Consider the following 72,089-nt stretch of genomic DNA (forward strand, 5'->3'; position numbering starts at 1 on the left):
CAATTATCTGCTGTTTTAGTCAAAAATTGTTGGGTCTAAAACAAACTCTGCAGCGATGTTTGGAGTTGGATAATTGACCCTCAAAAGTAATCATTGTTGAAGTTGGACTCCAGTCACTGGAGTATTTACCTTTTAATGGCCTTTGTGTTTGATTTCAATAAGTGCCCTTTATGCCACATGAATTCAAAGGCTACCTGGATAGACACTTGTGGGCCAACAGTGGAATTTCAATCTCTGTTCCATGTTTGTACCAAGCTTCTGGTGATGTCTGGTGTGATGTGGTTCTGGTGGTAAACAAATTGGATGTTGCTGAGCAAGGTATTAAGTGAGAAAATATCACATGATAATGCTACTGGTGACAATTTACAGACTTCCTTGCTGATTGAGAGCAAACTAATTATGTGGTAATTTGTTGGATTGGATTTGTGCTGTTTTTGTTAGCAGGGCATACCTGGGCAGTCTTCCATGTTGTTGGGTAGATGCCATTGTTGTAATTACACTGGAGCAGCTTGGCTAGAGACACAGCAAGTTCTGGAGTGCAAATATTGAGAACTATAACTGGCACATTGCTTAGTCCCATTGTACACAATATGTTTGGTTATTTCATGTAAAGTGATGACTGATTTTTATGATGATGGGGATGTCAGGCAGAAGTAAAAATGAATCATCCACTCAACTCTATTGGCAGAAGATGGTTGCAAAAAAAGTATGTATGAGGAATTAACAGAAATTACATTATATAATCAAATAATTAAATATTAGTATACACTCAGCGGTGACTTTATTAATTTGGTACTTCCTGTACCTAATTAAGTGGTCACTAAGTGTATGTCTGTAGTCGTCTGCTGCTGTAGCCCATCCCTTTCAAGTGTTGATGTGTTATTTGTTGAGAGATGCTCTTCTGCACACCACTGTTTTAGCGTGTGGTTATTTGAGTTACTACCATCTTCCCATCATTTTAAAACAGCCTGGCCATTCTTTTCTCTCATTAACAAGGTGTTTTAGCCCACAGAACCACCACTCACTTAATGTTTTATTTTGTTTTTTTTTGTACCTTTCTCTGTAAACTCTAGACACTGTTGTACATGAAAATCTCAGAAGATCAGTAATTTCTGAGATACATCAAACCACCTCGCTGGGCACCAACATTCATTCCACAGTCAAAGTCATTTAATCCAATTTCTTCCCAATTCCGATGTTTGGTCTGAAAAACAACTGAATCTTTTGACCATGTCTGCATGCTTTTATGCACTGAGTTGCTGCCACATGATTGACTGATTAGGTATTAACAAGCAGGTGTACATGTGTACCTCATAAAGTGGCCACTAAGTGTACATTAAATGCAAGAGCAGGAGAATGGAAATAGGGTTCAAAACAGAATGTAATCTGGTTTATCATTGATATCAGGCTACTTTCCATCTCCCAGCATTTGGTCATTACTAGGAATGGGATTCTGGTTATCAATTGAAGGCAACAAGGTAGTGGCCACCTGAGAAACATCTGGATGTTGCAATGGGAAGATACCTGGGCATTTCTGGATAGATCTAATGGTCTTCAATGCCTGCAAGTATCCTACAGTCTTCAGTAAGGAACAACGTTACCAAATTCAATGCCACCTCAGAATTGTTTATTATCCTCAGCCCAGAAGCCTCCATCTTTCTTTCATTCATGTGTATTTAAGGGTCCCTAATGTATCTGTTTCTACCACCTACTCCTGCAGGGCATTCCAGACACATATCACTCTCTGAATAAAACAATCTACTTCTGACATCTCCCCTAAAGTTTCCTCCACTCAGCTTAAAATGATGTCCTAAGATATTAGCTATTTTTGCCCTGGGGATAATGTGCAGTCTATTTATGCCTCCTATCACCTTGTACACCTCATTCAAGTCGCCTCTCATATTGCCGCACTCCAAAGAGAAAAGCCTTAACTTGAACAACTTTTCCTCATGAGATGTGTTCTCTAATTCAAGTAGCATTCTGTTAAATCTCCTCTGCATCTTCTCTGAACACAACATTCCAAGTGTGGTCTAACCAAGTTTCATAGGCTGCTCTGAATGATGTAGAATTGTTAATGTATTCTGTGTATACCTTTGAAATATTGGCTATTTCTTGGATACCCTTGCACATTTACTGCTCTTCAAGTAATTGTCCTGTAGTTTATATACTATACATAAGCATGCCTTTGGGAACTGAGTATGATATGATTTCCAATACTCTGCTGAAAGACCCTCTTCTGTTAATAAAGAAAGGTTAGTTATAAGTCTGCCACTATTACCTCTCTTTACGTGGAGCAAGTTCAGTTCAGAGAACCTTCTGATATCTTCTCACTAATATTTAACTACCCAGAGAGAAAACTATATTATCATTGATAATAGAATAATAATAACCAAGGCCTCAACGGTGGAACAGGCGGACAAAGTTACTTCAAACTCAACGGCTGTGAAGGCAGATGAAAGCTGCAACAAATCCGTCAGCTCCAATTGTCGTGGCTTCCATGCCATTGGAATCAGTTGGTTGATTTGTGAAGTATCGTGTGCTTCTTGGAGTGCAACATCAAGTACACGTTAAACACACAGGCATCTATGCTCTGTGGAAACAGAACAAAGACCATCATCCTCGACCTCGAGGGATAGCCACAATGTATTATCATTGTTATTTATAGCAAAAGCAGCATGTTTTATTTCATTTAAAATACAAATACAACATGGTTCAATGAGCCTGCACTACCCTATTGCTCCCATGTGACCAGCTAACGTACTGACTTGTATGCCTTCAGAATGTGGGAGGAAACTGGAGCACCTGGAGGAAGCCCGCATGGTCACAGGGAGAACATACGAACTCCCTATGGGCAGTGGTGGAAATTGAATATACTGTAATTACATTATGCTAACTGCTATGCTAGTATACTGCATTTGTAGACAAACCCCTGGTGGAGGTGTGCTGTAATATTGAAGCCCCACCAGACCACGGCTAATCTCAATCTCAGATTGTGCACTTGCTGCCTTCCCAACTTGAATGTTTCAGGTGGAGTAACTCGGCACTAAGCCCGAAGATCTTGAGAGACTGAAAGTTAAGACACTGAAGCTTCAGTAATGCAGGGAAGGCAGAAAGTGTGGACTGAAGGAATGCAAATGTACAGGGGAATATAATACTATTAGGTAGATTCTTTATTTGACACAATGTGCAGCACAGGAGGTTTACAAAAAAAAAGTCATGAATCACAGGCCAAAATGTCAGAGGAAAACTTCTAAAAGTTTCTGGTTCAGAAATTCGAGTCGATTCCTGATTGACTGAAACTACGACTGTGTCTTAAAAAATAAGACTGGGCAACAACACAGCTTACGGGCAACATCTCATTTGTAGTAAATTAAAATCCATTGAGTGACAGGATAAGATTTCTTTCATGCACCTGTGGTGATCGCTTTTTTTTTGAAAAAAGTGAATGTCTAGACTTTAAAGCAGGAACATGCATTCCACTTCAACTACAAAGATCCTGAAAATTAACTGCTCATGAGACTAGTGCAAAGGACTTCAATGAATACTAGAAAGCAGACAAGGATTCCTACATTCCAATGCCATGGACATCTCACCTAAATTGCTTCTAGCCAGACTGCCAAGTTCACATAAAAGATGTGTTTTTCAATGTGCCCTGTAAACAGCTGTAACCTGAAACCAATTGCCCTTTGTATAGCATTATAGACCACTACGGCCCTTAAGCCCATCTAGTCCAATCCAGATTAAAATTCTGCCTAGTCCCATCAATGTGCACCATGTTCTTCTCCAAGCTTCTCTTAATGAATACAATTGAACCCACATCTACCACTTCTGCTGGCCGCTTGTTCCACACTTGCATCACCCATCAAGTAAAGGAGTTCCTCCTCAGATCCCCCCCAAAATATTTAGCTCCTTACTCTAAATCTATGCACCTCTTTTTCTAGCCTCACACAACGCTAGGGGAAAATGTCCGCAATGCATTCACCCTACCTGTACCACTTATAATTTTGTATAACTCTATAAGGTGTCCCCTCACTTTCCTGTGCTTTAGGAAATAAACTCCCAACCTATTCAACCTTTCTCTATAACTCAGGCCCTCAAGTTCCAGCAATTCCCTTGTAGGTTTTCTCTATTTGTTGTTATAGTCTTTCACTGTGTTTCAGTGTAGTGCTGGATGGATCTGACCTCCTAGTTTGAGACTAAGCATTTTGTTGCTTTCTTTTGCAAAGACTAAAAATGTGAGAACACACATCAGTCTTCACTGAGGAGTCCGCATAGAAAAGGTAAGCAGCTTCAGGTTCCTGGGTGTCAGTGTCTCAGACGATTTATCCTCAGCCCAAAACACTGATGCAATCAAGAAGATGCCACACTAGCGGCTAGTCTGAGGAGATATGACACGTCACCAATGACTCTAGCCAATTTCTATCGATGTGCTGTGGAGAGCATTCTGACTATTTGAATCACGGTCTGGTATGAAGGCTCCAATGACCAAGATTGTAGACTCAGCAATCTCAATCATGGCACAACCCTCCCTATCTTTAAGAGGCAGTGCCCTAAAAAAGCACAGCATGATTAAGGACACTCACTGTTCCAGGACATGCCCTCTTCTCATGACTCCCATCAGGGAGGAGGTGCAGCAGCCTTAAGACCCTTGTCTACATTTTTTAGGAACACCTTCTTCCCCTCTGTATCAGACTATTGAATGGCTCATGAGCCCATGAACACTTTTCTTCTTTTGCTCTATTTATTTATTATTACTTATAATAACTTTTTATGTCTTGTACTGTAATGCTGCCACAAAAAGAACACTTTTCATGACATATGTCATTGATAATAAACCTGATTCTGATACTCAAATATTTTGGAACAGCTTTTTCCCCTCCCCCCATCAGAGTTCTGAATGGTCCATGAACACCACCTCACAATTCCTCATTTGTTTCCTTTCTTTCATTAATTAATTAATTTATTATTTTAACTAAAGGTTGAGGTGTGTGTTTCATGATAAACTCTTGGTGGTGCTTTGATGTGGTTTTGTCAGACTCATGTTCCCTGGCCTTGACTACCTAATGGTCAAATGCTGTCTATTCTATTTACCTGGGGAGTTTTCCTCCATAACCCTGACCACAGTTTACATACAACAAGCATCCGATTATAATCAAGCACTTGAGAATCTGCATGATGTCATCTCCAAACAATAAACAGTCCATCCTGACACATTTCAAATCACAGTCAAGAGCTTCAGCCAGGCTTGTCTGAAGAAAGCCTTGCCCAATTACCATCAGTTTATAATTTGCAGCAGTAGAGATCCCAGCACATGAAGGAATGCCTACCATTCCACATCCAGACCTCATTTCCGTTAATCTGATTACTTGGCCACCCTTCTCCTACTTGCGTTCAGGCAGAGGCTAAAGAGTAAAGCTCCAGAGATTAGGACAAAGGAGGTCTTTGCAGGAGGCAGAGGGACAGTTAAGGGATTGCTTCGAGTCAGTAGACAGGGCTGTGCTCAAGGACTCATCTGTATATTTGAATGAATACACCATGTTTGTTATAGATTTTATTAAAACAGTTGTAGATGAGTGTGTCCCCTCAAAATCATTCAAAGTCTTCCCCAGTAAAAAGCCCTGGATGAACATGAGATCCGCAGTCTGCTGAGGGCCAGATCAGAGGCATTCAAGTCTGGTGACCAAGAAAGTTATAAGAGGTGCAAGTACAATGTCCAGAAAGCCATCTCGTGGGTGAATTCTGGACTAAATTTGAATCAACATAGGATGGGCACAGCTTGAATACTATCATGTCTCATAAAGGTAAATCAAGCAACATACGTAACAGCAGGGTTTCACTTCCAGATGAGTTCAATGCCTTCTCTGCTTGCCTTGACTGGAAAAACATGGAGAACCATCACAAACGCCCATAGCTCCCAAAGATCCTGTGATTTCAGACTCTGAGGCCAACGTGTGAATAGGGTGAACCCATGGAAAACTTTTGGCCAAGTACTAAAGACCTGTGCTAATTAATTGGCTGGACCTATCACTGAGATCTTTAACCTCTTACTTCTGCAGACTGCTTCAGGCAGGCATCAATTATACTAGTGCCCAGGAAGAACATGGTTACCTGCCTCAATGACTATCATCAAGTGGTATCTACATCCACAGTGATGGAGTATTTTGGGAGCTAGTGATGAAATATAGAAATACCTTGCTGAGAAGTGATTTAGATCCATTCCAATTTGCCAACCAGAGCAGCAGGCCCATAGTAGTTGCAATTTCATTGGCTCTTCATTCAATCTTGGACCATCTGGACAGCAAAAATGCACAGATCAAGATGCTCTTTATCGACTACAGCTCAGCATACAATACAATCATCCTCTCAAAACTGATCAATAAGCTCCTAGACCTTGCTATCTCCTTGTGCAAATGAATTCCCAATAATGTCACTTGCAGACCCCAGTTATTTTGGATTGGTAACAACATCTCTTCCATGATCTCCATCAGCAAAGGTGCACCACAAAACTGAGCTTAGATCCTGCTCTACTTGCTTTATACTTATGACTACTACTACACTTTCACCACTGTGTCATAGGCCAAATCATAGGTAGTGATGAATCAACATAGAGGAAGGAGATGGAAAAACTGGCTGAGAGCTGCTACAACAAAACCCCCTCACTTAACGTCTGCAAGACCAAGGAGCTAATTACAGACTTTCGGAGAAGGAAACCAGAGGTCCATGATGTAGACCTGATTGGAGGATCAGAGGTGGAGGGTGGAGGGGGTCAGGAACTTTAAGTTCCTCGATGTTATTATTTTAGAGGACTTGTCTTGAGCCCAGCATGTAGGTGCTCACAACTCACACCACTAGGTTCAGGAACAGGAATTACCCCTCAACTATCAGCCTCTTGAACCAGAGAGGAAAGCTTCACTCAATTTCACTTGCCCCATCTCAACCCCGATAGGGTTGAAAGAGATAATAAGTAAGTGGTGGATATAGCCTAGGCCATCATGGGTAAAAACCTGCTTCATAACTGAGCACATCTACGTGGATCGCTGTCATAGGAAAGCACCATCCATCATCAGAGACTACCTCCACCCCCCATCCACACCATGCTTTTTTCTTGTTGCTGCCACCAGGAAGGAATTACAGGAGCCTCAGGACCCACACCACCAGGTCCAGGATCTGTTACTACCCTTCATCCATCAGGCTGTTGAACCAGAGAGGATAACCTCACTTGCCCCATCACTGAACTGTTCACACAACCTATGGACTCATTTTCAAGGACTTTTCATCCCCTTGTTCTTGATATTTATTGCTTATTTATTTATTATTATTTCTTTTTGTATTTGCACAGTTTGTTGTCTTTTACACACTGGTTGAATGACAAACTTGGTGTGGTCTTTCATTGATTCTGTTATGGTTATTATTCTATATATTTATTGAGAATGCCACAAGAAAACGAATCTCAGGGTTGTGTATGGTAACATATATGTATTTTGATAATAAATTTATTTTGAACTTTGTGCTAAAATAGACATTTTTAAATTCTAATTGTCTTATAAAAGTTGTGTATAATTTGTTTTTATTGTGATTGTGATATATGATGCTCTGTTCCTGTGATGCTGCTGTAAGTTTCTCATTACAACTCTGCTTACATGTGCTTGTGCATATAAACTTGATTTTGAGTTTGAAAAAATGCCGATTTATTTTATTTAGTCATGTTTAGCTCAATTAACTCCATGATCATTAACCAATGTAATTTATTAAATTGTGTAAATAACTTATGTTGGAGATCATAATCCACCAACATCTAAGATAATTCAATGCCTACAGGTTAAATTAAGCAATCTGGTAATTATCTTATTAAGCCAAACCATTATATAGTATTATTATACAATAACTGTTTAAATGTTGTTGCATGTGTCATGCATTTGCATGGTTCTTGGAAAAAGCTCCATTTCTGTGTGCCGAGGGCTGTCTGGAAAATTCTCTGTTAAGATGTTCAAGCTAGACTAACCCAGACCAGCAAGAAACAGCCAAGAGGCAACAGACTCCAACAAGCAGAAACCACTTCTGCCACTCAATTAACTGAGAACGACTCACCGATACAAACCTATAATGCAGCTGTTAGCAAAACTCTCCAAACACTCCAGACATGTCAATCCAGCAACTATTTTACGATAGTCTTGTCTTTCCCATGGGCTTTGAGCCCTAGGGCCTGACTGAATACAACAATTTGAAGCTTCTGGACTGTGTTAAAAATGAAAGAATTCACAAATGTTTTTTTCTAAAATACCTAATTGTTCTTTAAGTTATCTTTTAAGATTACATTCAAGAGTAGCACATGCTGGATGTTTTGCACTAGTTCCTCATGCTATGTTTTGTGATTACGGAGGAAAGATTCATTGCTTATAATCAAGGTTTACAGAATCTTTATGGTAGGGGAGAACATTTGACCCATTGAAGCCATGCAACTTTTTCACAAATAATGCAGCCAACCGCATTCTACTATTACACAACAATAATTATTTTTATTTTTTTTTAATTATTTCAAAAATAGAACAAACAGTTCAGGAAGATGTGCTTTTGCCCAAAATGTCTGTAATAAACTCTGATGTCAAATTAAGCAATATCCATCTGCCTTCACATGATCCATATTCCTCCATTCCCTGCATGTTCATGTATTTATCTCTAAGCTTCATAAGTCTCACTATCATATCTGATTCCTCCCCCACTCTTGGCAGTATGCTCCAGGCATCTACCACTCCTTGTGTTAAAATAATCTTACCTTGCAAATCTCCTTTAAACTTTCCCCTTCTCACCTTAAAGCTACTATGCCAAGTTGGATGTCAATAAGGTGAGATGTTGTACTGCTGGCCCCTCATCTATCTGTTTATGTTATGGACATATGACCAATGTGCACTTTATTAGGTGCACCTGTACACCTACTCATTAATGCAAATATCTTATCAGCCAGTTAGAAGGTAGCAACTCAATACATAAAATCATGCAGAGCATGGTCAAGAGGTTCAGTTCCTGTTCTGACCAAACATCAGAATAAGAAAGAATTTGTGCTCTAATTGACTTTGACCGTTGAATGATTGTAGGCGCTAGATGGGGTGGCTTGATTATCTCAGTAACTGCTGATCTCCTGAGATTTTTACACATAATAGTCTCTAGAGTTTACAGATAATGGTACAAAAATTTGAAAAAAAATCCAGTGAGCCATAGTTCTGTGGGTGAAAAGTGAAAATGCCTTATTAATGAGAGACGTCAGGGGAGAATAGCCAGACAGATTCAAGGTAACAGGAAAGGAACAGTAGCTCAAATGACCACAAGTTACAATAGTGGTGTGCAGAAGAGCATCTCTGAATGCACAGTATGTCGAACCTTGAAGTGGATGAACTACAGCAGCAGAAGACCACAAAGGTACTCAGTGGCCTCTTTATTAGGTATAGATGCTACACTATTAAGGGCCCACTGAATGTAAGTCTCTCAGCTCTGTGGGTGAATGGCCTCTTCCCAGGTCATGAGGAAATATGGTAATATATAAGAAAGAGATGTCCTACTGAAGTTAAAAGCCAGTAATATTTATAACAAATGAGCTCTGCATTTCATTGAACTTTTGAATTTAAGTTGAGGAAATAAGATTAATGATCCATAGCTGTTTGTACTAGATGATGTATAGCCTCATATTCACATCAGCTTGAAGTGGATTCTGGAAGCCATTCTGTGGTGCACACCAGATGCAATCATTAACATCACCGAGTTATAATTATTCAATTAGTATCTGCAGGGTACTGACATAATTACTGACAAGGGGGTAAATAAAAGGTATTTGTTTGTTATTTTGTCTGATCCTGTCTAGCCGTCTAATTGAGAATTGTGCTCATTTGGTGACAGTATGAGTAAATAATTTGGAAGGGTTCAAGCAGGAAGCCAGTATACTGAAGGAAATGTCTCTTAGATCCTCAGAATTTTCTTAAACAAAATAATCTTTATTCATAATAAAATATTTACAAGGATGAAGCGTTTTCATTCTTTACATACAAAGTTGATGCTTTCTATTACACTCCTACACACCAATAACATTGCTGCCAGGGAAGTGGCACTCTGGGATGGTATCCTGTTACAATAATCGAGGGGCTTCCTCCCCAACCCGCCTCTCCCTCTCCAGAAGCTGAAGAACCCTACACTGTGGAGCTTCCACACTGAGCCCTTCCTGTGGCTGCATCAAGCTTCAGTGCATCATTTGGTACGTACCCCTGTGGCCTGGAATGTGCCAGTTGGCAGCATTCCTCCACGGACATCTCGATGTGCAGGCTGACCAACACACTGGGAAGACCAAAGGTGTCTTCCATCGAGCTGGTGATCAATGACAGCAGCACTGATGTCCGCCTTAGCTCCTCAGAAATGGCACTGGATGCGTAGAGTCAGAAGAATTATTTCATTCAGAATCTCTCTGAGCCATGAACTTCTGTGCCTCCACTTTACTAAAGAGAATAAGCACCACTTTTGACCTCACAGCTTCCCACTTCATCTACCCTCCCACCCATTCACAGTCCCCCTTCTCTTCCCCTCACCTGCCTGTCGCCTCTCTCTGCTGCCCCTCCTCCTTCAGCCAGATGGAAGTTCAATCACCAGCGATTCTGCAGATGTTGAAAATCCGAAGCAACATGCTGGAGGAATAGCATTACACCTTTGTCACCAGTGCTCTGTTCAGTCCTTCGTGGGTCCAGTTTCAATGTCAAAATTAAGTTTATTACTACAAACATGAGTACATGCATGTGAGTACAGGTGCAATGAAAAACAGTTCTGCCAATGTTTGTAAGAAGCTTGTGCATTCTCCTCATGACCCTATGGGTTTCCTCTGGGTTTTCTCTTTTCCTTCACGTTACAAAGGTGTAAGGGTTAGTAGGTTAATTGACCACATGGGTGTAATTTGGCATTACGGACTCATTTGTCGGAAGGGGCTGTTAATGTACTGTATCTCTATATAGATAAAATTAAATAAATAATACACAATTTTTACAAGAAATAACACAATTAGAAGAAAGAAAACATCCAAAGTGTTGATGAATGTTGGTAAACTGTCATGATTAAGATTGTATAAAAACACAAAATGCTGGCAGAACTCAGCAGGGCAGACAGTATCTATGGGAGGAGGTAGTGACAACGTTTCAGGCCGAAACCCTTCATCAGGAGTGAAAGGGAGAAGATCTGAACTTCTTCAGTGTAGGCATCTAGAGAGAAGATCTGAACTTCAAGATTGTGCTAGCTGGATCAAGAACTGACTGGTTGAGAGGAAGCAGGTGTTCTTGAACCTGGTGGTCCAGGCCTCTGCACCTCCTGCCCAGTTCCGTCCAAGTCACTGGATTAACCGCAGCCTCAGAATACTTAAGTGATCAAATGCTACTACATAGTGTGTTGTAGAAATGTCTAGGCGGATACTTCCCTTCAAGATTAGGAAATGGCTGCACAAATAGAAATGCTGGTTTTCATGAGAAATGCTCACCAAAGGCTTTGCTTCTTTCCTTAAGTGAAGACATAACACGTTTAAGTGGAGAAAGAACACATGTGTCTTCTGCCCTGACCAGCATTTATCCCTCTTTCAGCCTCACACTGAAAACAACCTGATAATGTTCACATTTTTTAGGAGATTGTGATATGCAAAATTGGCTGAAATGTTTCCTACGTTAGAAGAATGCCAGTCCTTTAAAGGGCTTTGCTACTTGGTGTAAGTTACTTTGGGACATCATTAAAGGTGCTCAATTTGAAAATATTTCATTTTCTGCAAAGTTATTTTGGGACAATATTAAAGTTGTTTAAATTGAAAATATGTCATTTTCTGCAATATCAGGGTTAAATTTATTCTTCTTGTTGGATGTGCAGTTCAAGATGATATCCATAAGAAAAAATCCAACTATCACCCACCCCACTGAGATTCAAAGATGCGACCAACTCTGAACCCCTCACAACCAACGTAGACCAGAAACTGAACTGGAATAGCCAGTACATGTTGCGGCTATAGTAGCAGGTTAGAGACTGGGATGAGTAACTCGTCACCTAACTCCCCAAAGCCTATCCATCACCTCCAAGGCTTGGGTAAGGAATGTGATGGAATAGCTTCCACTTGCTTGTATGAATCCAACTTCAACAATACTCTCACCGACCTTACCGCTCCTCAACCAACCACTCGCTCCACCACCGCAAACAAAAGCAGCAGTTTGCATCACCACAGGATGCACTGCAGCAACACATTAAGGCTCCTCAGACAGCATCTTCCAAACCCAGCTGGGAGAACAAGGGCAGCAAAAGTATGGGCACACCAGGAAGAAACTTTTCAAGCATCCTGACTGGGAAAAAAAAATCACCATCCCTTCATCCTCTCTGGGTTCATAACCTACAGCCCCGTCCCTAACACCTCTAGGGCAAGATGGGAGCTCACCACCCTCTTCTTGAGGGCATCTGGATCTAGCCAATTAAATTCTGGCTCAACCTGTGAAGCCCAAATCCCTTAGGTGATTAGAAAAAAAAGTGGATTGAATAATGTTTAAAAAATTCACCTTTCAGAATCAGAATCAGAATTAAGTTTATATATATCTCTGACAGATTTAGTGCTCTAATCACAAACAAGAGAAAATCTGTTGGAAATCCAAGCAACACCCACAAAATGCTGGAGAAATTCAGCAGGCCAGGCAGCATTTATGCAACAAAGTACAGTCAATGTTTTAGGCCGAGACCCTTCAGCAGGACGTAGTGGAAGATGTAGTGCACTTTGTTGTTTTGTGTCAGCAGTACAGTGAAGTATGTAATATTTATGGTAAATTATAATAAGAATATATAAAATATAATTAAATAGTGCAAAGAGAGAACAAAATGCTGGGCTCATAGTCCGTCAGAAATCTGATGGTGGAGGGCAAGAAGCTGCTCCCAAATCATTGAGTGTGTGACCTCAGGCTCCTGTATTTCCTCTCTGATGGGAGTATTCTGTTACCTTATCAACCATATTTGTCTCTGATTCACCCCCACCATATTCATATGAAATTTTTGTATGAGAATGGGTGTTTCATTGTGCTGTGAAACCAACACATGAGGTGAACGTGCGTGGCAACATGTCACACAGAATAGTCCATAAACAGAGTACTGATAGTGGAGGTAAAACTGAGCCTGTTTCAGTACCTGGCTGCCGTCAGACCAATGGGTTTAGGATCTAGACACGTGGATGAGGCAGTCATGGCATTAACACGGTCCTGTTAGACAGGATAACTTAATTCCTACTTGCTTTTATGCTAAAGCAGAAAGTGTGTCTGCCGCCCTCAATCAGCCAAGTCTCTGAAAGACAAGGTCAGTGGGGATTGAAAGTGGTCTCTCAGTCTGTTGCTAAACCAAACACATATGGAGCATTTACTATTTGAACTTCAGTAATATGAAAGTGTGAAGTTTGAAACCTTCAATGTGACCAAGTTCAGAGCAGTTGAAGTTTCCCCACAGTTCCATTTAAGAGTAACTGGCTGCCTTTCCCTCCCACGTAACAGTGCTTGAGGCCTTCACACTCAATAATACCTCCTTTGGTATCGTTAACACTACAGCTGAAAGGATAAAATGAGCTTTGTTTCATGCATGTCCACAAGCATTTCTTGTCATTTTGCATCTGTCTCATTCTGTGTGAAAGGCTGCTTTTCCTCTCACTGAAAAATGTAATACATCACACTAAGGATAACAGAAATTAAGTCCACTTTGTAGGTCCAAAGTGCAGTGTTAAATTCCACCAACAAGATGGATACCCCTGTACAGCCTTACATGGGAAATTATTTCAAATAATCCTTCAATTATTCATTGTTTTAATTTTCCATTGAATTAAAATTTTAAAAAATGGATGAGAGCATAGAGCACATTGTCAAGCTTCCCCAAGACATCTCAAAATCTAAACACAAGAGACCACAGATGCTGGAAATCTTGAGCAACACGTTCGAAATGTTAGATCCTGATAAAGGATCTTGACCTGAAACGTCGACTGTTTATTCCCCTTCATTGATGCAGACTGACTTGCTGAGTCCCTCCAGCAGTTTGTGTATGTACTGTACGTGAAAATGCTTCACATGCAATAAATTTCCCCTGAAGTGACAGGTTATTTTTATGGATAGTGTCGGGCAAGTTTGGGGCAGAGTCATGGGTGTTTGAAGTGCACTGCTTGGAGTGAGGGTGGAGGCAAATACAATAGGGGTGTTCAAGGGACTCATATGGGCACAGGAATTTGCAAGAAATGGAATAATACAGACATTGTATAGTCAAAGGGGATTAACTTAGTTGGGCATTTGATTACTTATTTAATTTGGAGCAACATTGGGAGCCAAAAGCCTGTTTCAGTGCTGTACTATTTAACAAGATAGAATAAATTCCTCGGGGGTGGTCCTGAGATTTGAACTCATCTGATATAAAACATAGAGATACAGTAGGTATGCCAGAATCTCAGAGGGTCTGTTCTGGGCCCTACACTTTGATGCAATTGGACGTTTGAGGAGATTTCATGTCACCAAAGACTCTTGAAAACTTCTATCGATGGGCCTCAGATAGCATGCTGACAGGTTGTTTTACAGTCTGGTATGGCGGCTCAGTTGCACAGAATTACAAGAGTCTGCAGAGGACTGTAGACTCAGTAGATGTAGTGTATCTGTCTATACTCTGTCTACTTAGCTGCTTTTCTAAATGTCTCTTTAACAAAATGATTAGGTCACTTACAAGGATGTTGCCTGGATTGGGGAGCATGCCTTATGAGAATAGGTTGAGTGAACTCGGCCTTTTCTCCTTGGAGTGACCCAGGATGAGAGGTGACCTGATAGAGGTGTACGAGACGATGACAGGCATTGATCGAGTGGACAGTCAGAGGCTTTTACCCAGGGCTGAAATGGCTAGCACAAGAGGGCACAGTTTTAAGGTGCTTGGAAGTAGGTACAGAGGAGATGTCAGTGGTAAGTTTTTTACCCAGAGGGTGGTGAGTGCATGAAATAGGCTGCTGGCGACAGTGGTGGAGGTGGATATGATGGGTTATTTTCAGAGACTCCTGGATAGGTACATGGAGCTTAGAAAAATAGAGGGCTATGGATAACCCTAGGTAATTTCTAAGGTAAGGACATTTTCAGCACAGCATTGTGGGCCGAAGTGCCTGTATTGTGCTGTAAGCTTTCTATGTTTCTGTCATGATCCACCATCTCCTCTAGCAGCAAGATCTAGATAACAGATATCCATAGATCCTGCTATAATTCTATTGAACAGTTCCCTTGTATGATAAGACATACTCTGGACCTCACAATCTACCATGTTATAGCCCTGCCCTTAATTGTACGCTTGCACAGCACTTTCTCTGTGAAGATAACATTTTATTCTGCAACTTGTTATTGCTTTCCCTTGTACTACTTCAATGCAGTGTTGATCTGTATGAGTAGCATGTGAATAAGTTTTTCACTGTACCTCAGTACATGTGGAAGTGATCAGCCAGTTTACTGGATATCAACCACTTTCTGCACAGAATGCTCTCCCCTTGAAAGTCTTTCCTCTCAGACCAAATCTCCTCCTGTGGGAAAAGCATTTGGACAATCAGGCATAAACACGAGAGATTCTGTAGATGCTGGCAATGAAGAACAACACACACAAAATGCTGGAGGAACTCAGCAGGTCCAGCAGCATCTAAAGAGCATAATAAACAGTTGATATTTCGGGCTAAGGCCCTTTTTCAGGACTGGAAGGGAAGGGGGAGAAAGCTAGATTAAGAAGGTGGGGAGGGGAAGGAGTACTCGTAGCTAGCTCTCTTGGAGAGCATTCTACCTGGCTGCACCACTGTCTAGTATGGAGGGGACACTGCACAGGATCAGAAAAAGCTGCAGAGGGTTGCAAGCTCAGCCAGCTCCATCATGGGCACTCGCCTCCCCAGCATCAAGGACAAAAGGCAGCATCCATCGTTAAGAACTGCCATCTCCCAGGATATGCCCTCTTCTCAAGCCACCACCAAGGTGGAAGTACAGGAGACTGAAAGCACATACTCAATGTCTTAGGAACAACTTCTTCCTCTCTGCCATCAGATTTCTGAATGGACAATGAAACAACCCAGGAATATTACCTCATTGTATTTTGGCAGTCTTGTTGTACTGTTTATTTAATTTAATTTATACATATGCCAATAATTTTAAATCTGAAAAGAAAACATCAGAACTATTTTCTTTCTGTAAAACATTTTGAGGTGATCTAAATTTGTGTAAGTTAATACATGAACAACAACAGGTATATGAAATTACTTAAGAACCCCCTGAAGATGAAGAATGACTGAAGGAGAGGAGGTATTTTTCATCTAATTGAGGCCTCATTCCATACAATTAGAGGCAGGAAGATTAATGTTTTTATTGTACTCAACTCTTAACATTTGTTGTCCTTTGAGTTTACTGGATGGATTATGGAAGGAAAGAATAACTATAAAATAACAGAAAAATTAATCATATCATAAGAAAAGCAAAACTAATTCAATGGAATAAAATAAGAATTCAAATTTGCCTGTGCTTAAAATAACATATCGCATATAATTGTTAGCTATTATGAAAAAAAATGGTTATCATGAGATGCTTAATGTTGTTTCTTGCCTGAGGTGCTAATGTCATGGATGATCATCACAATTTCGCTCAAACATTGTGTTTGACAGCTAAAAGCAAATAGCTGATGAATGATGATAAGTAGTTGCCTCAGGTGCTATTAATATCAGGAAGATTACCTTCAACCTTATCAATTCTACATTTTAGGACCATAAGACGTAAAGGCAGAATTAGGCCATTCAGCCCATTGAGTCTGCTTCACCATTCCATCATTAAAAATTTAAACTTTAAAGTTCAAAGTAAATTTATTATCAAAGTGCATAAAGTATATGCCACCATAAGCAACCCTGAGATTCATTTTCTTGCGGGTATTCACAGCAATTGCAAACAAACAAATAAAGACACTCCCGCACTATAGAAAACATCCTTTCCATGTGTTCTCTATCTAGACCTTTCAATATTTGATAAGTTCCAATGGGATCCTCCCCTCATGCTTCTAAACTCTAGTGAGTACAGGCCCAGAACCATCCAATTACTGGATATCACTGATGAAACTCCAATTTTACACCATTATGGAGAACATCTGATTAGTGAATTAAAGTTCAAAGTTCAAAGTAAATTTATTATCAAGGTATGTATATTTGTCACCATATACTACCCTTTTGCAGGCATTACAAAGAAATACAATGAAACACTGTGCTCATGAGTGTTGGTCAAAGGGTTGCTTTACCTTGGATGGTGTCAAGGTCCTTGAGCTGTGAAGGAGATGTGAAGGAAGCAAATGACACACTTCCCCTCTTTGCAAGGCACTAAGTAATAGAGTTGGAGCACCGGGAGGAAACCCACATGGTCATGGGGAGAAGGTACAAACTCCTTACACAAAGTGGCAGGAATTGAATCTGGGCCGCTGGTACAGCCTCTCTGCTTCCTCAACACCTATCTTCATATTGCCACGAAACGTGAGCACAAAGCCGTCAATTTCATCATCCAAATCACGTCATTGAATGTATTTAAGGTGCTGGTTGGTAGATTCTTGATTAGTTATGTTCTGAAAGGTTATGGAGAGAACACAGGAAAACCGGGTTGAGATGAAACTTGATCAGTCATGATCAAATGGTGGAACAGACTCCATGGGCCAAATGGACCAATTCTGCTTCTTTGTGTTATGGTCTTATGGACTTCTTTAGTATTTCACTGAAACAGTCCACTGTCCCTTCAGAATTTGAGGCAGCCACCATCATTTGAGTGGCCAAAGAGCAATGGTAACTGGCCTCAGTGATTACCACCCAGTGGCACTGAGTTCAACAATCATGAAGTGCTTTGAGCAGCTGGTAATGGATCATATGAAATCCCACCTTCCAGCTACATTGGACCCTTTCTAGTTTGCTGATCACTCAAATCAATCCACCTGATGATGCATATCCTCAGCTCTCTGGTCCATCTCGTCCCACCTGGAAAATGATGCCTCGCAGGCCAGGATCACCGACATCAACTTGGCATAAAACGCAGGTGAGTACACTGTCCTCATTGGGACTCAACATCCCCTCTGTGTAACTGAATCCTAGACTTCTTATTGGAAGGACCCAGCCAGTCTGAGTTGGCAGCAACATCTTTAGCTCCATCATGCTGAGCACTGGCTCCCCCCCGCCCCCAGGATCATTTGCCCAGTCCGCTCCTGTTCTCACTACGACCTCACAACTGCACTGCCAGATTCTACTCAAACCACATCATTAAGATCACAGTTGCTGGCCTCACCAGCAACAATGATGAATTAGCATACGAAGAGGAGGCAGAGAGGCTTGTCAAATGATGTGAGAGCAACAACCTGAGTCTCAACGTGGACAAGACAAGAGAGATGTTTGTGGTCTTCAGTAAGCCACAGGTTGACCAATCTTCATTGAACATCAATGGCTCTGCCACGGAGAGAGTGAAGAGCGCAAAGTTCCTTGGTTTGCCCATCATCAAGTATCTTAACTGGACCCACGACACATCCTCATTCGTCAAGCATCTCAACTTTTTGAGTACGTGCAAGGCTCCTCACCCCCATTCTAAAAACTTTCTCCCATTGAGAGTGCCCTGTTTGGCTGCCTGATTGTGTGGTACGAAAGCTGCAAGACCCGATGGAGGACAGTAAAGTCTGCTGAGAGGATCACTGGGGTCTCCCTCCCTGCTATTTGTGACATTTACCGGGACCATTACAGACAAAGAGCCCAAAACATTGTAGAAGATTTCTACCACCCACCCCATAATCTCTTTGACCCACCACTGTCTGGAAGCATCTAGACTAGGACGGCCAGATTAGATAACAGCTTCTTCCCTCTGCCACCACCATGGTCTCGTCACTAGGTCAGCGAACTGTTTACTGTTTACATCTGGTGTGCTTTATGATGTGCATTTTGAATTATATTTTATTAGCTTATTTATAGTATAATGTTTTTATTTATGTGCTGCATATGAAATGTGCTGTGTATTTGCACTGTGATCCAGATGAACATTGTTTCATTTGGTTGTAGGCATGTACATTCAGATCATTATAAATTTGAACTTGAAAACTAGGGGTATAGATTCACTGTGAGAGGGAAATGCTTAATGGAGAGTCACCCAGATGGCAGTGTGTTTATAAGCTGTCCATAGTAGTGGTAAATGTGGGTACAACTATGTTTAAAAGACATTTAGACTGGTGATTGGATGGGAAACATTTCGAGAGCCATGTGCCAAATGTAAGCACATTGGACCTGGGCAACTTGGTCGTATACACAAGTTAGACGGCCAATCCCAGCCAATCACTAAGAATCTAGGTTTTTGAACAGAGGAAAGCCCGGTAATGAAAGAAGACATAGGTGGGTGGAGAGGAGATTATTATTGTTGTTCAAAGTGCAATTTGGATTGCAATTAATTAATTCTTTAATTTATTTATTTAGAGGTACAGCACAGAAGAGGCCATTAAGGCTCAACGCACCACATCGCCCGGCACCCTATCAATTTTAACTCTAGCATAATCACAGGACAATTTGCATTGACCAACTAACCTATCAAATGGTATGTCTTCATAGTGTGGGAAGAATCCGGAGGAAGCCCAAGCAGTCACTAGTAGCACATGCAAACTCCTCATAGACCGATCCGGAAATGAACTCTGAACTCCCATGCCCTGGGCTGTAATAGTGTTGCGCTAACTGCTCCACTACTGTGAGGCCCCAATTATTTGCCATGTGTACTGAGACAGAGTGAAAAGCTTTAGATTGTATGCCATCCTAACAGATCATAAGGTACAAAATAGAGTCACAAAGTCATACAGCAAAGAAGGAGGCCCTTCAGCCCAACTGGTGTATGCTGACTGAGATCCCTAATCAATCTAGTTCTCTTTGTTTTTATGTTTGGGCTAATCCTTCCTATGAATGTACCTGTCTGATTATCTTTAAAATATTGTTATTGTACCTGCTTCAACCACTTCCTCTGGCAGCTGATTCTACATAGATCTCCCTCCCTTTTTGTGTCAAAAAAGCTGCCCCCCTCCAGGTTCCTATTAAATATTTCCCCTCTCACCTTAAAACAATTCCCTCTATGTTTTGAATTCCTAGCCCTGGGAAAAAGACTGTATACATTCACCTATCTATACTGCTCTTGAGTTTACAAGCTCAATTTTATACAACAAATCTCTTACAGATGAGGCAAGAAATGTTTGGAAACTTCCACTTTATCATTCAATGACTAGACAGTATGATGATGCACCAGACATGCATTGATTTGAGCTCTCTTTTATCAGTATTTTCCTCCATAGACTGAGAATGTACCAGCCTCTACCATGGCATTTAGATACACAGCTCAGTATGACTTTTCTTTTAGCACTTGCATTATCCCCAAAAGTCAGGTTTTAGTCATCAGTTTTGCTGGGTCAACTTCAAACTGTATGTGTAACCCTAGCAGACTAACATTACTCCTTACCCTTCACTGAAATATGCTTTTATTCAGTCCATTCACAGCAAGAGCAAAGGGCAATGAAGGAGTTAGCTGGAACTCTGAAAATGTAGTCTCGTAAATGATACACACTTAAATGGAGTAGAATGCATTAGCGATTCTGATCTTGTTTATACATGGGTTCGTAATAAATTATGTAAACCTTTAAAATGTCTTTTCAGTTAACCTGCATGGAACAGAGATACAGTATAGTCTGAGTTTTGAATGTCTTAGGTACTCCCAACCTTGTCATCTGACTTCTTATAACAGGTACTGAGCCATCAATAAGCTTTTAAAAGTCAATGCCATGAATAAGCACTCTGTTCCCAATTCATTCTCATGCTCATTATCCAACTTCCGAACTTTTTATATGAGACACCCCCCCCCCCCCCCCCGCCACTGGACCACCACCCACTCCCACTTCTGTAATTTTTTTTTTGGTTGCAATTCTGTGATTATTAAGCAACAGTAAAATGTTGTGGTGAATATTTGGTCCATGATAACGGATGAGAGAAGTTGCTGTTTTTATTGCAACAAGCACAGTAACGGACAGAGCACCATAGACATAAAACTATAGGACGCAGGAGGAAAATTAGGCTATTTGGCCTATCAAGGCTGCTCCACCATTTCATCATAGCTGATCAATTTTCCTCTCAGCCTCAATTTCCTGCCTTCCTCTCATATCCCTTAACACCCTGACCAATCAAGAATTAATCAATACTAACATGGTTAGAGCATTGGCTGATTGGTAGGAGGTAGCAAGTGAGAACAAAAGGATCACTTTCTGGTTGGCTGCCAGTGATTAGTGGTGTTCTCCGGGGTCGGTGTTGGGACCACTTCTTTTTTATGCTGTATATAAATGATAAGATGATGGAATAGATGGCTTTGTTTCTAAGTTTGCAGATGATACAAAGACTGGTGGAGGGGCAGGCAGTGTTGAGGAACCAGGTAGGATGCTGAAGGATTAGAAGAATGGGCAAATGAAATACAATGTTGGAAAAAGCGTGGTTATGCACTTTGATAGTAGAAATAAAAGTCTGGACTATTTTCGAAATGGGGAGAAAATCCAGGAGTCTGAAATGCAGAGGAACTTGGGAATCCTTGTGCAGAACTCCCTGAAGGTTATCTTGCAGATTGAATCAGTTGTGAGGAAGGCAAATGCCATGTTAGCATTCATTTCAAGAGGTCTCGAATACAAGAGCAAATATGTGATGCTGAGGCTTTATAAGGCACTGGTGTGGCCTCACCTTGAGGATTGTGAGCAGTTTTGGGCTCCTCATCTTAGGGAAGATATACTTGCACTGGGGAGGATCCAGAGGAGGTTCACAAGGATGATTCCAGGAATGAAAGGGTTATCATATGAGGAACGTTTGATGGTTCTGGGTCTGTAATCACTGGAATTCAGAAGCATGAGGGGGGATCTCATTGAAACCTTTTGAATGTTGAAAGGCCTAGATAGAGTAGATGTTGTAGGGATGTTTCCCATGGTGGGAGAGTCTAGGACAAGAGGGCACAGCCTCAGGATAGAGAGGTGCCCTTTCGAAACAGAGATGCGGAGAAATTTCTTTAGCCAAAGGGTGGTGAATTTGTGGAATTTGTTGCCACATGCAGCTGTGGAGGCCAGGTTGTTGGGTGTATTTAAGACAGAGATAGATAGGTTCTTGATTGAACATGGCATCAAAGATTATGGGGAGAAGGTCAGGAAATGGAGTTGCGGAGAAGATAGAAAAAAGGATCAGCCAAGATTGAAATGAGGAGCAGACTCAATGGGCCAGATGGCCTAACTCTGCTCCTATATCTTATGGTGTAAACATACGCAAATATACATTATGAATTCCACAGATCCACTACTCTCTACCTAAAGATATTTCTCCTCATCTCTGTTGTAAAAGGAAACTCCTCTATTCTGAGGCTACGTCCTCTGGTGTTAGACTCTCCCACCATAGGGAACTTCCTCTCTACATCTACTCTATCAAGGCCTTTCACCATTTGATATGTTTCAATGAGGTCACCCCTCATTCTTCTGAATTCCAGTGAATATTGGCCTAGAGTCATTAAATGCTTGGTGAGAACTTACTCAGTCACATACAGACAGGAAAGGAAATTATTACACACCGAGGCACACAAACACACAAGTGAGCAACTGTATAACCTGAGCTAAAATGAATTAACTTGAATCTCCCGCCATAATTCTACTGAGCATGCACACCACAAATGCATTTTAAAACAAGAACAATAAGTAGTGCTGAGAATGCTGGGAAAACTGGGAATGCTGGGGCGAGCTGTCAACCACACCCCCAGGAACACCACAATATAGATTTTTAAACAATTTATTTTCTCAGAGCTGTTGGAAAGAAACGTTTTTAGAGAGCCATTGTTTTATTGCTGGTGTGACATTTTAACCCGACAGCTCAAGTAGGCAGAAGAAGCCCTTAAAAACATAATCCCCATTTTACCTATTTTGATGGCTTTTTTGAAGGTGAAGCATTAGCTAGTTTAATCAGCCGGTATTTTCCAGTTCCATTTGGCATTTGCATGGTGAGAGACATTAAAGCCGTTAGTTCTATAAAGGAAGAATTTCTGATAGGCCATCTGTGTATCTGAATCAGAATGAGAATCAGGTTTATTATCATTGACAAATGTCATGAAATTTATTGTTTTGCACATTGGTACAGTGCAATACATAAATATACTATAGATTATGATAGGAATTATATATAAATTAAATAAGTAGTGCAGAAAGAGAGCAAAAATTTGTGAGGTAGTGTACATGGATTCATTGTCTATTCAGAAATCTAATGGTGGAGGGGAAGAAGCTAAAACATTGAGTGTGGGTCTTCGGGCTCCTGTATCAACTCTGCAATGTGAAGAAGGCATGTACTGGGTGGAGCGGTTCCTTAACCATGGATGTTGCCTTCTTGTGGCATCACCCCATCCTGAAATGTAGAGCAGGATTATGAGTTCCAACCTTGAGCAAGCAGTCTGCGCTATCAATTTACAGATTAATTTGAGCTTTACTTGTTAAATGCACATTGAAACATGCAGTGAAGAGTGTCATTTGTGTCAATGACAGTCTGAATATGTGCTTCTGGCACTATCGTAGCATGTCCACAATTTACTAACCCTAATTGTACATCTTTGGAATGTGGAGGAAACTGACAAAGCTGAAGGAAAACCATGCGGTCATGGGGAGAATATGCAAATTCCCCGCAGACAGCAGTGGAAATTGAACCCTGATCTTAGAGCTGGTACTGTAAAGTGGTGTGTTAACTGCTTTTCTGCTGTGACACCCTTCACCCTGACCTTCTCTTTGTCTATCACTTTGGGATATCTCACCATGGTCTACTTTGTTAATCTGCTTTTGCCTGCAGACATACTGGCAGAGAACACTTCATGTCCTGGTACTTGTTGGCATTGCTATTGGAAGATCTGATCGAAAGTTGCTTTGTATTTGGCTCCTTTTGGCGGATACCAAATCTTTCCACACCGTAAAAAAAAAGTTTCCTTATTATTTTGGTGTCCTGAGGGTGCGTTCTTTGCTACACTGCCAATTTGAATCACAGCAATATCAGATGTCCCTTCATTGCCATGCAATTTCAACCTAAGTCTTGGCTCAGCTTGTCTCAATCTTTTGTCATCTCCCTTGACAAACAACCATTGTCTACATTTGCCCAATTTCTGATGTACTTGCGATGAAAGTACTAAAAGATTGATGATTTTCTCCAGAAGAACAGATGTCATGATCAAGCTATACCTGGTGATGTACTGGCAACATTAATGGTAGAGATTTCAACCTTGGATTCTCTGTTCAGATTTCCCATTTCAGAGTGGCTTAGCCCAGTTTTTATTCTGAGGAGTGATTATCAAAAACCACCTGCAAAGTCTCTGTTACCCATAATTTGATCACTTCATCATTCCTCATGGAGGAAGTTCACATTACTTCATTGCACTCTCATAAAGAGTTATATTTTCTTTCAACAAGCTATCTGTTGCAGGAACCCAATTGGTCAGGCAGCGTCTGTGGGAGGAAAGGAAATACTGATGTCTTGTGTTAAAGAGCTGGATCTTGATCATTAATTTCCTTCCAAGGCTACTGCAAGTCCAGCTCAGTACCTTCAGCGGATCGTCTATTGCTCCAGATTCTGGCATCTGCAGTCTCTTTCATCTTCACATGGAAAGGTAATCTTTGACCCTTGTTTTCCAAAGATATTGCAACCTTTTCTTTGGTCTGGAATTGTACCTTGCTGCTTTTGAAGTAATCCTGGCCAATGTTCACAAGGGGCCAATCAAACAGCACGACTCCCTTGAAGACGTTGTCTCAGTGCAAGTGAATCAGTCCAATCAATGACCACTTTCTTGGAAGACAAAAACGATTAATAAATGGACTGACCTGTTTCTATTGGCAACCTAGTTGTTTACTTCTACGGTAACCCAGTGAGCCATTTTTGGTATCGAACCCTAATACTACTTAGTTCTGTGCCAACAAAAGCTGTCTGAGGGTGGCAAAGTACGTATTCAGTTTTGTGGCCCCACTGCAAATGTAACCTAGATTCAGTCCTGACCTCCAGGAACTGTCCAGTTTTTGCACCTTCTCTCTTTTCAAATGTAACACCCTGGGAACAGTTTCACTGCTAATGTAATGGTCTTTCTGTGGAAGCAGTGTTTCGGTCATGGTTAGAGATAACGGGTGCTTTCGAATGTAAGCTGCCCAATGACGGGAGTGTGTTTTCATGCCGTGTGCCTGACACTGGGGTGATCTGGGTCTTTTGTTCGGCAGGAGATGGAGAGAGAAGACTCCAGAGAGAAGTGGTGGTAGGACTTGACCCAGAGCTGAGCCATGATCCGACAAAGGCCGGGGTGATCGAAGGAGGATCGCTGAAGGGGAAACCGTGAGCTCCAACTTGTGCACATTGACTGTTTCATTAAAACGGGCCCTTTTCCTTTTTTGGCTTTTCTTTTACTAACCCTTCAGTCAAATTAAGAATTTTAAAGCAAAATTGCTTAATTGTATATTGTGTCTGTTATTTTGTGGTACTGATATGTAACAGGATAAAAAATCATGCAGCATCCACACAAACAAGGAGTTTCAGGGGAGCTTATGCCCCAGTCTCAGATGTTTGGAGGGGCCACAGGTTGTCTTCCCTTGACTTACGCAGCCAACAGAACCTGAGGGTTACACATACTTTATTCTACATTGCTATTGCCTTACCTTGTTTTATCTTGATTCACCGGGTAATGATTTCATCTGTCTGAACAGTATGTGTATGAAAAGGTAAGCTTTTCACTGTACCTTGGTACATAGAAAGATAGAAAACCTACAGCACAATACAGGCCCTTCGACTGCAATGCTGTGCCAAACATGTACTTACTTTAGAAATTACCTAGGGTTCCCAATATCTCTAAGCATCATGTACCTATCCAGGTGTCTCTTAAAACACCCTATTGTATCCACCTCCACCACCATTGCCGGGAGCCCGTTCCATGAACTCACCACTCTCTGTGTAAAAAACTTACCCATGACATCTCCTCTCGAAACCCCAAGATCCCCCTGATCCTCCACTCTGCCAAGAGTCGTACCATTAATACCATATTCTGCCACCATATTTGACCTACCAAAATGAATTACCTCACAGTTATCTGGGTTGAACATCATCTGCCACTTTTCAGCACAGTCTTACATCCTATCAATATCCTGCTGTAACCTCTGACAACCCTCCACACCATCCACAACACCCCAAACCTGTGACAGTAATAAATCAATACCAATTATGTTACCAATATTTTCAAGTCTACATTACCTGCAGTTTCCTCATCAAACCTCTCTGCTGCAATATCAAATATCTTGGTCAAGTTCACTAGATATAATTTACACTTAAATTCATACTGACTTTTTCTCATTAATCCACACTTTTCCAAATGACCACTAATTCTGACACTGTTTACGGTATCTCAAATTTTCGCCACTACCCGGTAGCACTGGCTGGTTTGCCAATCAACCTTTTAGAATAAAGATTTTTAATTTGCAATTTTCATGTTCAAAAGTACGTGACTGATGAAATGTCTCTTCACATTTGTGTGCTGTTCTTGCTCAAGACTCATCCATGATTGCTAGTGACCATAAAATCACTAATGTTTCTTATGTTTTAGACTCCCAGTAGCAGCAACAATCTTGCCTTCCTTGTTGGGTTTGGCTTCTTGTCCTATTCTTTGTCCTTTACCGACACTGATTATCTTCTGGAATATCCCAACTTTGCTCCATATTCAAGGTATAATTTGACTTGTTAGTGTAACCGATCCTAGCATCTGTAGTCCCTTGTGTCCTCAGATCCATAGCATATTTCAAAGCTGAACCTTCAGTGAATGGAATCTGAACTGTCAGAAGGTTTTATTTTCTCCCTCAATTGAGAGAATAATCCAATCTCTCAACTCTTACTGGTCCTCTGAGACAGAATTAGGGAATTCTTCCAGTATCTCTTAACTGACACATTTAAACAGTTAATTTCTCAACACTGAACTGATCACTGAACACAGCCTATGGACTCACTTTCAATGGCTCTACAACTCATACTCTCAGTATTATTTATTATTATTACTTGATTTTTTAATTTGCTCAGTTTACCTTTTTTGCACCATTGATTGTTGTCAGTATTTGATTGCAGTCTTTCAATGGTTTTACTGTTTTTCTTTGTTCTACTGTGAATGCCTGCAAGATAGTGAATTTCATGGAAGTATATTGTAACATGTACATAGGATGATAATAAATTTCTTTTGAACTTTGATTATTTCTGGAACCATTTTCTGAGGCACCAGTACATAACAGCAGCAATATTCAAAAGTGCAAAAAGCAGTTCAAATAAAGCTTCTCAATCTAAAAATGTCAACATCCATTTCCCTCCACACATGATGCCTGACACACTGAGTTCTTCCACCTTCTTGTTTGTTGACTCTAAAGCACCTCTTGGAGGTCCATCGGAATCAGAAGTGCATGAAAACCCTACCGAATTGTAAGATTTTTTTTAACATTTATCAATTGAACAGTAGCAGGAATAATTTCTTCCAAGATCTCTACTATGAATTGGATATCATTCCCAAATCAACCCAGACACTCCCTGGTGTGAATCTGACATATTTTCTCAGCGTGAAATGATATATATTCCAATTGCTTCAAACGCACCTTTCTTCCTGCAGGCATTCAATAGGAAACATCTGAATTGCATGTCTAGGAAAGAAAACTTTGGGTGAAAGTAGATAATTTTTTAATAAACTCAGCATTTATGTTGTCCTACCTTCAAATAACAGGCAATGTGTGAAAACATGTAGAGACCACAATACATTTATCATCATGCCATTCTCTAACAATTAGTTCTTGTAGTAGAAGGTGCAAAGGCAACAGTCTTTATTGCTTTTCTAATACACCCAATAATAGTTCCTTTTTAAGATAAGTTTCCAAGTTATGAAAAGTAATAAATCATTGCCATCCATATATAAAGCACTGTTACCAAGAAGGCTGTGTTTCTTTCCATTAAGAATTGGTATAGGATGGAATGAGAAGGATATGGGTTGCCTTAGAGATTAAATCCTCCCTATAGGATAAAGATCATAGAAATAATGTGACACAGAAGGAGGCTATTTGGCCCTACATGTTTATGCTGGCAGAAGCAGAGCTTATCAGCATAAAGCCATACTGTCATAGGGTGTTGTCTGGATTGGGGAAACAAGGAGAGGTTAGATGGGCTGGGTTTGTTATCCTTGGAATAGAGGAGGCTGAGGGGCAATTTGATAAAGATATATGAAACTATATAAGGTAGTTAGCAAAAATTATTTCTTTCCCCAGTGGTAACGTGTCTAAAATAGTAGACAGCCATCAATCCGGGGGAATCATGGGTTTGCGCCTCTGGTGGACTGTGTCTTCTCTACGGCGCAAGCCTGGGTGGGAAGATTTGAAGAACCAGCTGTTGCCCGTGCAGTGGGTTCCCCTCTCCACGTCACTGATGTAGTCCAAGGGAAGGGCAAGCGCCGATACTGCTCGGCACCAGTGTCATCGCAGAGGTTGCCAGAGTGAAGTTGTAAACAACATCAAACTGCCTTAGAGACCCTGGCTCTGGGTTTCTTCTTCAGGGTTTATTCCTGAAGCCTTTCCCATGGTTGGAAAGGCAGCAGAGGTTTAAAATCAGAGTTTTCCTTCTCCTAGATGGGCTGACGTCCAAGGCTGACGAGACCACCTGCCCGAAGCGACTGGTTTTGAGGCACCAGTCGTCCGCCATTGCCCCTTCCCTCGTCAGTAGAAACAGTTCTACTGGGCCTAGTGGCTAATCTGCACGTGAAAGCCAACAGTTGGACGGTTATCAGAGGCAGTTGGGGACACATGCTATTTGAAGCACTTTATAGGAAGTTGGAGCTGATCCCCACTGCCACCCCTGACTGTAACAACCTTAGGAACCAACATGTCTAAGGCAAGAATATATATTTATAAGAGAGAGAAGGTTTAGAAGTGATCTGAGGGTGAGCTTTTTCCTGAAACCTGAAGCGGGACTCTCGCAATGTTTAAAAAAAAAACATTTTGACAGGTATATGAATCAGCAAGGCATAGAAGACTACAGACCTAATATGTAAAAACAGATTTAGTGGAGATTGAATTAGTTGTAGTGGAGAGAATAGTGAGGGCTAATAACTAGTAAATATGGATGTGGATTGTGTTATTGTGGTAACAAGGAACCACAGACAAGACCTAAAATTAGAGATATTGAGTGAAGCACTAATGACACCAAAATTTCAGAAACTTCTCGAATTATGTTATAACATCAACCCATTGTTATAATAGAAAATTGGATTTACTGTTAACTAAATTAAACTTGTGCATCACATGTTTTTTCCTATAATCAAGACCTAGCCTGTTACTTAACTAAGCCTTTCTGTAATCATCATCCTGTTATCAAAACCTAGATTTACTGTTAATCAGTTTGCGTGTAATCTTATCAACCGAGAATGCAAAATTTCTATCAAATTCAGCTTTGACTAGTCACCACGCACACACCAAATTTGAATAAATCACCTATTTTTCCAAATACCAACTCCATGTAGCCTTTCAGTTTATGCTTACTGAACCAGTGGACAGAACAGAACATCATGGACCAAAGGGTTTGTGGCTGTACAAATCCAAGCCACGTGTCAGTCACTTATTTACACAAATCTTATATCAATCCTGTTCTCTATTAATTCCACTCTCTACTTCCCTCACCGTCACAGCACTTCAATTCACCTCCGACTTGTTATACATGATGATTCTTAATAGCTCTGCTGACTCTCCAGGACATGAACTCCAAGACACTTCCACTCTCTGGATGAAACTATATTTCCTCATCTCTCTTCCAATCCTTTTGCCACATCTTTTCTTGTTGCTGCCACCAGGAAGGAGGTGCAGGAGCCTTAGGGCACCACCGCTAGGTTAAGAAAGAGTTATTAGCCTTCAACCATCAGGCTTCTGAACCAGCATGGCCAACTTCACTCACCTCAATTCTTAAACTTTCCACAGCCTTTGGACTCACTTTCAAGGACTCTCAGTATTCATCTCCTCAGTATTAGTTGTTTATTTGTTTGTTATTATTATTTTTTTACTTCTGTTGCACACAGTTTGTCTTCTTTTGCACATTGATTGTGTGTCACTCTTCGTGTGCAGTTTTTCACTGGTACTATTGCGCTTATTTGTTCTACTGTGAATGCTTGCAAGAAAATGAATCTCAAGGTGACACATAGAGTATGTATTTTGATAATAAACTTACTTTGAACTTTGAACTTACTTTAAATTGAATTCCGTTAGCTTTTGATCTCTCAGCTAAGGGTAAATAGTTCCTTTCGACTTACTCTACCTGGGCCCCACATAATTTTATATATCTCAATTAAGTCTTCCTTCAGCCTCATCTGTTCCAAAGTAAACAAGCCTAGCTTCTCAAAGTCTCTTCTCACAGCTACAGACCTGGCAAAATCTTTGCATATGTCACAATGAAAGAAATCCAGTCTTTTCTTGTTATAATTCATTTCCTGGGTTTTGGGCATTGCTGACTAGTCAGCATTTGTAGAGTCAGAGTGAGACATAGAATTCTACAGCATTAAAACAACACATTGACTCATCATTTCCATACCTATTTATACTAATCCCATTTGCTCACTGATGCACCATCAATAACTCACACTGAGACGTAGGCGAGATATCGGCTTTTATTGACTGGAAGAAGGAACCAGGAGTGAGTGTCTATCATACAAGGTCTTGGAGACTGAGGCCGAGCGTCAGGCCGCAGATCTCCTTTATACAGGGGCCTGTGGGAGGAGCCACAGGAGCAGTCAGCAGGGGCGTGTCCCGACAGGCACATAGTTCACCACACTCACATTCATACTGCATTATCTTTTGCCTTTTTAAGTGTATCAAGACCTGATACAGAAACTTCAATGCATAGGAATGCAAGAGCCTGCACGGAGTGATGGATGCAGCCAGTTCCATCCTGTGTGCAGCTCTCCCCACCATCGAGCACATCAACAAGAGGCAAAGCCTCAGGAAGGTGACATCTATTGTGAAGGACACACACCTTCCAGGCCGTGCCTTTTCTCGATGTTGCCATCAGGCATGAGGAATAGGAAACTGAAGACCCATGCTTCAAAGTTTGAAACAGCTTCTTAGTCACTGCAATCAAGTTCTTGAATCAACCTGATTATCCCTAACACTACCTCTGGCTGTATGTGTTTTCCACATCTTTCCCTCCCCCACCCCTTTTCTGCTCCCCTCCTCTTACAGTTTTTCACAGGGATCGTTCCCTACACGACTCCCTTGTCTATTCATTTCCCCTCATCCCTTCCCACTGATCTCCCTCCGGGCACTTATCCTTGTAAGCGGAACAAGTGCTACACCTGCCCTTGCACTTCCTCCCTCACCAGCATTCAGGGCCCCAGACAGTCCTTCCAGGTGAGGCGACACTTCACCTGTGAATCGGCTGGTGTGATATACTGCACCCGGTGCTCGCAGTGCAGCCTTTTATATATTGGTGAGACCTGACGCAGCCCGGGAGACCGTTTCGCTGAACACCTATGCTCTGCCCACCAGAGAAAGCAGGATCTTCCAGTGGCCACACATTTTAATTCCACGTCCTATTCCCATTCTGATACGTCTATCCATGGCCTCCTCTACTGTCAAGATGAAGCCACACTCAGATTGGAGGAACACCATATATTCTGTCTGGGTAGCCTCTAACCTGATGGCATGAACATGGATTTCTCTAACTTCCGTTAATACCCCCCTCCCCTTCTTACCCCATCCCTCATCTATTTATTTATTTATTTATTTATTTATTTATTTATTTATTTATTTATTTATTTATTTATTTATTTATTATTTATTTATTTATCTATCTATTTATTTATTTATTTTTCTTTTCTCTCTCCCTTTTTTCTCTCTCTGCCCCTCTCACTATCACTCTTTGCCTGTTCTCCATCTCCCTCTGGTGCTCCCCTCCCCCTTTCTTTCTCCCTAGGCCTCCCATCCCATGATCCACTCCCTTCTCCAGCTCTGTATCCCTTTTGCCAATGAACTTTCCAGCTCTTAGCTTCATCCCTCCCCCCTCCTGTCTTCTCCTATTATTTCAGATCTCCACCTCCCCCTCGCACTTTCAATCTCTTACTATCTCTTCTTTCAGTTAGTTCTGACAAAAGGTCTCGGTCCGAAAAGCACTTCTTCCTATAGATGCTGCATGGCCTGCTGTGTTCCACCAGCATTTTGTGTGTGTTGCTTGAATTACCAGCACCTGCAGATTTCCTCGTCTCCGGCTGCATTTCCTTTCTCTTCGCTCTCAACAAAGCAGGACCAGCTATGGAACAAGGGCGACACAAGTGCAGCACGCGGACTCAACATCCAGTGAGATGATGGAAAACTCCAGACAGGAAGCATTGACAGAGCAGAAGATCTCTCTGCACCTGAACTGACCCAATGTCAAAGAAGAGACCAAGTGAGCTCCCCCCTCAAAAAACCCCAAGCCATTCATCAAGGAAAGCGAGCATCAGCTGGCCTAGATCATCAGATAATGAATTTTGGAAGCAGTTCAATGATGGATTGTGTCTTAGAAGCTACATTGGCAGGACCTGTATACAGGAAAATGGACTCCTTCACAGCCATTGTGTTCAAATTTGCTAAAGAGCGATTCAGCCCAATGGAGAAGAAAGGGGATCTTAAACCATCGTAGCAACCAAAGAGGAGGAGAAGGGAGATTCACCACCTGAGAAGCGAGATAAAGACCCTGAACAAATAATTCAAAAACAGTTCACCTGACAAAAAAGGTGTCAAAGATCTAACCAGCAAACTACGGGAACAGCTGTGCAAGTGCAGAATGTTGGAGCAGCAACAAAAGCAAAGAGGAAAGAGAGTAGGAAAATGCGGTTTGTTAAAAACCCATTCAGGTTCACCGGGGCTCTTCTCCGCCAGCAAAAATCTGGCACCTTAGCCAGCTCAAAGCAGGAGATGGAAGAATTTCTGCAGGAATTATACGGCAATCCGTATAGGAATCAGGGTCTAAAATTCAAACCAAAAGTCCCAGAACCAAGAATCCCAGCAACTGAGCTAAACATGGAAGATCCCGTGTGGCAGGAGCTCCAGGATATCAACATGACAGCAAAGTCATCTGCTGCCCCAGGAAAAAGTGGTATACTCTACAAAGTACATAAGAAATGGCTAAAACTCTTCTGGAGTTTAATGAAGAAGATTTGGACTATGCTGGAAAATGGCTGAAGGATATTTTGTTCCAAGGAAGAAGATTCCTCTACAATCACCCAGCTTAGGACAATCTCCCTCCTTAGCGTGGAGTGCAAGATATCCTTCCTGGTGCTTGTGAGAAAGCTGACCTATTACTTAATGGAGATCCACTATATCAACACATCCATCCAGAAAGGAGTCACACTTCAATAATCAGCCAATTGATCCACAAGACCAGGCAGAAGAAAGATGACCTAATAGTCATCTGGTTATACCTAGCCAATTCCTTTGAATCAATTCCACTCATCCTTATGCAGGTTGGCCTGGACCATTACCATACCCCACCAGTAATGCAAGACATAATCAACAGCTATCTAGGTAGGTTTAAGCTACGCTTCACTTCAGACCACTTTACGATCAGGTGACGAAACCTCCAAAAAATAATACCAACTGGCTGTACCATCTTTATCTTGTATGAACCTCCCTATATCAGCAGCTGATGTAACCTGAGGCCCAGTGTTAGAGCCCAGCATCCAACAGCTTGCGATATAGGGGTTCATGGATGACATCACAGTAACCGCTGTAACCCATGTCCTAGCAAGATGGGGATTGGAAACCCTGGACAATGTAGCTACCTGGGCTAAGATGACCTTCAAGGCCAAAGGACAAGGTAATTAACAAGTTCAGTCTACAGGTACAGGGAGAAGTCAACCCAGTAAAGTGTCTTGGAAAGTAGATTAATGCATCTATGACGGACAGCACTAACATTGCTGACGTTGTAAAGCAGACTGGAGTGGTTCAAGAAGTTTGACAAAACCGGACTCCCTGCTAAATTTAAGACATGGCTGTACCAACATGGTCTTCTACCAAGGCTGCTCTGGCTTTTCATGGTGTAAGGGCTCCCCCGACCGCTGTGGAAGGCACCGAGAGGAAGGTCAACAGGCACCTGTGGAAGTGGCTGCAAAGTTTTTCTTCAGCGGGGCTCTACCTAAGGTTGGGCCAGCTACAGCTCTCGTTGTCATCGGTAGCGGAGGAGTTTGAGGAGGCAAAGAGTTGATCTGTGCTAACGCTGAGGGACCCCAATGGCAAGGTAATAAACTAAGCAGGAGTCACAACAAGACTGGGCCAAAAGTGGGCTGCCTACTTGATCATAGACCAGGCAGTGAGCTCCCTGCAATTGAGAGGCATCATTGGCAACCCAGGCCTCGGATGGCAAGGCCTCGGCTGTGCACACACCCAAATGCAGGGGATAGGCATGACATGGTCCAGGCAGAGGTAAGGAACCGCAAGGACAGAAGGCGAGTATTGAAGGCAGTGGAGTGGGGGGGGGGGGGGGGGCCACAGGGTGCCTGGATGAAATGGGACCTTCCCAAGCACATGATCAATTACACCGAGCTTTGGAGAATGGAGCCCTTCCACATTTCTTTCCTCCTGCAGTCCGTGTATGACACTCTCCCTGCACCACCACAACTGCTCACATGGGGGCTGAGATAGGACCCTAACCGCAAGCTTTGTGGTCAGCAGGGTTTACCGGCACACATACCGCCAGGATGCGAAACAGCTTTAACACAAGGAAGCTATAGGTGGCGCCACGACAAGGTCCTGCTGACCCTTACTGTCACACTGAGGCAGGAGAGATGTAAAAAGAGGCCAGCTGGCAGAGGGGCAAACAGGGCAGTCATTTTCATCAAGGAGAGGGGCACACCAGTTATAACAAAGAGGCCTAAATCCAATCTTCTGCAAACTGCCAAATCGTGAGAGATAAGAGTCAATGTGGGAAGGAAGCTGCAGTTCCTGGATGTGGTGCGAACTACACTTCAAACAGACCACGTACTGCAGTCCATCGAAGACAAGAAAATCATCCTGGTGGAGCTCAGAGTTCCATGGGAGAAAGGATGCAAGGAGGCTCATGAAAGGAAGGCCCTGAAGTATCTGTCCTTAGTACAGGGACAAAGATGGCAGGTGTGGCTATTCCCCATGGAGATCGACCGTAGAGGCTTCCCAACAAGGTCAGCCTGGAGGTTGTTGTCTGCGCTGGCCTTGATGAAAAGAGCAAGAACCGAGCAGCTTGCAGGATGGGGGATGAAGCAGAAAGAGCCCCTTGCTGGAGCTGGAGCAGGCGAGAGGAGTTGAGCTGGAGGTCAGGAGCAGATGGGCAGCGACTTGGCCACCACTGCTGACTCATCAACTGGAGAGTGTAGTGGTTGATGCACCATCAATAACTCTCTTTGAGACGTGAAGGCGAGATATCGACTTTTATTGACTGGAAGAAAGAACAAGCAGTGGTTGACCATCATACTACATCCTGGAGACTGAGAGGCCGGGCTCAGGCCTCAATCACCTTTATACAGGGGTCTGTGGGAGGAGCCGCAGGAGCAGTCAGCAGGGGGCGTGTCCAGACAGGTATATGTAGTTCACCACATTCACCCCCCCCCCTTTGTTTTAAAAGAGAGTCCCCATGTGGCGAAGTTTCTTACAAGTATATTTACAGGTTAAGTCAATCAGGTGGTTGAATCAGTCGCTGCGATCTACGTAGCACCGGCTGTGATTGCACAGGTGCCAGTGGTGATTGCACCGGAGACAGTGGTTGTGCTGGTTCCGGCCTAACTGGAGGTGTCAGCCTACTAGGCGTCAGTGATCCCTCACGCGTGTGCGAGGCGCCTAGTATATACGCGTACGAGATGCCCGGTATAGGAGTGTCGTGAGGAGTTTGTGTAGGGCTCGGTGTGCACGGTGTCACCTCGGGTACAGGGTCCATAGTTACCGTGGAGTGTTCGGGGTAGTTACCGTGTCCTCCCGCCCATCAGGTAAGACCATGTAGGCATACTGGGGGTTCGCATGTAGAAGGTGAACCCTCTCGACCAGCGGGGAGTATTTATTGCTCCTCACATGTGTCCGGAGCAGCACTGGTCCTGGGGATGTCAGCCAAGCTGGTAGGGTGGTCCCAGTGGCAGTCTTCCTGGGAAAAGAGTATAGGTTCTCTTGAGGGATGGCATTGGTGGACATACATAATAGGGAGCAGATAGAGTGGAGTGCCTCGGGGAGGACCTCCTGCCATCGAGAGACCGGCAACCCTTTGACTTAAGGGCTAAAAGTGTGTCCTTCCACACTGTGGCATTCTCCCTCTCCACCTGTCCATTATAACTCATGGTCCGACTAGTAGCAATGCCCCTAGCCAGCAGGTACTGGCGCAGCTCGTCACTCATAAAGGAGGACCCTCTATCACTGTGGATATAGCAGGGATACCCGAACAGAGTGAAGAGCTGGTGCAGGGCTTTTATGACGGACGTGGCAGTGTTGTCGGGGCAGGGGATGGCAAAGGGGATCCGCGAGTACTCGTCGATAATATTGAGAAAGTAGACATTGCAGTCGGTGGAGGGAAAGGGGCCCTTAAAGTCAACACTCCGTCGCTCAAAAGGGTGGGTGGCCTTGATAAGTTGCGCCTTTTCAGGACGGTAGAAGTGCGGTTTGCACTCAGCGCAGATTTGGCAGTCCCTGGTCATCGTCCTGATGTCCTCAAGGGAGTACGGCAGGTTCCGGGCTTTCACGAAATGGTAAAATTGGGTGACCCCCGGATGGCAAAGATGTGCATGGAGGGCGTATAGCTGGTCGAGCTTTGCGCTAGCACACGCTCCCCAGGATAGGGCAACAGGGGGCTCATTGAGCCTTCCAGGCCGGTACAGGATATCATAGTTGTAGGTGGAGAGTTCTATTCTCCACCGCAAAATTTTATCATTTTTGATTTTGCCCCGCTGTTTGTTGCTCAACATGAACGCAACCGAGCGCTGATCGGTCAGCAAGGTGAACCTTTTGCCGACGAGATAGTGCCTCCAGTGCCTAATAGCTTCCACTATGGCCTGGGCTTCTTTCTCCACCGCGGAGTGCTGAATTTCAGAGCCTTGAAGGGTACGAGAAAAGAATGCTACTGGCCTGCCTGCCTGATTGAGGGTAGCAGTAAGTGCAAAATCGGAGGCGTCATTCTCTACTTGGAAGGGAATGGTCTCATCCACCACATGCATCGTTGCTTGGGCAATGTCCCCTTTAATGTGGCTGAAGGCCGCGCAGGCCTCAGCAGAGAGGGGAAAAGTGGTAGACTTGACCAGGGGGCAGGCCTTGTCTGCGTACTGGGGGACCCATTGAGCGTAATAGGAAAAGAAGCCCAGGTACTGTCTGAGGGCTTTGAGAGTGGTGGGAAGAGGGAACATACTTACCTCCTACTTACCAAATATACCTGATGCACCATCAATAACTCTCTCTGAGACGTGAAGGCGAGATATCAGCTTTTATTGACTGGAAGAAGGAACAAGCAGTGGTTGACCACCATACTACATCCTGGAGACTGAGAGGCCGGGCTCAGGCCTCAATCGCCTTTATACAGGGGTCTGTGGGAGGAGCCGCAGGAGCAGTCAGCAGGGGGCGTGTCCAGACAGGTATATGTAGTTCACCACAGTGGTTAAGGGTCGAAACACTCCATGAAGGTTGGGCAGCGCCAGATGACATCTGCACCTGGCCAAGAGCTACGGTTACCTCAATAGGTAACTGAAAAGTGCACTCAGTTGTATGATGCAAGCTAGGTCAAAATCAAAGTTCATACTTCTTGCCATACACCACCTTGAGATTCATTCTCTTGCAGGCATTTACAGGAAAATGAAGAAATACAATAGAATTTATGAAAAACTATATAGAAAGAACGCTGATAGACAATATGTGTACAAAGAAGATAGACTGTATAAATGAAAAAATAAATACTCTGAACATGAGTTGTAATGTCCTTGAAAGTGAGTCTGTAGTTAGTGGAATCGGTGAAGTTATCTGCCCTGGCTCAGGAACTGAATGGGTTGCGTTATTCAATCATATTGTCATTTATTGCCAGATTATATATTTCTTTTATTTAAGTTCTGTACAATTGATGTAAATACAACTCTACGTTTGTCGTGCTTGCAGTGCGCTGTGGCTTTATAACGCAAGTGACTGTGACATTCATACCCTGGCAGTAATGCACCTTAAAGCTGTTGCCAGCCGCCATAAAACCTCACAAGAAGAAGAAGACATTTATACCCTGAGTATGTTGGATGACAATAAACTTGAAGCTGAAAATGTGAATTTGAAACTTGAATTCATAGCAATTGTATCAAATATCCTCCTGGTTAGCTACTCTTTGACTCAATGCTGATGAAGAACCGTTGTCATTTTTCCAAATAATGATGGTTTGTCACTTTAGAAACGATGAGTAAAGGCTGATGGGTCACAGAAAGTGCAGATATGAGGCTAACTGGTGTCAAAAGGGTATAATTACTTGTTTTTAATCCAATAAATGGTTCAAACTGTTTGACAGGCTGATTGGGATAAGATTTCATAGGAGCCCTCAGAAAGGAATTGGACTGAATTTAAAAGGTCAAAGAAAATGTTTAAAAAAGAGTAAACTAGGACATGGGGTCAAAAGACTTCAAAAGAGTCAGCACCAAATGGACCAAATGGCTTTGTTACTCATGAAAACTAGAATAATTGCTTATGCTCTCAGGAATATTAGGCAATATTACAACTCTGGTTTGCTTTAGTCTGACTACAGCCCTAAAACTATTTATCAAGTTGTGTCTGTGTCTGCAGAAATCAAGGTTAATTCTGGGAGATAAATGGTTTGGTGTTTTCTATCGGAGCCTATCATTATGCCACTTAATGGACCACAAGAAACTAAATCTTCCATGTATACATTTACACCAACTCCAAAGATCATCATCAGAGAGATAACTTGAAAATTAGAAGTTGCCATGTCTTTTTCAGTGAAATTTGCTTCAGTTTTTTATTTCAGAGGATTGATTTTTGAAGAGGTGAAGTGGGAAACTCAATTTCTCAATGTTCTTGGTGAAAGAAATGCCTTGAAGTCTATTAAAAAGACTTGACAGCTTGCTGTAGGAAAACTCTATTTGTCGCCAATCTCTTCCAGCTGTCTACCCTGTCCATGTCAGAGTCTGCTTAAGGTCTTTTGTGTACCTGATCAATGATTTCTTTCTACAATCTGTATATTTACAAATGATACAATGATCGATAATTTGTTTAAGCAGGGTTGCAGTTTAAAAGGTATTTCAAAACATCTGTTAGCCCAAATGAGCTACTGTCCTGATCAGCCAGATGAAGTATCTCCCACTGATCGTCTGAGGCTGCTGTGTAGACTACATACTAGATTCATTACAGCAATTCATTTGGAATATGGTCATAGAAAGTTTACAGGTCAAAAGAAAAGCATTCAGACCATTATTCCTACATAGATTTTCACACATTGTATTGCATTTGCCATTGATTTATGATTGTCACACATACCAAGGTACAGTAAAAAGCTTACCTTGCTTAGATGATATAACCCTAAAACATAGGAGCAGAGTTAGGCCATTCAGCCCATAAATCTGTCCTGGCTGATTTATTATCCCTCTCAACCCCATTCTCTTACTTTCTCTCTTTAAACCTTTGACACCCTTACTAGTCAAGAAATTATCAATACCTGCTTTAAATAACTTGGCCTCCACAGCCATCTGTGACAATTAATTCCACAGATTCACCAGTCCCTGGATAAAGATTTGCCTCCTCATCACTGTTCTAAAGGGACGTCACTCCATTCTGAAACTGTGCCCTCTGGTCCTTGACTTCCCCACTATAGAAAACATCCTCCCCGTTTCCACTCTATCTGGGCCTTTCAATATTCAATAGGTTTCTATGAGATTCCTCATTCTTCTAAACTCCGCTGAGTTCATGCTCTGAGCCACCAAATGCTTCTCATATATTAACACTTTCGTTTCCAGGATCCTTCGCATGAACTTTCTCTGGACCTTTTCCAATGCCAGCACATCCTTTCTTATCTTAGATAATGGGCCCAAAATTTCTCACAGTTGACAAGGTGCCCACAAGATAATTGATGACTTTGTAGCAAAGTTTGAGGATGATATGGAGATAGGTGGACGGGTAGGTAGCACTGAGGAAGCAATGCGATTGCAGCAGGACATAGACAGATTGGAAGGATAGTCAAAAAGTGGCAGATGGAATACAGTGTTGAGAAATGTACGATAATGCACTTTGATAAAAGGAACAATAGTACGGACTATTATCTAAATGGGGAGAAGGCTCAAACTTCAGAGCTGTAGAGCGACTTAGTAGTTCTTGTGCAAGACTCCCAGAAACTTAATTTACAGGTTGAGTCTGTGGTAAAGAAAGCAATTGCAAAGTTGGCATTTATTTCAAGGAGAATAGAATATAAAAGCAAGGAGAAAATGCTAAGGCTTTATAAGACCAAGTGTCTGGCTTCACTTGAAGTATTGTCAACAGTTTTGCACCCCATATCTCAGAAAGGTGTATTGTCATTGGAGAGAGTCCGGAGGAGGTTCTCGAGGATTATTCTGGGAATGAAAGGGTTAACATATGAGGAGAGTTTGGTGGCTTTGGCCGTGTACTCACTGGAATTTAGAAGAATGCATAGGGATCGCTTTGAAACCTACTGAATGATGAAAGGACTAGATAGGATGGATGTGGGAAGGATGTTTCCTATGGTAGGGTATCCAGAACTAAAGGGCAAAGCCTCAAAATTGAACAGTGTCTTTTTAGAATAGAGGTAGCGATGAATTTTTTAACCAGAGATTAGTGAATCTCTGGAATGCTCTGCCACAGATTGTGGGCAAGGCCAAGTCAGTGGGTATATTTAAGGTGGAAGTTGATAGTTTCCTGATCAGTCAGGACATCAAAGGATATGGTGAGAAGGCAGGTGTATGGGGCTGAGTGGGATCTGGGATCAGCTATGATGGAATGACAAAGCAAACTCGATGGGCTGAATGGCCTATTTCTGTTCAATGGATAAGGGGCCAAAAACTGCTTGCTGTTCATACAGATCAAGTCATTGCACAAGAGGATCTGCAGTTGCTGGAAATCTTGAGCAACACACAAAAAGTGCAGAAACCCAGTCCTGTTGAAGGATCTCAGCCCATAATGTTCACTGTTCGTTTCCCTCCATAGATGTCACATGACCTGCTGAGTTCTTCAAATCATTACACAATTCATTGAGGTAGGACAAAGTAAACAGTAACAGCACAGAATAAGAGAAAGTGCAGTTCATGTAAAGAATAAAGTGCAAGACAGAAGTTGTCCTTGAGCTGGGTGCTATGTGCTTTCAGTCTTCTAATATTTTGTCTAAAGGAAGAGGAGAAGGGAAAGGGAAAACATGTAAACCATGTTATATCTTAAACTCGAAAAAATCTGCAGGTGCTGGAAATCCAAAGAAAGACACATAAAATATTGGAGAAACTCAGCAGGCCAGGCAGCATCCTTGGGAAAAAGTCAACAGTTGATGCTTCAGGCAGAGACCCTTCATCATGACTGGAAAGGGAGGATTCTGCATTGTTATTTTTTACCTTGATCTATCTCAGCACACCATCTAATGACTTGATCTTTAAATGACTTGACGCTCTATCTAATCAAGAACCTAACAACCTCTGACTTGGCCTCCACAGCCATCTGTGGCAATGAGTTCCACAGATTCATCAGCCTCTGGCTAAAGAAATTCTTCCTCATCTCTGTTCCAAAGGGATGCCCATGAAATCTGAGGTTATGCCCTTTGGTTCTAGACTCCCCCATGATATGAAATATCCTCTCTATGTTCAGTCTATCTAGGCCTTTCAATATTTGATATGTTTCAATGAGATCTCCCATTGTCCTTCTAAACACTAGCAAGTATAGGTCTGGAGTAGTCAAACACTTCTCAAACATTAACCCTTTTATTCCCAGGATCATTCTTGTGAACCTCCTCTGGACTCTCCGCTGCCCCCACATCCTTTCTTAGTTAAGGGGCCTAAAACCACAAGCATTACTCCAAGTGTGGAGTTTGACCAATGCCTTATAGAGCCTGAGCATTTCTTGAGTGCTGACTAGAAATTTTACAATGGTAATGCCATTCAATGACATTGGCAGGTGATCAGAGTGCTTCTTATTGCAGGCGGCCTGTTACTGGCACTTTGATGGAGTAGGTATCACTTCCCAATTTCCAGCCTCCGTCTGAACATTTTACATTTTGCCACCACTGATTACTTTAAGAGTGCTTGAAGGAAACACATAATTATGTTCATTGTGACAACTAGTCTATTTCAACCAAGCTGGCTACTAACACTTCAGACTGCCTGACTCTTCAAGGACAGAATGCTACAAAAGCACAGCCGCCTGGAGAAAGATATAGGACAATGTTCGATTCGGAGACCTTAGGCAATTTTTCTGAAGGAAAATGCTCTATAAATAGCAAAGCCTGAGGGAATTTAATTACCTTTTCATCGACATTTCCCTCTGAAATTTAATAGTATTCATCATCCCTTCTCTCTTTCAATCTACCCATTTGATCACCAACTCTAAGGTGCTAACACTCACTCTCAAAGTAAACAATCTGATGTCAATGTAGACCACTCAGGTATCATATATTTGTGTCAGATGAACTAAATGACTCAAGGGATGCTTTCAACAGCCTTCAAACTGGATTCCTGATCATAGCTACGCTCAGTAGCCACTTTATTAGACACCTGCTGTAACTAATAACAGTTTACAGTGTGTTTGTGGTCTTCTGCTGCTGTAGCCCATCCATTTCAAGGTTCAAAATGCAGTTTGTTCAGAGATCCATTTATGCACACCATCGTTGTAACGTATAGTTACTTCAGTTACCATTGCCTTTCTGTTAGCTTGAACTAGTCTGGCCATTTTCTTCTGACCTCTCTGATCAACAAGGCATTTTCACCAACAGAAATGGCTGCTCACTGGATGATTTTTTTTTTTGTTTTTCACACCATCCTCTGTAAACTCTAGAGACTGTTGTATGTGAAAATCCCAGGAGATCCAGTTTCTGAGGTAGGCAAACCACTCTGCCTGGAACTGACATATTCCATGGTCAAAGCCACATTGAACACCGTTCTTTCCTGTTCTAATGTTTGGTCTGAATAACAACTGAACCTCTTGATCGTATCTGCATGCTTTAATGTATTGAGTTGCTGCTACATGATTCACCACCCTCTGGCTAAAGAAATTTCTCCTCATCTCTATTCTAAATATACATCCCTAGTTTCAAAACCTGTGTCCTCTGGCCCTAGGCTTCTCTAGGATAGGAGCCATCTCTCCTCATCCACCACCTAAGCCTTTTAACATTCAATAGGTTTCAATGAGATCCACCCCCCCCCCTCATTCCCAACAAGTGGGGCCCAGAGCCATCAATTGCTCCTCATATGATAACCCTTTCGTTCCCGCAATCATTCTTGTGAACCTCCTCTGAACTTTCTCCAACATCAGAACATTCATTCTTATGTAAACAGCTCAAAGCTACTCACAATACTCCCAGTGAGGCCATACCAGCACCTTATAAAGCCTCAGAATTACATTCTTCCTATAATATCCTGGTACTGTCAAATGCTAACATTGCATTTGCTTTCATCAGCATCGACTCAACCTGCAAATTAACCTTTAGGAAACCCTGCATGAGGACTCCAAAGTCCCTTTGCACCTTGGATTTTTAAATTTTCTGCCTATTTAGAAAATAGCATATGCTTTAGTTCCTTCTACCGAAGGGCATGAATATACACTTCCCACCATATGCCTCTGCCTCTTCTTTGTCCATTCTTCTAATCTGTCTAAGTCCAGCTGCAGTCTTCTTGCTTTCTCAACGTTAACTGCCAATTTTCATATTATCCACACACTTGGCCACAAATCCATCAATTCCATAATCCATATCATGGAAATACAACAAAAAGAAGTGGTCCCAACACAGACCCCTGCGGAACACCACTAGTCACCAGCAGGCAACCAGGAAAAGCTCCATTTATTCCCTTTCTTTGCCACTTGCCAATCGTAATGTTCTATCCATACTAGAATACCATGGGCTCTTACCTAGTTAAGAAGCCTTATGTGCAGTACTTTGTCAAAGGCTTTCTGAAAATCCAATTACACCACATCCACTGATTCTACTTTTTCTATCCAGCCTCTTATTTCCTCAAAGAATTCCAACAGATTTGTCAGACAAGATTTTCCTTTAAGAAAACCATGCTGGCTTTGGCCTATTTTACCATGTGTGTCCAAGTACCCTGAGACTTCATTCACAGCAATCGACTCCAACATCTTCTGGCTGAGTTCAGGCTAACTGGCCTTTTCCTTTGTTTTGCCTCCCTCCATTCCTGAAGAGTGGCGTTTAGTGACATTTGCAATTTTCCAGTCCTCTGTAACCATACCAGAATATAATACTTCTTGAAAGTTCATTACTAATGCCTCCACAATCTCTTCAGCTACTTCTTTCAGAAACCTGGGTTGTTGTCCATCTGGTCCAGGTGATTTATCAACCTTCAGACTGCTGACTGCACCATTGAGTTATGGGCTTTGGCATGAGTGAGGCTGGAACAGGGAAGCCTTGATCACTCTGCACTGCAATGAATTCCAAGGTGAATTGAAGGGTGCTCTTGCTTTGGGAGAGCCGGTAAAGGACTTTGAGTCCCCTGATTGATCAATTAGTTCACCTTGATAATTGCCTGGCAGACCAAAAGAGGGACTATCTCAGGAGGTTGAAGAGGGAAAACCCAAGCCTGGCCTCATTGCATCACAGTTCCATTTCCTGACCTCGGAAAATGACCAGCCATCTCCTGCACAAGATCCTGTCAAGTCAATGCAAATCGGCTCCACAAGACTCTCTGCTGATGAGAGGTCCCAGTGTCAGAGTCAAAGTTGCTGCCACTACTGTGCGGAAGCAGATCACCTGCGGGTCGAATGTCTGAAGATGCAGCTGTCAGGGGAACTGATGAGATTGTCCAATGTCGGGAAGACTGGGATAGTAGATTTCCTGGGGAAAGAACCAATGTACGACCATAAGATATAGGAGCAGAATTCGGCCATTTGGCCCACAGAGTCTGCTCCACCATTTCATCAAGACTGATCCAATTTTCCTCTCAGCCCCAATCTCTTGCCTTCTCTCTGTATCCATCCATGCCCTGACCAATCAAAAATATATCAAACTCTGCCTTACATATACATAAAGACATGGCCTCCATAGCTTCCTGTGACAAAGAATTCCACAGATTCACCACTCTCTGTCTAAAGAAATTCCTCCTAATTTCCAATTTAAATGGATGTTCCTCTATCCTGATGCTGTGTCTTCTGGTCTTAGACTCTTCCCACATAGGAGACATCCTCTCCACGTCCAGTCTATCACAGTCTTTCACCATTTAGTAGGTTTCAATGAGGTCACACTCATTCTTCTGATTTCCAGTGAGTACATCAAATGCTCTTCATATGAAAAGCCATTCAGTACTCGAATCATTTTTGTGAACCTCCTTTGAACCCTCTCCAGTTTCAGTACATCCTTTCTAAGACAAAAGGCTCAACACTGTTCACAAAGCTCCAAGTGAGTCCTCACCAGTGCGTTATAAAGTCTCAATATTACTCCCTTGCCTTTATATTCAAGTCCTCTTGAAATGAATGATAACGTTTCATTTGACTCTGTCACCACAGACTCACCGTGCAAAGTAACCTTTAGAGAATCCTGCACAAGGAGTCCCAAGTCCCTTTTCACCTCTGCTTTTTGTATTTTCTCTCCATTTAGAAAGCAGTCAAGTTTTTCACTTCTTCTACCAAAGTGCATGGTCATACACTTCCTGACACTGTATTCCATCTGCCTTTTCTTTGCTCATTCTCCTAATCTAAGTCCTTCTGTAGCCTCCCTACTTCCTCAAAAGTACCTCTCCCTCCAGTTATCTTCATATTGTCTGCAAACTTTGCAATAAATCCATCAATTCCATCATCTAAATCACTGACATATACGTAATGTAAAAAGTATCAGTCCAGACACAGTCTCCTGTGGAACACCACTAGTCACTGGCAACCAGCCAAAAAAGACTCCCTTTATTCCCATTCCTTGCCTTCTGCTGATTAGCCACTGCTTTGTCCATGCTAGAATCTTTTATCTTATACCTTTGTGGACTCTGGGATGGCTTATTATTTCCTGGACGTGGGGACAACATATCTCTGCAGGAGTAGAGCTAGAACATATCAACAACCACCCACGATGGACATCCTCTTGGGTCCAGGCAGATCCTGCAGCAGGCATCAGTTTTGCGAGTCAACAGGATCATGCGAGTCCCGACCCTGATTAGTCATGGGCGCGCTGGAACAGGAGAGGAAGAGTCTCCGGTTCATGAACAAGCTAAGAAATCTGCCAAAGAGATGCTGAAGAGCTCTGGAGCCCTGCAGCCAAGCCCAAGGGAACCAGTCACCAGGTCCTGTCTCAGGGAAATGCTCCTGAACATAGATCCTCGGTGCATCATCCCAGGAGGACAAAGACTATTTGTAATACCTCACTGCTGCTGTCCGAGGATGCGGATGAAGATTTGGACTCTGATGTGGTCAAGTCCCTGGAGTCAGATACGGATTCTGATTTGGGCTCTGTTTTGACAAAAAGAACTCCAGTGTGCCTATGGACAAGACTCAGAGGTCTACCGAATTTTCCCTGCTACCTAAGGAGCCTCAGGAGTGATCTTTAGAGATAGTCTTGACAGTAGTTGTCATACCGAATCTCTTCCATCTACAAGGATTTGGAGATCTTCTGCAAGTGAAAGGCTTCGACTCGTCCACCGCACTGACCCTATGACTGTGCAATGTCTCTACTGTCTGGTACATGTCCTCCACTGGGTTATTGTACGCACTCTCTGGCCTGGAGAGATGCACAGTGGAGGAATACATAGAAGGGGCGCTCGCTATGGGATTCATTTGGCCCTCCACCTCACCAGCCAGTGCAAGTTTCTTCGATGTATAGAAAAATGATGGAAGCCTATGACTATGGATTGATTATAGAGGGTTGAATCACATAATGACCAAAAATTGTTACCCAGTTCACTCATGAACACTGCCTTAGAGGTTCTCAAAGTTACGTTTACGGAGCGTGTACAATTTAGTCCGCATAAAGCAGGGAGATGAATGGAAGGCTACGTTCAACACACCAACAGGGCACTATGAGTACCTAGGCATGCCGCTCGGCCTTGCTAACATACCAGCAGTCAGGCCATTTATGATGTGCTTCAGGACTTCTTCGTCTACTTGGATGACATCCTAATTTTCTCAAAGTCCATGGATATTTTAAAGAGGTTTTTAGATCATGGGCTTTATGTCAAGCTGGAGAAATCCAAATTTCATGTGACCACTGTTTCATTTTTGGGTTTTATCATCTATAGTGGCAATCTCAATATTGACCCTAATAAGATCTAGGCAGTCAGAGATTGGCCATAACCATCCAGTATGAAACAAGTCCAACAATTTCTGGGATTTGACAACTTTTACTGAAAGTTCATCGGGAACTTCAGTTCAGTGGTGGCTCTGCTGAACGTACTAACTAAAAGATCCACTGGCCCTTTTGTTTGGACTACCAAAGTGGGGGCTACTTTTGCAGAACTCAAACAACGGTTCACAACTGCTCCTAGTTTGGTCTTAACCCAGACCTTTCCTCCTTGGTGGAAGTGGACACCTCGGATATCAGAGTGGGAGCAGTTTTGTCTCAACAGACACCCTTGGACAATAAGCTGCACCCGTAGCATTCCTCTCCAGACATCTATCTGGGCACATATGAACTAGGATATCAGAAATAGAGAGCTGCTCACAGTCAAGTTGGCATTGGCAGAAATGGCAACACTGCCTTAAGTCACCAAAACCTGACTTATATTCAGGAGGCCAGAAGACTGAATTCCAGGCAGGTCAGATGGTCTCCTTTATTTAATCAGTTGAAGTTTGTTTTGACCTGTCAACCGCGGCCAAACCCAGATGCCTTGTCTCGACAGTTCAATTAACTCAGAAAAGAGGAACAGCCTGCCACCATTTTGCTAAGGTGGTAGCACCCATTCATTGGGGAATCGATGAACTTGTTTGCAAGGCCCAAGCACAAGAAGAAATTCACAAGAGCAGTCCTCCAGGTCATCTGCTCGTCCTAAGTTATGTCAGGTCTAAGGTTCCTCAAAGGGATATTTATCTAGAATGACAACTCACCCAGGGGTCACAAGAACCCTCAAATTCATTAAAAGGAAATACTAGTAGCCTGGAATGCTTAGCAAAGTCTGACAATATGTGCAAGCATGCGAAGTGTGCACCGGGAACAAGGAGGCCTGCACCTAACTTCAAGGGCTCCTTCACCCTCTTCCGGACAGACCATGGGCATATATCTCCATGAACTTTGCCTTAGGTTTTGCACCTTTCAAGGGAAAGACCATCATCATGGTGATTGTATATTGCTTCTTGAAAGCCTGTAAACTATAACAAGCAGTAGACACGGCTGAGATTGTCGTTCATCAGGTCTTCAGGGTCCATGGATTTCTGATGGAAATTGAGTCAGATCAGGGTCCACAATTCACATTACATTATTGGAAGGTGTTCTGAATGCTGATCAGGACTACAGTGAGCCTTTCCTCTGAATTCCACCCACAGTCAAGTGGTCAGACGGAGCTGGTGAACCAGGATATGGAGCAAACCGTGAGAAGCCTGGCCTCGGGAAGACCAGACGAGTGGTGCCATTATTTGATGTGGGCAGAGGTCACCCACAATGCACTATAACATTCAGCGCCCAGGATGTCCCCATTTGAATGCCAATTTGTGTAATTTCCGCCACTCTTTCCTGAGCAGGAGGCCAAGGCTGCCGAAGATGCAGCAAGGAGAAATGGATAAGGGACATCCTGGACCCAGATCTGATCCATGATTACAATCAATGTCACCCCGAACAGCCAGGGCTGTCAGGAGTCAGCCAACCATTAGAGAATTCAGGACCAGCTTTGTCAGCCTGGGCAAGAAGTCTGATTGTCTACCCAAGATTTGCTTTCCGGGTAGAGTCAAGAAAACTGGTGGCCAAGTTCACTGGATCCTTCAAGGTCCTTAAGAAAGTGAACCCAGTAGTTTACACTCTGCAGACCCTCAAGACCCTGAAAATCAATTCCACCTTCCATGTACCCAAGTTGAAGGCTGTGAGTATCAGTCCTTTAGCCCCACTACCAACAGCCATGCCACCAGCCAGATTTTTTTTGATGAGGAACAGGTTTTCACCATAAAGCAAACTTAGGATTTATAAACTGTTCGGGCTGTTCACCAGTTCCTCATTGCCTGGGAGGGGTTTGGACCTGAGGAACTGTGCTGGGTTCCAAAAAGGGACATCCTGGGCCCGGCTCTGATCCACGATTACCATCAACGTCACTCTGAGCAGCCAGGGGCATCAGGAGTCAGTCATAAGAGAGGGGTTCCCGATACAGTTCCCACCCCACCATGTCAGCTTCTGGGGTTTTAGACGCTTCGATTCCCCAGAGTATCGATAACTGGCACGACCCCTTTAAAGGTTCAGGCTGATTCCCCTAATTGGCGGCCATGCTTTGGCGCCAGGATTTTAATACTTAAAGACCACTTGAGCTCCGGTTCCGTGTTCAATCGTCAGCTCAACTTTAGTTCAGTCTGCATTGCCTGTCTCGTTTGGATTTTCGTCTAGCATTTTGTCAAGATCTCCGCTCCCATCTCAATCACAAAATCGCGTCGCAAGTCTAATCTCGGATACTCCAGCACTTGGGTCCTTAACATCCTCGACTGAGCCTCTCGCCACATAACCCTCATGTAATTTTTTTGTGCTTATGGAAAGTCTGACTCAGGATGCCCATTTGAATGTTCTGCAATTTCATCTCAGATGCAATATTAGTGGGTAAATCAGGCAAGAAAATGTGTAGTATCACCTCTGGAATGAAACAGCTAGGCAGTACCTCAAACTCTCTATATGAGCTGTCCAGATTCATGTGAAATTTGCTCCATTATTTCTTCCGATAACCACAGCCCCCGCCCACCAAAACCCCTTAAGACTGCTGTACCAGTGAAAGTCATGGGGGTGGAGGTGAGTGCTTAATGTCATGAGTGAATTCTAATAGAACTGGGCTCTGGTTATTAACCCAAGAGCACTGATGCTCATAACATCTTTTGTTGCTTTTAATCAGACCTTCAGGGAAAAGGAGAGACACAATAACTACATTCACAGTTTCTAATTGGATTATATCTTCATGAAAAGCCCTCAAAGTTGTATAACCTTCAGAATATGTTTAATTCAACTTGAGTAGTTTGGGTCCTCTGGTTAAGACAACGAGGTGTTTGTTTCCTGGGAAACAATACTCTGGACTTGTGCACAAATATTAACCCTTCACCAGCTTCTGTCTCTTGTACCTTATCTGGTTTACTAATACAAGTTGCAATTAGGATCTGTGAAGGATAATGTAATTGTTTATATCTTCAATGTTCATTGTTAGTCTTAACAGGTGCAAAGTACCTACCTCAATCTCCAGTTCTGAAAAAAAAAGCTTTTGGCCTGAAATGCTGACTGTTCATTGCCCTCCATAGGTGCAGTCTAACCTGCTGAGTTCATCTGGCTTTTGGTATATGCTGATGAAAATTTTCAGCATATGCAACTTTTCCTTCACTGTAACACAGGTCCTCAAGTCCCAGCAACATCACTTTAAGCTCCCTTAATGCACAGGGTTTCAATATTAGTACTTGCACTCAGTGGCCAGTTTATTAGCCACCCCTTGTACCTAATAACGTGGCCACTGATTAAGTTCATGGTCTTCTGCTGCTGTAGCCGATCCACTTCAATGTTCAACATGTTGCACATTCAGAGACGCTCTTCTGCACACCACTGTTGCAACACATAGTTATTTGAGTTGCTGCCACCTTCCTGTCAGCTTAAGCCAGTCTCCTCAGACCATTTTATTTATTCACTTACGGGACGTGGGCATCGCCCGCTGAGCCAGCGTTTATTGCCCATCCCTAGTTGTGCTTGAGAAGGTGCTGATGAGCTGTCTTCTTGGACCGCTGCAGTCCCTGAAGCGTTGACCGATAGTGCTGTTAGGGAGGGAATTCCATCATTTTGACCCAGCAACAATGAAGGAACGGTGATATGTTTCCAAGTCAGGATGGTGAGTGACTTGGAGAGGGATTTCCAAGTGGTGGTGTTCCCAGCTATCTGCTGTCCTCATCATAGAAACATAGACAACCTACAGCACAATACAGGCCCTTCGGCCCACAAAGTTGTCCCGAACATGTCCCTACCTTAGAAATTACCAGGCTTACCTATAGCCCTCTATTTTACTAAGCTCCATGTACCTATCCAAAACCCTCTTAAAAGACCCTATTGTCCTTTTAGATGATAGTTGTCGTGGGTCTGGAAGGTGCTGCCTTAGGAACTTTGTTATATTGTTGCAGTGAATCTTGTAGATAGTACAGTGTTGTAGTTGTTTGTCGATGGTGGAGGGTTTGGATGCTTGTGGAAGGGGTAGCAATCAAGTGGGCTGCCTTGTACTGGATGGTGTCAAGCTTCTTGAGAGTTGATGGTGCTGCACTCATCCAGACGAGTGACAAGTATTCCATTACACTCCTGACTTGAGCCTTGTAGATGGTGGGCCCCTCACACTAAGAAGGTGTTTTTACCCACAGAACTATCACTCACTGAATGTTTCTTGCTTTTCAAACCATTCTCTGTAAATGCTAGTTATGTGTGAAAAACCCAGGAGGTCAACAGTTTCTGAGATTCTGAAAACACTCTGTCAGGCATCAATAATCATTCCATGGTCAAAATCTCTTAGATCACATTTCTTCCCCATTCTAATGTTTGGTCTGAATAACAACTGAACATCTTAACCATGTCTGCATTGTATGGCTGACTAGATATTTGCATTAGCGAGCAGTCCTGTTGTATCTAATAAGATGGCCGCTGAGAATAAATCTGCTTGACATCCCAGTACAGCTTCTAATGGAGTGCTGCACTGCCACGGTGTCTGTTTTCTGAATGGAACCTTCAACAGAAACTCTATTTGATTACTCAGATATAAGCAAGTGTTTCCCTGACCCTGTTCTATAAAGAGCAGCAAAATTGCATCTGGTGTCCAGACCAATATTTTCCTCTTGGTCAATACCACCAGAACAGATTACTTGATCACAAAGATATTGCTTTTTGGGGGACCAGGGTGCTTACAAGTTAGCAGTTGCTCCTCCTTCACTTCAAAAGTACAATTGGTAAATTGGTTTATCATTGTCACATGTACTGAGGTACAGTGAAAAACTTTCTTCAGTCTGCCATCCATACTGATCAATTCATCATATCAGTGCACCAAGGTAGCACAAGAGAAAGACGATAACAGAAGGCAGAATGAAGTATTACAGTTACAGAGAAAGTGCAGTTCAGGCAGGCAATAAGTGCAAGGCCATAATAAGGTTGATTGTGAGGTCAAGAGTCCATCTTATCTTAAACACAAGAAAATCTGCAGATGCTGGAAATTCAAAGCAACCCAATGCTGGAGGAACTCAGCAGGTCAGGCAGCATCCATGGAAAAGAGTAAGCACCAGGACTGGAAAGTCCATCTTATCGTACAAGGGTTTGATTCATTAGATTTATAACATGGGGAGCCACCCTAGCATAGCAGTTAGGGTGATGCTTTTATAGCTTGAGGTGTTGGAATCCAGATTTCAATACCACAGCCATCTATAGGGAGTTTATACATCCTCCCTGTAAATGCATACGATTCCTCTGGTTTCCTCCCACATTCCAAAGATGTACTAGTTACTGGATTAATCGGTCATTGTAAATTATCCTATGAGGTGGGTTGATGGGTGGCACAGATCACTGGGCCGGAAATCTCTAAAGAAATAAAATGCTACTGGCAGAGAAGCTGTCCTTGAGCCTGGAAGCTTGTGCTTTCAGGTTTTTATAACTTCTACCCACCAGAAGAGGAAACGGCAGAGCAGGTGAGGTCTTTGATTATATTGGCTCCTTTACCGAGGCAGAATCCATGGAAGTGAAGAGTTTTCTTTGGGGGTCCCTTGGATTTTTGAAAGATGCTATAAAAATGCAAGGCTCTTTTCTTATTGTATGCATATTTGATAGCTGTGTCCCTCACTAATTCTTAAAATAAGTGTCCATCACAAGTGCTGTACTTATTTTGTACGGATTATACTTTGAACTAGTCATTAAGAATACATTACTCTTCAAATTTCCTCAATAACTTTAGATTTTGTCTTTTAGCTCCTACTTGAACCGTCTAATGAATCCTTGATCTCAGAGAAAGGAAACTGACAAGGTTGAGGAATAAAAGTCCGAACAGACCACCACCATAACATCATGTCCTTTCATCCTTCCACTGATGGTCTGTTTATGTCTGAATTCACACTGACCTTTCATGCTCTTATGACCTCTGAGCTAATGGATCTGATAAATTGTATTGCTGGTTAAATTAAGGTCATCTAGGGTCAGAGTTCACATATTCCTGTGTGGTCCGTTTGCCACGTACAAACATGCTTATCTCTTTTCCAGTCTGACTCAGCATTCATCGGTGTCATTCCCTCTAAACCAATCAATAAGGTTCATGACTTTGGCCTCTATATTTCCTTGTACAATTTTATCCTTTCTTTCCTCACTTGCAGACACCAGTAAGTTTGGATTGGCAATGACAACTCCTCCACAGTCTCCATCAGCACAGATGCACCACATGGCTGTGTGCTTGCCCCCCTGTTCTACTCACTTTATACTTTTGACTATGGGGCTAAGCACAACTCCAATGCCATACTTAGGTTTGCTCATGACATTATTGTTGTTGGACAAATCAAAGGTGGTGATGAATCAAAGGAGACTGAAAACCTGGCTGAGATGTGCCACAACAACCTCTCACTCATTTCAGCAAGGCAAAGGAGCTGATTATTGACTTCAGAAGGAGGAAACCTGAATTAAGCTGCCCGTACATAGATTGACCAGGTGAAGATTGATTGGGTAGCACAACCAGACATCTTCATCTCCTTTCTCAGGAAATAACCTGATGCCATGTTGTTGCTATACTCAGCCTAGTCTGACCCTCCACATCATCCATAGGATGTGCAATCTCAAAAAGGTGGCCCTTGTCATCAAGGATCCCACCATCTGGGTCACTCCTCTTCTCACTTCAGCATGCCATCATGCAGGAGATTAATAAGCCTGAAGCTCCACACCACCAGGTTCAGGAACAGCTTCTTTCCTGCAATCATCACACTCTTTAACTAACTGGAACAGCCCTCATACCCTGGTCTCCCGAATGCTTTTGCCAAGGGACATCGAGCCCTGGGTCTTCTCTTGAACATGAAGTCACAGATTCTAAATCCTTCACCGTCCAACTAGCCATTTATCCAGCCCTCCAAAAGGATTGACGTACACATAACACACTTAAAAATGTAGACTACTTCCCCTACCTTGGCGGCATTTTCTCCTCAGAAGCAGTCATTGGCTCAGGGATCCACTACCCCCGGGTGGTACTAGAGAAGCCTCCAAGCCTCCACTGCATTAAACTAGACATTTTCTGTTCTTATTGTGTTCTTTCTTGTAAAGCTTGTGTTTAGTGTATGTTTAATTTGAGAATGCTGCTTTTATGTTGTGATATGCCTGCGATGCTGTTGCAGGTAAGTTTTTCAAGACACCTGTGCATAAGCGTGCATGTCCGCATGGCAATAACCTCAATGCGATTCTATCTCAGATGCCATCTGGTGAAATCTGCACATGGTCCCTGTGGCTGTGTGGGTTTCCTCCCACATCCCAATGCGGGCAGGCTTGATAATTTATTGATAACTCTAAGTTGGTCATCATAGCCATTTGTGGCAATTAATTTCACAGATTCAGTGCCCTCTAGTTAAAGGAATTTCTCTGCTTTTTCTTCCACCTCAACCCCATTATCCTGCCTTCACCCCTTTACCTTTGGGACCTTTGGGACCTTTGCTTAAACGTAACCAGTAACTTAGCCTCCAAAACGATCTGTGGCAATGAATTTCACAGATTCACCACCCTCTAGCAAAATAAATTCCTCCTAATCTCTGTTCTAAAGGGAAATCCTCCTATTCTGAGGCTGTGCCTTTTGGTTCTAGACCCACTTACTACTGGAAAAATCATCTCCAAATCAACTTCTTGCAGGAATTTCAATAATCAGTAGGGTTCAATGAGTCCTTTCTTCATCCTTCTAAACTCTAGTGACAACAGGCCTGGAGCCAGCAAACACTACTCATTTGTTAAATCTTTCATTTCTGAGATTATTCTCGTGAACCTACGTCAGATCCTTTCCAATGTCAGCACATCTTTTCTTAGATAAGGGGACAAAACTACTTACAATTCTCCAAGTACGATCTGACAAATGGCTTATAAAGCCTTGGCTAAGCAGTTAATTTTGGCTCGGTTTTAAAAGAGCTCACCATTGACTGAAAGAAGAGAGTAACACTGAACACACTCCAGTTTACACCAACTGTGCTGAAGTGAAGAAGGTTGAAAACTTCAAATTCCTAGGAGTGAACATTACCAATAGCCTGTCCTGGTTCAACTACATATACATCATGGAAAGAAAACACAGCAGCGCCTCTTCTTCCTCAGGAAGCTAAAAATTTGGCTCGTCCCCTTTGACGCTCACCATTTTTACCAAAGCATCATTGAAAGCATACTATCGAGATGCATCATAGCTTGATATGGCTGTTACTTTGCCAACCACATCAAGAAACTGCAGAGAGTTGCGGACACAGCTCAGTATATCACAGACAACAGTTTCACTTCCATAGACTCTACCTAGACACGTTGCTCCCTCGGTAAAACAGCCATTGGAGTTGAGGACTCCCTGAACATTCTTTCTCCTCTTCTGCCCTTCTATTGAGCCAAAGATGCCAGTTCCTGAAAACACCGAGCACCAATCTCAAGGACAGTTTCTAATCTGTTGTTATACAACTAGTGACCTGTCTTCTACCACATCATGGTGACCTTGCACCTTATTTTCTGCCTGAACATTACTTTCTCTGTGGTTGGTAAATTTTATTCTGCCTTCTTTTGTTGTTTTCCCTTGTGCTACTTCGATGGGCTGATGTGATAAAATGATCTGAATGGATGGCACGCAAAGCAAAGCTTTCACTGTGCTTCTGTACATGCGACAATAATAAGGCAAATAACCAATTTAAACTGGGGCTTTGCTTTAAGTCTGGGGTGTTTGCACCCAATTCTTTGATATCTAGATGAGTTGTCTGCCCACTTTGGGAGACCCTCAGACTTTGGAGGAATTTGTCATCCCCTGAAATTGCTTTACTGATACTGAGTCAGGCTGCTGCTCATTTCTACCATCAAGTTCTATCATTAGCACATGGCAATTACACTCAGTTACCACTTTAATTGGTACTCCTGCCTGATAATGCAGGTATCCAATCATCCAATCATATTGTAGCAACACAACACAATAAAGCATGCAGACATGGTCAAGAGATTAATCTGGTAGTCAGACCACACCTCTGATTGGTGAAGAAATATGATCAAAGTGATATGGACAGTGGAATGATTGTTGGTTTGAGTATCTCAGAAACTGCTGAACTCCTGAGATTTTCACATATAACAGTCTCGAGAGTTTGGTGTGAAAAACAAAAAAGAAGCATTCAGTGAGTGGCAATTCTGTGGGCAAAAATGTTTTGTTAATGAGAAAGGTCAGAGGAGAACAGCCAAACTGGTTTAAGATGACAGAAAGGCGACAGCAACTCAGGTAATATCAGTGGCGTGCAGAAGAGCATCTCTGAAAGCACAACACATTGACTCTTGAATTGGATGTAGACAGCAGCAAACCACACCAGGTTCCACTCCTGCACCAAATAAAGAGGCCACTCTGTGTATGTTTAATTTGAAATTGACTGACATTGTCTATAGTGGATAAATGCATTGATTACTTGAAGACTGAATGTCAGTTCAACCTCCGGTATTCTGGAATTCTGAGTTCAACTCAAGGATGCTGCATGCTCTACATTATTGAAGCATACAGAGTAACAAAGCATGGATACAGGTCCATCACCTGTCCAGTCCATGCCAATCACAGTGGCTACCCAGCTAGTTCCAATTTCCTGTGTTTGGCTCACATCCCTCTATTTACCTATCCAAGGATTTCTCAGACAAATCACCTGGCAGTTTGTTCCATATACTCACCAATAACTGTGTGAAAAAGATGTCCCTTGGGTCTCTTAATGTTTTTTCTGGTTTTACCCTAAGTTATAGGGAAATATATATAGCTGTAGGACCTGAGTTACAGGGAAAGGTTGAATATGTTAGGACTTAATTCCCTCGGGCATAGGAGAATGACGGGACATTTGATAGAGGTAGACAAAGTTATGAGGGGTATAGAAAGGGTAAATGTAAGCAGGCATTTTCCACTGAGATTGGGAGGTCATGGGTTAAAGGTGGAGGTTGAAACATTTAAGAGGGACATGAAAGGGAACTTCTTTACTCAGATTGTGGTGAGAGTGTGGAACGAGTTGCCAGAGGAAATGCTGGATGTGGGTTCATCTTCAACATTTAAAAGAGGTTTGGTTAAGTTTATGGACTGTAGGGGTATGGAGGGTGATGGCCTGGATGGAGGTCAATCGTACTAGGTAGACAAATGGTTCAGCATAGTTTAGATGGGCCAAAGGGCTTACTCCTGTACTGTAGTTTTCTATGCTTTTTGAGTAAAACAAATCCACCAGGTACTAGACTCTGCTACGCTGGTATAAAGACCGTTAACATCCAACTTCTCTCTGCCTCGCATAATTTTAAACATTTCTATCATTCCCCTATGTTCCAAAGAATGAAGATTTTGCCCGGCAGACCCCTCCCTGTAAGGGTTTCTAGTTCTGAAAGTATTCCTATAAATCTTTTGTGCCCTCTCTCCAGTTTAGCCACATTTTTCCAATAGCAAGATGACCAAAACTATGCACGGTATTCCATACACCGAAGACTTATACATCGACAGCATAACATCGCAGCTCCCATGTTTAGTATCCTGACTGATGAAGACCAATGTACCAACACTGTTTGCACTACCCTGTCTAACAGTGATGCCACGGTCAATAAACAGTACACTTGTCCTCTTATGCTCCATTGCTCCCTCATTCCTCAGTCATTCATTGCATAACAATCAGTGGCAACTTTATTTGGTACCTCCTTTACCCAATGAAGTGGCCACTAGGTGTATGTGCATAGTCTTCTGCCTCTGTAACCTATCCATTTCAAGGTTTGGCATGTAGTGCATTCAGAGATGCTCTTCTACACATCACTGTTGCAAAACATGGTTGAAATACTGTCGCCTTCCTGTCAGCTCGATTCAGTCTGGCCATTCACCTCTGACCTCTCATTAACAAGGCATTTTCACTCACAGAACCGACACTGAATGTTTCTTTTGATTATTGCACCATTCTCTGTAAACTCAAGAAGTTGTTGTGCATGAAAATCCCAGGAGTTCAGAATTTCTGAAATACTCAATCCACCCTGTCTGGCACCAACAATAATTCCACAGTCAAAGTCACTTAGCTCATACTTATTCCCCATTTTGATGTTTGGTCTGAACAACATCTGAACCGCTTGACCATGTCAGCATGTATATTTTGCTGCCACATGATTGGCTGATTAGATATTCACATTCATTAACAGATGTACGGGTGTACCTAATGAAGTGGTCACTGCGTGTAAACTTACAATAGATTGACTTTCTACATCAGCAGAGCAATAATTGTGCTCAGTGTTCCCATCTCTAAAACCAGCTTTTTAAAACTATTTTTATTTAATGACTTGAATTTAAATCTGCAGCTGCTTTGAACGTGTCTCCAGATCAACGTGCAAACATCTGGATTCTTACTAATGGCTACTATGCCTATAATTAATGTAACACTATAATTAGCACACTTGAATGTGGACCTTGTTTGCTTCTGTCTGAAGGGTTCATCATTCAGATCAAAACCCTTAAAACAAAATTACCAGTTAGTCAGGAATTGTACTTTCCATGAAATTCGACTTGTGCTAAGCTCCTCTACCATGAGTTATTGGGACAAAAATTACCCTGATATTCCAATAACTTGCAAAGAGTTGCCTTTGAAGATCTGTTGGTATTTGATATCTTCATCAGAAACCAGGTTTCAAGCCAATTTTTGCAGTCAGGAAAGCTTTGCTTCTAGCTGTAGACTGCAGATGTTTCTCATTTACAGGAGATTTTGGATGACATATTTTTGGAAAGTCACAAAATCAAATGGCATTCAAGCCAAATCAGGAGGATAGGAAGAGTGAAACTCAAGATTAAAAGATCAGTTCTTCCTTTGGGTAATTAAAGAGGCAGACACTGGACATTATAAACACGAGATTCTGCAAATGCTGGAAATCCAGAGCAACACACACAAAATTCTGGAGGCACTCAGCTTCTATGGAAAGGAAAAATAAAGTCAATGCTTCAGAATGAGCCCCCTCATCAGGACTGGAAAGGAATCAGAAAGTGGGGGAAGGGGTATTAAGCAGAAAAGGTAAAGGGCTGAAGAAGCAAGAATCTGATAGGCCAGTGAATTGTGGGAGCAAGGGAAGGAGGAGGGGCACCAGAGGAAGGTGATGTTCAGGTGAAGAGAAGCAAAGGAGTAATAGAAGAATCAGAATCAGGAATGGAAAAAATCGAGATCAGGGAGGGAGAGAAATTACCAGAAGTTAGAGAAGTTAATGTTCATGCCATCAGGTTGGAGGCTACCCAGATGGAATATGAGGTGTTGCTCTTCAGCCTGAACGTGGCATCATTGTGATGGTAGAGAAGGCCATGACTGACAAGCTGGAGTGGGAAGGGGAAGGAGCATTAACATGGGTGGCCAACGAGAAACCCTGCGTTTTGTGATGGATGAAGCAAAGGTGTTCAAAGAAACACCTTCAGTGCACTAAACTCAAATTTTTGGTTCCTCACGTGCCTCTCACATAAGATCAGTTTTGGTCAGTTGTTTTCACATAATTATCATGGGATTTTGGAACTGTAAAAACACAGGAGGTCGCTCTGACTATTGGGTCCATGCCAGTTAATTGCAGAGAAATGCCCTCAGTCCAATCCCCTGTTCTTTCCTGCCATCTTGGGACTCACTTCCAATCAGCATTGTGGGGATATCCTCACCTCAAGACAAATGTTCATAAAGGCAGCTCAGCACTGCATTCTCTGTGTAAGTAGGAATGGGAAACTAAATGCTGGCTGAACACTTGCAATGTCTACATTCTTTGAATGCATAAAAGAAATTATTCTTTCTCCTGATGACCCACACCAATTTGAGAGATGCTCTACAGAAAGCATTCTGTCTGGATTGCAACTGCTCCATGAGACCACAAGTACGTGAATGGCATAAGTCAGTAGGTCGCCATGTCATATGTGAGCATCTCACTAAAGAAGAATCTAAGTGTACAGGCTCCTGGCAGGAATGTGCAGCAGAAATTCCAGCACCCCCATTTTTACCAGCACCGGGATGAACTTTATGTAGGGATTGAGAGTCGTTGTACCATCCAAGCTGAGAGCTAAAGTGTGGGAGCAGCTACATGCTGGTCATCTAGGCATGGTCAAAATGAAGGTGTTAGCCCCTAGCTTTGTCTGGCAGTCTAGATCAGCAGATCAGCAGCTTGCCATTCACTATTTGGAATGTAAACGTGTCCAAAAGGTGCCCACGGCATCATGTCTCGATCCGTGGAAATGGCCTGCATGCCCTAGCAGAGGATTCATGTGGATTTTGCTAGACCATTCATGGGCACAGATTTCTTGGTGGTAGCACATGCAGCTACAAAGTGACCAGCAGTGTTCCCAATAGCCTGCACCACAGCCTCGCATGCTGTTGATGTGTTGAGAAACCTCTGCTCATGGACAAGTGTCCCATAACACATAGTCTGCGACAATGGACTACAGTTTGTTGTGGAAGTTTCAATCATTCCTGAAAATGAATGGAACAAGGCTAATTACATCTGCACTGTACCACCGAGCTACAAACAGCTTGGTAAAAATGTTTGTCCAGAATCTAAAGAACTCATTGTGATCGATATCAGCAGAACACTCTGCACAGGTATTGAACCAAAACTCACTAACTTCCTCCTTGCATATCACAATGCTGCACACTCCATAACCAACAACTCACCAGCCACGTTGTTCCTGGGTCATCTCTTGTGCTCCCGCTTGGATCTCCTCAAGCCCAGTCTCAGAAGGAGTATGCAGGGAAAACGGCTGAGACAAATGGAGGCTCCTCAAACAAGGAGGTTTGATGTTTCATTCCTGGACAAGTAGTTCTAATGAGGGACTACAGGGGTGATTAAAAGTGGGTACTTGCAAAGTTTAAGGCAGAACTGGACCACTCTCCTATACAGTGGGGATTGCGTCTGACGTCACCTGGAGATGACACATTGATCAGTTGAGGAGAGCAGAGACCATTGTTGGATGAGAACTGTGTCCAGAGCTGTCAGAACCATTTCCTGCAGTCTCAGATTCAACTCCTACAACCCCAGTGGAGGAGGCCACAGACACACAGTTTGTTTCACCGCCACAAATCTCACCTGCCAAGTAGTGTGATTACCCTTTGTCAGGAAAGACACTATCCCACAAGAGGAAGAACAAGTTGAAATTTATAGCTAAGCAGGGAGAAGTGTAGTGTATTTAATCTTTCAGCAATATTTGAATAATATTATAAATATAGTACTGTGCAAAATTCAGGCAAAGGGTGCCTAAGACTTTTGTACAGTATTGTAGTGATTTTATCTATTACATTATACTGCTGCCACACAAAAAAACAAATTTCATGATATATATGAGTGATGATAAACCTGATTCTGATATGGGTCTCTATTGTGGACTGAGAGTTGGAAGGGAGCAGGGGAATCATGGTTGGGAAAGGGGAAGGAAGAGGGGAGGGTGCGGGAAGCACCAGAGTTGCATTCTGTAATGATCAATAAACAAATCATTTGGAATCAAATGACCTTTCCTTGTATCTCCGTGCTGGGTGTGTCTGTACCTGTGCCCCACCACCTTTTCTGCCACCTGTCCCACCCCTCTCCCACAGCGCTTCACCCTCGGTATTACAGCATCTTTTGCCCCCGCCAGATTTGATGGGATTGATGGCTTTATTGCCAAGTTTGCAGACAACACAAAGATAGGTGGAGGGGCAAGTAGTTTTGCGGAAGCAGTGTGGTTACAGAAGGATTTAAACAGGCGAGAAGAATGGACAAAGGAGTCGTAGATGGAATACAGTGTCAGAAAGTGTATAAGCATGCACTTCGGTGGAAGGAATCAAAACATAGATTATTTTCTAAATAGAGAGAAAATTCAAAAATCTGAGGTGCAAAAGGATTTCAAGTTCTTGTGCAGGATTCACTAATGGCTAATTTGCAGTTTGAGTCACTGGTGAGGAAGGCAAATGCAATGTTAGCATTCATTTCATGAGGACTAGAATATAAAAGCAAGGATGTAATTTTGAGGCCTTGTAAGACATTGGTGAGGCCTCATTTGGAATATTGTAAGCAGTTTTGGACCCCTTATCTAAGAAAGGATGTGCTGACATTGGAGAGGGTTCAAAGGATGCTTACAAAAATGATTCTGGGATTGAAAGGCTGATCATATGAGAAGCGTTTGATGGCTCTGGGCCTGTACTCACTCGAATTCAGAACAATACGGGGTGATCTCATTGAAACCTATTGAATGTTGAAAGACCTGGATAGAATGGATGTGAAGAGGATGTTCCCTATAGTGGGGAAGTCTAAGACCGAAAGAGACAGTCTCAGAATAGAGAGGCGTTCTTTTAGAATGGAGATGAGCAGGAATTTCTTGAGCCAGAGGAGAGTGAATCTGTGGGGAATTTGTTGCCACAGGTGACTGTGGAGGAATATTGTTAGGAATATTTAAGGCAGAGGTTGGTAGATTCTTGATTAGTCAGCGCCTGGAGGGGTATGGGAAGAAGCCAGGAGATTGGGGCGGAAAAAGAAAAGGATCAGCCATGATAAAATGGCGGTGAAGACTCGATGGGCCAAATGGCCTAATACTGCTCCTATATCTTTTGGAGTATGGTCTTACAAAGTTTGTATTTACAACATGCTCTCCATGCAAACGTGCAAAATTCTTAGGCACCCTTAGTTAAAAAAATGTGCCTAAGAGTTTTGCACAGTAATGCATTTGCTTGATCAAGAACTCTTTGTGACTTAAGTAATTCATTACATGTTCTATGTAAAAAGTACATGAATGGCATATGTCATTATGCCACAATATCATATGTGAATGCCTCACTAAAGAAGAAACTAAGTGTACATGAGTATCTCTGGACTGCTGTGTTTTTCTTTCAATTGTTTTTGGAGTTATAAAACGTAACATGTGGTCAGTGGATACTCAATTTAATTTTGGAACTTTCCTTGTGAAACTTGTACAAAATTGCTGGAAAGGATCTCTGTGACAAAGTTTTGATTGTGGAAAGAATATTCAGCCTCATTAGGAGGAACAAACAACATCCCCGTCTCCAAAATATAAAGAAAAATGAACTAATAATAGACAAAATGCCCAATTTGATAGAACTGTCAATGCCCCAAAATTCTGAGAACTAAGCACTTTTTAAATATGCTAAACATATTCACATGTTCTTGAAAAATAAGAAAATAAAATCTTAGAAAAGCTAAACATTAAAATAGTTGATTGAAAAGTGCTTTAAAAGACTTCTAATTCTTTGAACAACATACACCAAATGCTGGAGGAACTCAGCAGGTCAGGCAGCATGGAAAGGAATAAACAGTCAACTTTTTGGTTGAGGCTCTTCACAGCTTTCAAAGTATGTTCAAATACCTGAATTAGCAAGCTTTTGAAGACTTCAGAAATATTATTAACATTTAGAAGAATGTTTTATTGAATAACCTGCCGAGAAGTTTTTATTTTAATGACCAAACTCTTGAGATTCTTATAGAGCTTTTATTTTTCAATACTGGAAAGTCTTTTGCTTCTTTACAAAGCTGGAACAGATTTCTCCTGGGTATTATAAAATGTGTGAGGTAATTAACCACATCCTTTCACTCAGGATAAACTACATAGATCCCAAAGTCCTGGAATATTGTGTGCCATCCAAAAATGAATCACAAATATCAATTTTGGGATTTCTAGTTCCATGCATTAATATTTGGTGATTTTTTTTTTACTCAGACAGGATAATGATGGTGGATTCTAAGATGTTTACTGACTGAGAAAAATTATATTCATAGCAAGTATATAACTCTGATCAAAGTGCCAATTTTCGCCAAATAGTTCAGTCAGTTGTCAGTCAATTTACAGTTTGTTTTGCAATTCATAAAATCTCCAACATCTTTCTCCCTGACTGAAAGAAAAACAGCATGCTCAAAAGGGAAGATCAGATAAGCCACTGAAAAAACATTAATTATGTTTTTAATATAACACCTTGAATAACATTAAACTGAAGTAATCTACTGAAAAATCCTATATATGTCAATTTTCTAGCAATTTATTTGAAAGGACCTAGCTACGCCATTGTTTCGAGGATCAAATGGACAAAGGATTGCCTATATATGCAAGTACATGCCACTATTTGTTTTCTAAGATCTCCCTAAATACGGTGGTAAAATTTCAGAATCAGAATCAGGACCACAATCAGGTTTGTTATCACCAACAGACTGTAATCCGAAATCTGTTGCCTTGTGACAGCAGTTCAGTACAGGGCTTAAAAATTACTGCAAGTTACAAAGATAAATAACAAGTGCAAAAAGCAAATAACAAGGTAACCTTCATGGATTCCTGGGTCATTCAGAAATTGCATAGTGGAGGGAAAAAAGCAGTTCCTGAAATGTTCAGTGTGTGTTTTCATGCTCCTGTACTTCCTCCTGAATGATAGTAAAAGGAAGAGGGCATGCCCTAAATAGTGAACCCCTTTAATGACAGATGTCAACTTGTTGAGGCATCACCTCCTGAAGATGTCCTCAATGGTAGGGAGGGTAGTGCAGGTGATATCATTGCAGAAGACGGGCTCATCTTTTAATCTGGAGACATGGAGGAAATACTTCATGAACCATATAACCATATAACAATTACAGCACGGAAACAGGCCATCACAGCCCTTCTAGTCCATGCCGAATGCTTACTCTCACCTAGTCCCACCTACCCGCACTCATCCCGTAACCCTCCAATCCTTTCCTGTCCATATACCTATCCAATTTTTTTTTAAATGACAATATCAAACTAAACAGGTGATGAATCTTTGGAATTCTCTGTGCCAAAAGATTGTGGAAGTTCAATCTTTGAATGTATTCCAGACCAAGACAGACAGATTTTTTTTTGGTCCCTCGGCACACATAGTAATGTGGAACAGAAGCCAAGTTCACGTTTCACTGAATGGTGTAGCAGCCTCAGGCAACCATGTGACCCTGTATCAGACACTCAGTGGTCACTTCTTTTGGTACCTCTTGCACCTAATAAAGTGGCCAGTGTGTGTAGCCTGTCCAATTCAAGGTTTGACGTGCTGTGCATTCAGAGATGATGTTCCACGCACCACTGTATTAACAAGTGATTATTTGTGTTACTCTCGTCTCGTCTTCTGATTGAAACGTTTAAGATAATTAAAGGATTTGATAGGATTGAGGCAGGAAATATGTTCCAGATGTTGGGAGAGTCCAGTACCAGAGGGCATGGATTGAGAATAAGTTATTTAAAACAGAGTTGAGGAAGAGCTTCTTCTCCCAGAGAGTTGTGCAGGTGTGGAATGCACTACCTCGGAAGACGGTGGAGGCCAATTCTCTGGATGCTTTCAAGAAGGAGCTAGATAGATATCTGATGGATAGGGGAATCAAGGGATATGGGGACAAGGCAGGGACTGGGTATTGATAGTGAATGATCAGCCATGATCTCAGAATGGCGGTGCAGGCTCGAGGGGCCGAATGGTCTACTTCTGCACCTATTGTCTATTGTCTATTGGTGGCTTGATCTATAAAACCCATTAAGGTCTCCAGTAGACAATTAAACAAGAAGTGGATATTAACACTGAACACTAAGATCTAGCAAACCAGAGACATGCACCAAAATGTTATTATCCTGTCTCCTCCCTCATTAACAGGGCATTTTTGCCCAGAGAACTGCCACTCATTTGATTTTCTTTTAGTTCTTTTGCACCATTCTCTGTAAACTCCAGAGATTGCTGTGCATGAAATCCCAGGAGGTCAGCAGTTTCTGAGATACCCATCTGCCACCAACAATCATTCCATGGTCAAAGTCACTTAGAGTACATTTTTTCCCCATTCTGATGTTTGGTTTGAACAACCATTGAACCTCTTGAATGTGGCTGTATACTTTTAAGAATTGAGTCATTGCCACAAGAAGAGCTGAATGGATACTATATTACCGAGCAGGTGTACAGGTGCACATAATAAAATGGCCACTGACTGTATGTTCTTACACCAGAAATGTCTCAGTTTTTGGGCTGACACGTGCTAACTCAAAGAATGACAGAAGTTTTTTTCCCAATAGCAACTGTTCAAAAGTTTGGATAACTTATTCGAAAGTTTATGGGCGAAAAGCAGAGGGTTACAAAGAACTGGCAACAGCACAATAGGTTAAATGGATTTCTTCCATGCTCTAATACTCAATAATTCTATGCAGGGATGTTACGTGGCCTTAAATCTTACTTTAGACTTCAAATAAGAAACCATCAGGGATTTATTAACTTACCAAAGCTCTCTTTGCTGGGACGTTGCCAATGAGCTGTCTGCAGTCCGGAAGCCTGTGTTAAAACTAAGCTTTGTTTTGAATTTAAGACTGTCTATGAGCTCTATAACCTGATTTCAGGACTTTGTTGTGTGAATTACGCATCTTTTCCAACAAGCACAATACAGTCTGATTTTACCTCAGTGAGTATTATGGCTTGTGAAATGTTACATATAATATCATGAGGGCAGTAATTACTCTATCATATTGTTGTACTGGTGACTAACACCCATTAATGTGATTATAACTCAAGTAAATTAATTGGTGTACCAAGAGAGTGGACACTGAACAAAGTAGAGAAAGAAGGTCACTTAATAGAACATAAAATATTGCAGCACAGTACAGTCCTTTCAGCCTAAGATTTAATCAAATCTTAGATCAATCTAATCCTTCCTTCTTACATAACCCTCCAGTTTATCTGCAATCCATGTGCCTATCTAAAAGTTTCTTAAATGCCTGTAACGTATCTGTTCTACCACCACTCCTAGCAGGGCATTCCATGCAGTCAGCGCTCTCCATGTAAAATAATTACTTCTAACTTCCTCCCTATACTTCCCTCCAATCACCTCATAATTATGCTATCTTGTATTAGCCATTTCCACACTGGGAAAAAGTCTCTGACAAGCCATCTTATACACCTCTATCAAGTCACCTCTCATCCTCCTTTGCTCCAAAGAGAAAAGCTCTAGCTTGCTCAACCTCTCCTCATAAGACATGCTCTCTAACCCAGGCAGCATCCTGTTAAATCTCCTCTGAACCCTCACTAAAGCTTCTACATCCTCTCTATAATAGGTTGGATGAAAGGGACTAAATGTAACATATTTAAGTGTGTAACAGACCATAACAGAGAACAAGATGATCCCGGTGGTAGTGATGAGGAAGTGCTGTTGGTGCAGGCCCATAGTAACTTTTATCTAGTCTTAAGCAGAAAAATGCATGCACAAATCTAGTCTCAGATAACCATCACATTTCAGGCTACGTGCACCATCCAGTGAAAATTCCACGACGTATTTCAGATCGTCTTAAGGAGCCAAGCTGCAAGCTTGGAATGCATCCAGGAGCTAAAAATAACTGATCTACAACCTTTCATTTGAATTCTGCATGAACTAAAGCAATGTTAGTTAAAGTCAATTACCAATTCAAGGCTTACTAGATTGAGAATTCTTACTGCTGACACTTTGTCAATCTTCCAAAGGAGGTTCAGGAAAAGGACCAGAATAAACCGGTGTAAACATTCCTTCCAGCCATCATACGAAGTGACGCATTGATTCTTGGCTTCCTTCAGAAAGAGGACCAAGCTGATGGTTGAGGACACTTCAGGTGGTGCATGCAGAAAGGTCAACAAGTTCAGCGGACAAAATGCGTCACATCCTTCTGCTCTAGGAAGACATTGCACTCAACAGAAACATCTGGAGGAAATCAAAAGGGAGCTCCGCTGTGCTGTGGAGCACAAGCAGTAGCTGCAAAAGGAGAAGTAGCAAAAGACCCTACTACTAATCACAGTCACCACTTGCAGTTGCCCACACTGCACAAGAATATGTGGATCCCAAGTCAGCCTCTACAGCCACCTGAGGACCCGAAATAGACAACCCCTAAGGAGAACATCATACTCGACTCAAGCAATTGCACTAATACTGCTCTGAAAGTGGAACTGACTTCCTAATACTGCTCATACTGTGCAGAATTCAGGATGTTAGTGTACATGATGAAAAGGAGCATAGTTGAGTGGACAGTCAGAGACTTTTTTCCCAGGGTAGAAATGGCTAATATGAGAGAGTATAATTTTCAGGTGATTAGGGGAAAGTATAGGGATAGTGTTTTGAATGCATGAAATGATGGGTGCTTGGAATACGCTGCCAGGGGTTGTGGTAGAGGCAGATTCAGTCAGGACATTAAGAGACTCTTAGAAATATACATAGATGAAAGGTAAATTGAAATTTATGTGGAAAGGAAGAGTTAGATTGATCTTAGAGTTGGTTTAAAGGTCAGCACATTGTGGGCTGATTGGCCTGTAATGTGCTGAATTGTGCTATGTTCTATGTTCCATTTAGAACTCACTTAGGCTACGTCCAGACTACACCGGTTAACTCCATAACCAAAGCCTTTTCTTTTCATTTTTACCCTCCATCCACACGAAAACAGCATTTTCATCACCAGAAAATGGAGATTTTCAGAAATGCTCTCCAGAGTGCGTAATTTTGAAAACGCTGCCTGGGCAGAGCAGTGTGGACGGGGTAACCGGAGAAATCTAAAAAATGCTGTCATGATGTGCCAGAACAGATGGTGGCAGGAGCATGGATTTTCTTTGTTTTCATGAACGCAATAGAACAAAGCTGCAGTGGAAACAGAAATAGTAAGCCGCTTTCTCTTCGGTTGTTTTCTGTAGATATGTCCTCCGCATGCCCAGGAGGAGGAGGCTCACCCAAATTTCCATTTTAATACAAATTTCCATATGTATCTGCCCTGGTGTGATTGCTCATCTTTGTATACCATTATGTTGAACCATTTAAGTCTTATGCTCTTATGCAGGGAGCCTGAGGTCCCACACCACCAGGTTTGGGAACAGTTATAATCCTACAACAATCAGGCTCCTGAACCAGTGTGAATAACTTCACTCATCTAAACTCTGAACTGATTCCATAACAGACTGACTTGATTTCTAGGACTCTTCATGCTCACAGTATTATTTATTTCTGTACAGTGTGCATATATGTATGTATGTATGTATGTATTTATTTATTTATTATTTGCACCGCTTGTATTCTTTTGCACATTTACTGTTTGTTAGTCTATCTTTATGTATAGCCTTTTCATATATTCTGTAATACTTCTTTATTTTCCTGTAAATGCCTGCAGGAAAATAAATCTAAAGGCAGAATACAGTGATATATACCTACTTTGATAATAAATTTACTTTGACTTTGCTTTTGACAAGAAGGTGTTGCATAATTTTACGGATATGATGATTGTATTTCCATCTGTTCCGGTTTCTTCCCGTAGTCCAAAGACATACCGGTTAAGCGGGTTAATTGGTCACTGTAAATTGTCCCATGATTGGGCAGTACGGCTCAAAGGGCTGGAAGGGCCTATTCTGAACAGTATTTCAATAAATCAATCAGAAATAAATACATCAATGGTTATCACAGCAGATGGGGGAGCAATCTGCAGCTGTGGAACCTGGATTCCCTTGCATTGTCCATGCACTTTTTTGGAGGTGATCACAAGTTGAAGCAGTTTATCTAACTGACCAATGATGTACTGACATTAACTTTAAATGTGTGTCAATGCTGACACACCATTGATTTTTGTGCTACTGAGCTAGCAGAGGTTTTGATGTCGGATAAATGTATCATCCTTAACAGATTACAGACTTTGATAATGGAAGCTGGAGAAGGTATTTTCTGCAAAAGTGTTACAGCTTTCTTGACTACAATACAACCCAAAGCAGTGCTGACTTCAGGTGTGACCACTGATACCAGCCAAATGCAATGTGGAGAGGATGTTTCCTATAGTTGGGTAGAGTAGGTCCAGAGGGCCCAGGCTCAGAGTGGAAGGGTGTTCCTATAGAACAGAGATGAGGAGAAATATCCTTAACCAGAGGTGGTGAATCTGTGGTATTCATTGCCATAGTCAGCTATGGAAGCCAAGTCTTTGGGTATATTTATAGCATTCACAGCAGAACAAAAAAATTCAAGAGAATCAACTACAAATCAAGTCTGGCAAACAACTAATGTGCAGAAGGATACAAGCTGTGGAAATACAAATATAGACAATAATAGGGAAAAACAAACAAATTAATAAATAATACTGAGAACATGAGTTGTAGAGTCCCTGAAAATGAGTCTAAAGATTGTGGAATCAGTTCAGGGTTGAGGTGAGTGAAGTTATTCTTGCCAGTTCAGGAGCTCAATGGTTGTAGGGTAAAACTGTTCCTGAATCTTATGGTGTGGGACTTAAGACTCCTGTGCCTTTTTCCTGGCGACAGCGGTGAGAAGTGAACATGTTCTGGATGGAGATCCAACTCTTTCCAGATAAATCATATCCTGCAGTCCTTAAACACCTTTACGACATCCTTTATCTGCTCCTTACATTCTTCTACTATTTCCTTCGTATTAATGTTTACTATCATACTTTCTGCTTCATGTTAATTTTTGTTTGACGTTCCCAGGAAGTAGCTTGGAATGCTTTTGTGATGATAGATGTGCTCTATAAATACCGTTTGTTACAATTGACATTTGAGTGACCCTATCTCCAGCTTGTACAACGGAAGGCATCTCCAACAGTATAAAAGCTCAAATTCGTTTCCAGGTGGCCACCTGCACACTCTAGTGAACATTGGAAAATAAACACATATGCAAATGCTGTTGAAGAGTGGAAGAAGATTAAGTTATTGTTATGTACAGCTGAATGCAATGGATTTCCTTGTTCACAAGAAGCACACAGAGTAAACAGTATACATAATAATAGAATGTTAAATGTAATGATGAACGCAGAAAAGTAAATTGGAGCGAAGACTGAAGTGCAGCCTGAAATAGAGGATAGAAGTGTGATAATGGCAACATTGTTCTCTATTCTACCAGGAACGGTTAGAATAATATTACAGAAGGTTTAAAGTTCAGCATAACATCGTGGGCCGAAGAGTTCGAACTGTGCTGCAATGTTCAATGTTCAATGCGACAACTGAAAGAGGAAGAGTTAAGAGACTGAGAAGGTGGCCGCACCACTGGGAAGGGGATGTTAAAGAGGTAATCGGCTCAAGATTGATAGCAGTCGGGAAGAGGCAAATCTTAAGTCTGACTTTCAAGGTCTTCTACCTCCTCCCAGAAGGCAGAAGAGGGAAAAGCAAATGGCCAGGGTGGCAGGAATTCTTGATAAATCTACTAGCCTTCCTGAAGCAACACACTGTGAGATGGATCGGATGGAAGGAAGTGCCAAGCCTGCAATGGAATGGGCAGTGTTTAATACTCTCTGGAGGTACTGTCAGTCCAGTGCAATCTACCAAGATTCATTGAACAGCACTAGTGAATATTGAAAGGTCTAGACAGAGTAGATACAGACAGAATTTTTCCTATCATGGAAGAGTCTTAGACCAGAGGACACAGCCTCAGAGTACAAAGGCATTCATTTAGTACAGAAATGAGAATTATTTTAGCCAGAGGATGGTGAATCTATGGAATCCATTACCATCGATGGCTGTGGCGACCAAGTCATCGAACATGTTTAAAGTTCTTGATTAGTAATGGTATCAAAAGTGATAGGGAGAGGGTAGGAGAATGGGATTGATAAGGA

The sequence above is a fragment of the Hypanus sabinus genome, chromosome 13, assembly GCF_030144855.1.
Source record: "Hypanus sabinus isolate sHypSab1 chromosome 13, sHypSab1.hap1, whole genome shotgun sequence".
Classification (NCBI taxonomy): domain Eukaryota; kingdom Metazoa; phylum Chordata; class Chondrichthyes; order Myliobatiformes; family Dasyatidae; genus Hypanus; species Hypanus sabinus.